General features: G+C 42.5%; 1 pseudogene; it reads left to right on the plus strand.

The window, feature by feature from the left end:
* Positions 1 to 24,575: 24,575 nt before the first annotated feature.
* On the plus strand, positions 24,576 to 25,470 carry LOC104661887 (annotated as a pseudogene).
* Positions 25,471 to 72,089: the final 46,619 nt, after the last annotated feature.

The raw sequence follows: 72,089 nt of genomic DNA on the forward strand, positions 1-72,089 counted from the left end.
GAGGGACACCTGCAGGCCAGCACCCAGCCACCCTCAGCCCCGTGCCTAGCCACCCTTAGCCCGGCCACCTCAGCTTCCCTGCAGATTCTGGAGGTGGCAGGGCACTGTCGTGTCAGTGCTGCCCTGAGTGTGTGCACACCCCACTGGGCTGTGACAGTCCCTCATCACAGGCCGGCCCCGACCCGGACCCGGCTCCAAGATTGGAGTGGGTGCCAGGCAGTGGGAGCAGACACTCCCAAGGGGTGGGGTGGTGGCAGGGGCACCTTCCTGGCCGGAAGGTCCAGGCTGCAGAAATGCCCTGGTCCTGCGCCTGGAAGGGAGGCTGCAGACGCACCCAGGGAGCTCCCCCAGGGCCAACTCGGAATGGGCGGGGATCCCACTTGTCCTGGCTCCTGCCCACTCCGTGTTGCAGGAGGCCCAGGTCTGCAGCCATAGACTGAATGGCTGCAGTTGCACCCCAGAGGGCAGGGATCCTGCCTGCTTCCGTCCTGCTTCAATGGAATAAGAGGCCCAGGTCTACAGCTGGGGTTTGGATGGCTGCAGCGGAACCTGGAGAGCTCCCGCCTCAACTCGGAAGGCACGGGTCTCCCACCAGCTCCACGGAGCGTGCGGCCCCAACTGGCCTCGCTGCTGCAGCCTGCGTAATGGCAGCAGCACGCCGTCTGGAGCAGCCACTGCCATAAAATCAATAGCTTTCCTACATGCAATAATAACTAGCTAGCCAACATAACAGAACGCAAGATTTTACTTCAAGATGACACAAAAACAAAGTAAAAATGGCTAAGAATAAGATGATTTAAGTGTATATTATGAAGAAAAATGTTAAATTCTTGACAAAACTGAGGAGACAAACATGTAAATGGAAATATACCCTGTTTGAGATAGGAATATCTACCATAAAAGGTAATTTTATCTACAAATTGAATGTGACCCCAATAAAAATACCATCAGTTCAACATCCAAATAATAGGAATTTCAGAAGGAAAGAACAAAAAAAAGATAGGGAAAAAAATCAAAGAAAAATACAATTTGTTGCGCAAAAATATTCAAGATTGAAAGGGACTTTTGAATTCTCAGTACTATAAAAGAAGAGGAAAAAGATCCAAGCCAGGGGATATGCCTAAGAAATTGTAAAACAAAAGTAATAAAAAGGAAGCTCTTAAAAACTTACAGGAAGGGAGCAAAACAGGTTACATAAAGCTGAGGATAAGAGCTCAGAAAAGCACTGGACCTCTCAGAAACAAACCCTGCGAGTTAGAAGACATCAATGGAGAAACCCCTTTAAAATTCCAAGGAAAAATCTTTTCTTACAGTTTATATCCACTTGAGGTATCACTGAAGTATGGGGGTAGAACAGTGACTTTTTGTTGTTGTTTTTACTCATAAAAAAAAACAAAAACAAAAACAAAAAAACAGCCTGGCCAACATGGTGAAACCTTGTCTCTACTAAAAATACAAAAATTAGCCAGGCTTGGTGGTGGACACCTGTAATCCCAGCTACTTAGGAGGCTGAGGCAGGAGAATTGCTTGAATCTGGGAAGTGGAGGTTGCAGTGAGCCAAGATCACACCACTGCACTTCTGCCTGGGTAACAAAGTGAGACTCTGTCTCAAAAAGAGAAAACCACTTTGTTGAAAAGTTGAAACATTTAAAAGTAGAGGCAATCGTATAATTAATTTCCATGTACCTAACACACAGGTTCAGCAATGATCCAATCATGGCTAATCTTGCTGTATCTACATCTTAATTATGTCCCCCACATGTCCTATCAGTGTGTCTCTCTAAAAGATAAAGGCTTACAAATATGGGAATAATATCATTATTACACCTAAAATAAAATTGAACAATAACTTCAGATATTTAGTGTTCAAATTTCTAATCATCTCATACATGTCACACTTTAAAAATATCATTTGTTTGAATCAGGACCCATATAAGGTCTACCCATTGTAAGTAGTTTGCTTTTGAAATCTTTTAAGCTATAGTTTCCTCCTCTATCTATTTCCCTAGAAAATTATTTTTTTGCAAATGCTTTTTCCCTCTTTGACATTTATGTGTTGAAGAAACCGCATTATGCGACTTTTCACATTCTCCAGGTTTTGGATTATTTTGCTGACTGTGTTTCCATGGCGTAATGTTCTCCTTTGCCTCTCTATTTCTTGTGAATTGGTATTTGGACCTAGAGGAGAACAAGGATTTCCCTGGCACCCTTTCTTGGGAAGCTAAGGGGGATGTGTTCCACTAAAATGACAGAGTAGACCAAAGACCTGTGATCCGGTTTAAGAGAGAGTCAGGGAGGCTTCCAGGATAATGTTAGGTGTTTCCAGATGACAGCTGTGGAGCAGATGCTGGGGGCAAAGTCCGGATGGGAGCAGGAGAATGGGAAGAGGCCTAAGGAGAATGTCTCCCAGAAAAAATGGAAATTGATCTTATACCTGATGTGTTTGATTATTTTGAAAGCAGATTTTCAATTCCAGGGCAGAATTTTGGACTGACTTGGTGATAACCATATAGAAAACAAAGAAATGTAAAAAACAAAAAACAAACAAAAAAAATCGTTGTATAAGAAAGTAAATGTAAGCATAGTCAACTGCTGGTTCAGCCATGAATTATATTTACCTCATCATAATGTAAACAGTGAATACTGATTTAAACTAAAAGGGCAACACAAATTTATCACAAGGATGGGAGGAGAGAATTGTGTAGGTTTGTGTGTGTATGCATGGGTGTGTGCATGAGCATGTTGGAAGGGATACAGCTAACAAGCCAAATACTCATCTTCTGGAGTAGGACATCAGTCAATAACACCTACAACTAAAAAATAAGACATATTAGAGGCCAGGTGCAGTGTCTCATGCCTGTAATCCCAGCTACTTGGGAGGCTGAGGCAGGAGAATCACTTGAACCCAGGAGGCGGAGGTTGCAGTGAGCCAATACTGCCCCATTGCACTCCAGCCTGGGCAACAAGAGAGAAACTCTGTCAAAAATATAAATAAATAAATAAATAAATAACTGACATTAGAAAACTCATGTGTGGTGAGCTGAGTAATGCTCCCCACAGATATCCAGGTGCTCAGCCCTGAAATCTGTGAATTTTTTTTGTAATACGGCAAAGGGGACTTTGCAGATAAGCTTAAGTTTAAACTCTTAAAATGAGATTTTCCCAGATTATCTAGTTGAACCCTAAATATTATCACAGATGTTTTTATAAGAGGGAGGCAGACAGAAATTTGACTACAGTAGAGAAGATGATGTGACTACAAAAGCAGAGATTGGAGTGATGGGGCCAGGAGCCAAGGGATGTTGGCAGCCTCTGGATATTGAAGAGACAAGGAACAGATTCTCCCTTAGAGCCTCCAGAAAGAACCAGCCCTGTTGATACCTCAATTTTAGCTCCTTAAGACTCATTTTGGGGTGGGCACAGTGGCTCGTACCTGTAATCCCAGCACTTTGGGAGACTGAGGCAGGTGGATCACTTGAGCCCAGGGGTTCGAGACCAGCCTGGGCAAACTGGCAAAAACCCCATCTCTACAAAAACAAACAAACAAACAAACAAATCAAAAATTAGCTAGGCATAGTGGCGCATGGCTGTAGTTCTAGCTACTCAGGAGGCTGAGGCAGGAGGATTACTTGAACCTGGGAGGCAAATGTTGCAGTGAGCAGAGATCATGCCATTGCACTCCAGCCTGGGTAACAGAGCAAAACTCTGTCTCAAAAAAAAAAAAACAACAACAAAAAACTCATTTTGGATTTTCCATCTCCAGAATAGTAACAGAATGTGTTGTTTAAAGCCACTACATTTGTGGCAATTTGTTACAGCAGCCACAGAAAAGCAATACAGCATATTATTTAAAAATTTGAAGGTAAAAATCAGAAGCAGCCGCTAAAATATTGAATGAGGATGACTCCAGGGCTGGATGGGATTTGATATGAATGATTTTTTTATAAGCTTGGTGATACCATCTGACTTTTAAATATGCACATATATTACATTACACTGAGGAAAATGAAAATGTAACATAAAAAAACATACCAGATTGAATATAGGCAGAGTTTTCCAAGTAAGTTCTGACAAACACTCAATATTCTTATACACATGGTTCCAGAGAGTAGAAAAAGGAATCCCCACCATTCAGTCTATGAGGCTGGTATAACTGTAACACCAATCTAGACAAAAACAGTAGGAGAAGAAATGATCGATCAAACTCGCTGATGAACAAATATGCAAAATAGCTAAATAAAGTATTAGCTAATTGAGTCCAGCAACATGCATAAGTGTGTGGACTCATTTTCTATTGATGTCATAACAAATTATCACAACTTCATGACTTGCAACAGCCCAAATTTGTTATCTCACATTTCTACAGGTCAGAGATCCAGTATGGTCTCTCCTGGTGGAAATCAAGCTGCCCACAGCCACGCATTCCTTTCTGGAGGATCTACAGGAACATCAATTTCCTGCTTATTCAAATTGTTGGCAGAGTTCAGTTCCTTGCGGCTCTCAGTTCAAAGGCTGTTCCCAGCTTCTAGAAGCCACAGGAATTCCGTGGCTCGTAGCCCTCTGCCTACATCTTTAAAGCCAGCAAAGAGGCCTCTTCCCAATGCCTCTCTCTAACTCACTCTTCTGGCTTCCTCTTCCACTTTCAAGGACTCATGGTCATACGGAACCCACTCCATATTAAGCTTCCTGTATTAAGGTCTGCAACTTTAGTTTCACTCAGAAAGTTCCTTTTGACATGTAAGGCAACATATTCACAGGTTCCAGGAACTAGGGTGTAATCCACTTTGGGGAGCCATTATCCTGCCTACCATGGTATGTTAATAAATTTACATCATGATCAAACAAGGTTAATCTCAGCAGTGCTAACACGGATGTTTTATGATGGTTTAACATTAGAAAATCTACTAATGTAATTCACATTTATAAATAAATGAAAAAATGACTGTAAGATCATTTTAATAAATTTAGAAAAAGCATTTGATAATATTCAACACCCATTCATGATAAATACTCTTATTAAATCAGAATTAGAAGAGCTTCTTTAGCCAAAAACCTAAACCAAACATCATTCTTCATGCTACATGTTTAAGCCAACCCTTTAAACCAGAGGATACCCAAAATAAATAGTTCCAACCAACATTGTCCTAGCTATTTTAGCCAACAAAAAAGACCATGAAAATATTAATAAGTAAAAATCATAAAAGGCAAAAAAAAAAAAAAACCAAGGCTATTATCATTCCCATGTAATATGATTATATTTGTGGAGAATCTTCAAGAGAATTGACAAACTCTTAGAAATAATAAAAGAACTGGCCGGGCGCGGTGGCTCAAGCCTGTAATCCCAGCACTTTGGGAGGCCGAGACGGGCGGATCACGAGGTCAGGAGATCGAGACCATCCTGGCTAATACGGCGAAACCCCGTCTCTACTAAAAAAATACAAAAAACTAGCCGGGCGACGAGGCGGGCGCCTGTAGTCCCAGCTACTCGGGAGGCTGAGGCAGGAGAATGGCGTGAACCCGGGAGGCGGAGCTTGCAGTGAGCTGAGAGCTGGCCACTGCACTCCAGCCTGGGCGGCAGAGCAAGACTCCGTCTCAAAAAAAAAAAAAAAAAAAAAAAAAAAAAAAAAAAAAAAAAAAAAAAGAAATAATAAAAGAACTGAGCAATTTTATTAAACACAAGACCAATATAAAAAATGTCTACATATTAACAAAAAATTATCTATATATATATATATATGGTTATATTCTGTATATTTAAAAATTTAAATACACATATAATATTTAAAATGACCACAGGCTAGGTGCAGTGGCTCACACTTGTTATCTTAGTGCTTTGGGAGACCATGACAGGAGAATTGCTTGAGTCTCAAAGTTCGAGATCAGCCTAGACAAAATAGTGAGACCCCATCTCTACAAAAATCAAAAAATTAGTTGGGTGTGGTAGCACACCTCTGTGTTCCTACAGTGTTCCTCCTTGAGCCCAGGAGGTTGAGACTGTAGTTAGCTGTGATTGCACCATTGCACTCCAGCCTGGGCGACCAAGGGAGATCCTGTCTCCAAATACCTACCTACCTACATACATATATACATACACACATACAATTAAAATAAAATGACAACAAAAACCCTAAAGTACCTAGGAACAAATCTAACAAAATATGTCCAAAATCTCCATGGAGAAAAGTATAAAGTTTAACCAAAGGATTTAATAGAAATCCTAAAGAAACAATGAGATACACCATGCTCAGGGAAGGAAAACTTAATAAATAAGTACATAATTTTAATGTGACAGTAATCAAAATTCTGACAGGGTTTATTGTGGAACCCAACAAGCCAATCTGAAAATTCCTGTGGAAGAGCAAAGGATCAAGAATAGCCGAAACACTCTTGAAGAGGACAGAATATTAAGACTTATTAGAGCCACGGGGGACAGAGGGGAAATCCTCACCATGCAGCACTGTAATTGCTGTTGTCGTTGCTGTTTTTGGAGTGTTCTTGATGAAGAGAACTCCTTGCCTGCCACCATTGTTCCCAGCACACAGAGAGGGTTAATGTAAGTTTGCTTGATGCATGAATCAACTTTACCCCTTTTCTTCAGAAGGTAGGAACACTACACCTTTCCCGTTTGGCTCCCGTGGCCCACGGAGACATAGGTCAGCCTGCCCTGCAGTAGTCAGTTCTGCACCACCTCCCAGGGACCACTTAGGGGACCCCCCTTGTAGCTGCGTCTGGGAAATGTGCCCCAGGCTCCAGGGCAAGTCTGATCTTACCCTGCCAGGAGTGCCCACCTGAGTCAGCCCCATCCAGCCTTCCATCTTTGCTGGTTTTTAAAAAATCCATTTATGTAGTCATGCATGGATAATACTTATTACCAAAATGAGATAGAATTCAGTGAAAATTCTGTTCTTCTTGTTCATTTTCATCAGTGTAAGTATGGAATATCCTTAGTTACATACATAAGTAGATGGGAATGGGAGGAGATTTGTTACAGCTATTCATTCAAATCTTTGAACTCCTTCCAATTTTATGCCAAAAATCACAAAGAAATATATCATCAAATAATTGAAATGTAGAACTTTAAAAAATTTCCCTTGTCTGTAATATGCCAGGTATTAAAATATTTCTTCTGGATTGAATTAAAACTATAATTATTCATAGTATGTATTTTATTAAAATGATATGTCATTTTATGTATTATGACTTTTTAAAGCAGTTATTAAACAAAAGTTAAGAAAGGCGCTTCCAAAATGTTACTTTCAATAATTAGCTTTCAAAGAATTGATGCGGGCATTATGTCACAGGAAAATGGTTAAAGTTTTCATTTCAATTATTATACATATTCTGTATGACAAAGAAGTACATCAGGCGATGAATAAAGCTTAAGTATTTTATAATAGGATAAAATACTCAGGAAAATAGAATGGAATAGGGGTGCTGGAGACTGATGCTTGGAGCTGAAGACCAGGGTCTGGGAGCTGAGGAGTCTAGGCTTGGGGGCTGGGGGCAGAGGAGCCCAAAGTGGGGATTTGGGGTCCTGGCATATCCCTTCTCTACACCCAGCTTTCTTACCCCCAGCCTTCATTTCTTTTCAACATACCATTTCTCAAATGTTCCTGAAAAAAGAAATTATTCTTTTTTGCTATTTTTCACATTATTTTTTCAACATGTTCATATCCTTCCATTATCCTTTTCAAATGCTGAGGGCTTTTGACTCTTACAAGAGCTCTGTGGTGGCACGATCACAGCTCACTGCAGCATCGACCTCCTGGGTTCAAGCAATCCTCCCACCTCAGCCTCCCAGGTAGCTGGGATTATAGGTGTGCGCCACCATGCCTGGCTATTCTTTCGATTTTTTTTTTTTTTTTTTTTGGTAGAGACGGGGTCTTGTTATGTTGCCCAAGCTGCCCAACTGTGATTTAAGACAGCTCCCCCTTTGCTGCCTAGGATATTTACACCTGCCTGCCTAGGACCAAAACCCAGAGACACAGGCATTATACTTTAAGAGTCTAGGGTGGCCAGGTGCAGTGGCTCATGCCTGTAATCCCAGCACTTTGGGAGGTTGAGGTGGGTGGATCACTTGAGGCCAGGAGTTCTAGACCAGCCTGGCCGACATGGCAAAACCCTGTCTGTACTAAAAATACAAAAATTAGCCTGGCTCAGTGATACATGCCTATGGTCCCAGGCATGTACTTGGGAGGCTGAGCCACGAAAATTGCTTGAATCCAGGAAGCAGAGGTTTCAGTGAGCCAAGATCATGACACTGCACTCCAGCCTGGGTGACAGAGCAAGACTCAGTCTCAAAAAGAAAAAAAAGTCTAGGGTCTTGTGAGGTCTCTTCCAGACAGCTGAAGACAAGAGACCTGAACAGGGCCTTAAGAGCACCCAAATATCCCACAGTCTAGGGTTTCCACACAAATCTCTCAGAACCTCGAGGGGAAAGCTGAAGAGTCACCTCCCCTCTCAGAACCAGAAGTACTTGCCTCCCTTTGAAAGGTCTTAATGAAATGGAAATGTTAGGAGGCAAGAAAACAGAAATCAGCTCAAGGTTTCCTCCCATCGTTTATTCCCTATGAAAATTCAGAACTAATTAGAGAACATTTTCTACTAATAAACTCTCCATCACTAGTGGCGTTCGCAAAACATAATCTGTCATTAAATTATTGTCTTTGAGTTTTGTTGATTTGATGGCTGAGATTTTATTTTTGTTTTCTACAGCCATGAGCATGTGTTTTATGTTGGCACTTGCTATAAAAATAATTTAAATTCACACAGGGAGTCTGAAGGGGGTCTGTACCCTTGCTCAAAGTTGAAAAACACTGCCTTAATATATTTTACTGTACAGACTTGGGAGGGCAGCAGTAATGAGAAAAGGAAAGCCAGGCCCCAACTCAGACGTGCTGTGTACTGCTGCCCCAGAGAGAGGAACTGGGAACCAGCACTGGTGACATTCACTCCAGGGGGCTGTGGCGTGGGTGTGGGAGGGTGGCTCCAGGAATGTACAAGGGGGTAACTGCACCATACCCTGCAGCACTCAGGACTCTCAGGTGCTAGTGACAGACATCTCAACTGAGACTGGCTCAGGCCCACAGGGAATATCCCTGCTTTGGGAGGGCCCCAGGCCAGCTGGGATCTCCAGGATAACATCAGGACCCTTCCTTCTTTTGCCCTGCTGCCCTTTGCATCTTATTTCCATTTTAGCCAACATCAGGAGGGATTCCTTCACTAGGGAGTGGGGGCAAAACTTCAATTTAACATCTTCCCATCTTGGCACCCACAACAGAAGCAACCTTATTTCTTCCATGGTCTGCATATCATCTGGCCCAGAGCATGTAGACCAGCTTAAGTCCAGGAAATAGCCCAGATCTGAACCCTGTGCCTGTCCCATGGCCAGTGAGAAGGGGCTGGTACTACAAAAAGGGGATGAAGGGGAAACTATGCTGGCCAAGGCAATAGGCCCATCATTCGCCACCCTAGTGTGCCTGCTGGACACTGTTTCCATAAACCCCAGTCCCTCAGCAATACCAAATACTGGCAGGCAGAGTGGTACCCTGTGGAAGTATTAAAGAAAAAATTATTTCTACATTTATTAAAATAAGGAAGAATTTATTCAAGACTATTGCAATAAGATTACTTCAATAGACATGAGAGATTGGGCTCAACTTTGAATACAGCAAGGACCAGCAGGTATTGATAGCTGTAGGAGACCAGAATATGACATCTCCAAATATGACTGCAGAGAACCAGAATATGTCACCCCAAGATAGGCCTTTTTGGCATAAGAATAATTTTGAGAAACTGCAGTCACAGGAGAAGCACTGAAAACAGAGTGGGAGTTACCCTTTTGTAAGGGAAATTTACATCTGTAAAGGAAATATCCATTTGTAATGGTGCCTCCCTCTCTGTACCAGGAAAGAAGGATGACTAAGCCACTAGAGACTCTTACTGACAGAGAAAGCACTGACTTAAATTTGCATAACAAACCTTATCCTTGTTGACCCAGCTTTTTCTGGTCACCTTCCCATAACCCACCTCCCCCACACTCTTCTTGCTTTGTTTCAGCAGATAATGGTATTGAGGCTGAATTTACAGGCAGCTCTCAGAGATGTATTCATTTCACTGGGCATGAAGCCAAGGACAAACCTGACTAGGCTCTTTTCAGACTTTAACCTGCTTTTCTTGCTTTTAGCTCTTTTTTTGTTTGTTTGGGTTTGTTTTGTTTTGTTTAAAGACTCCTTTCAGCCTCACTATAGATAACTTCTCTAAATATGGGTCACAAAGGTAATGGTTGCCTAAGTTGTTTTTCAGGAACTTTAAGTCAGCTCTTGTCCAGTTCAAACTGGTTGAAACCACCAACCCTTCAACTGGGCCCGTGTAAATGTCCAATGGGTGACCTTTTGACATCAGAGACCTGAGAGCTCCACCCTCAGATCATGCTAACACTACAATTTTTCAAACATGCATCCTATGAAGAGCCATGAAGCTTGACTACACTTATGCAGAACACCGATTATCTCACTTTTCCTTTTCCCCAATCACTTTTCCCCAAGCCTCAGACCATTCTGCTCCTCTAACCCATAAATAACCCTAAACCCCATCTTTGGGGAGGCGACTTGAGATCTATTCCCTTGTCTTCTTGCTTGGCTGCCATGTGAATAAACCCTTTCTCTGTTGCAAAACTCACTGTCTCAGTGATTGGCATATTGCATGGCAGACAAAATGGGCCTGGTTTGGTAACAGGTATCTCCTGTGTACACATTAGGTATACATGCTATTAAACCCTGTATGTTTTTCTCTTATAAATCTGTCATTTGTTACAGGAAGCCCCAGCTAAGAACTCAGAAAGGATAGAGAGAAAATTATTTTTCCTCCCCACCAATATAGCCAAGGAGCAAAGCAAAGGGGTCAGTGGATGGAAAATTACTAAGAGGAGACATCAAAGACAGGGAAATTCTTGCTGCACTGACTGAATAGGATTCTTGCCAAAGGCAAGCCAAGGACTTAGACATCAAAGGTGGAGGGTGAGAACTTCGATCAGATATGCAGGACAGAGAATTCTCTCTAAACTGACTTAGCAGAATTCTTGCTAAGACTGGGCTCTGCAGGCCTGGGAAGGGCAAGACAGGCACAGAAGGCTAAGGCTGAGGCCAAATCAAGAAGAGAGCTCCAAGGAGCCTGACTAAAGTTTGATGAAGGAAAATTTGCCAGAAAAATTACCTAACCTGGTGCTTGAAGGCAGGAAGACACAGGGGAGAGGGACTTTGGTCTCTACTGTTGGAGAGCAAAATCAGTTGCAAGCATATGCTCCTGAGTGCTAACCCAGAATGGGGACACCCATAGGGAAGTCATGAAGCTGCTCTTGGGCTGTGGGAACAACTTCCTGCAACAACCAAATGGGTTCATCTCGGCCACTGCTTAGCCAGAGCCAATTTATCAAGATGGGAATTGCAGTGAAGAAAGAGTAATTCACACAGAGTAGGCTGTATGAGAGACTGGAGTTTCATTATTATCCAAATCAATCTCCCTAAGCATTCAGGGATCAGAGTTTTTAAGCATAATTTGGTGGGTGGGAGACCGCTGAGTTGGGTGTACTGATTGGTTGGGTCAGAGATGAAATCATATGGAGTAGAAGCTGTCCTCTTGCACTGAGTCAATTCCTGAGTGGGGGCCACAAGACCAGATGAACCAGTTTATTGATCTGGATGGTGCCAGCTGATTCATCCAGTGCAGGGGATGCAAAATATCTTAAGCACTGATCTTAGATTTTATAAGAGTGATATTATCCTCTGAAGCAATTTGGGGTGGGCCAGAATATTATAGCCTCCAGCTGCATGACTCCTAAATCATAATTTCTAATCTTGTGGCTAATTTGTTAGTCCTACAACGGCAGTCTAGTCCCCAGGCAGGAAGGGGGTTTGTTTTGTCAAAGGGCTATTATCATCTTTATTTCAAAGTTAAACTACAAACTAAGTTTCTCCCAAAATTAGTTCAGCCTGTGCCCAGGAATGGACAAGGACAGCTTAGAGTTTAGAAGCAAGATGGGGTTGATTAGGTCAGATCTTTTTCACTGTAATAATTTTCTCAGTTATAATTTTGCAATGACAGTTTCATTCCAAAATGCGAAGTCCCAAAACTAAAGCAAAAGATTACTGTGTGCCCCTTTAAACTCACAGAGGAGCATTGCCTAACATGGCTGGGGGCATTTTCTGTCTAGAGAAACCTGGTTTGCCATACTATTGTGTCAACCTAAATAACAGAGAGAGACTCTCTAAAAGCAAATGATACTTATTCAGGAATATAGCATTGCAATGCAACTACATGTGCCATAGTAAACTGTGTATTCAGGTGAGTAAAGGAAGACAAAGGTTTTTAATGGAAAATGAGGAGAAGGGTAATTGGTGTTGACAAAAAGAGTCAAACTTTGCAAAATGTTTAAAGAGGTTTACTCTGAGCCAGGTATGAGTGACCAAGGCCCAAGACACAGTCTCAAGAGGTACTGAGATTGAAACCACCCTTGCAAAAACTATAACTGAGGAAATTATGACAATGAAAGACATCAAACCTAACCAACTCCATCTTGCGTCTAACTTAAGCTGTCCTTGTTTATTCCTGGGCATAAGCCAAACTAACCTTGGAAAAGAATTTAGTTTAAGGTTTGACTCTGAAAAAAAATTGTTAATAGCTCTTTCCTGAAAAGACCACCTTCTTGCCTGGGGATCAGTCTGCCTTTGCAAGACTAGCAAATTAGCTACAAGATTAGAAAGTACTGCGAGGCGCAGTGGCTCATGCCTGTAATCCCAGTACTTTGTGAGGCTGAGGTGGGAGGACTGCTTCAGGTCAGGAGTTCAAGATCAGCCTGGCCAACATGGTGAAACCCCGACTCTACAAAAAAAAAAATTAGCTGGACATGGTGGTGTGCAACTGTAGTCCCCAGCTACTCAGGAGACTGAGGCAGGAGAATCACTTGAACCTGGGAGGCAGAGGGTGCAGTGAGCCAAAATTGCACCACTGCATTCTAGCCTGGGTGATGGAGAAAGACTTAGTCTCTAAAAAGAAAAAGAAAATAAAGGAAGGAAAGAGAGAGAGAGAGAAAAAAGAAGGAAGGAAAGAAGGAAGGAATAGAGTGTAAAGAGGACGGAAGGAAGGAAGGAAGGAGGAAGGAAGGGAGGAAGGGAGGGATGAGGGAGGGAGGAGGGAGGGAAGGAGGGAGGAGGGGGGACGGCAGAAAGGGAAGGCGGATGAGGCTGTACCTTTCACTTAAGAAGGCTGGATCGTGGTACTTTCGTTTTTTTTCTTTTTTCCGTCATGACATCTGCCGTTTAACTCCTTCCCGCTTTCCCAATAAGAGAAACGAAAAGGCACGAACGAGCAGGCCGAGCAGCGAGAGCAGAGACGCAAGCAAGACACCCTCAGAAAGAAAGAAAGAAAGGCAAGAAAGAAAGCAAAGCAAAGACCAGCCCTCCCTCAGAAAGAAAAGAAAAGAAAAGAAAAGAAAAGAAAAGAAAGAGAAAGAGAGAGAAAGAAATTACAGTTTAGGGGTTATGCAACCTCTTGCTGCAAGAGTCTGAACCTCCCCAAATTGCTCCTGGGAATAACATTACTATTGCAAAACCTAAGATCAGTGTTTGATCTGCAGACCCTGAATTTGATGGATTAGCTGATACCACCCAGACCAGTAATCTGGCTCAGTCAGTTCTGTGATCTCACCCAGGAACAGAAGACAGCAAGAAAATGTCACTTAGACCCCCCCCATGATTCCATCTCCAGCCTACCCAGTGAGCACTCCCTACTTCCCAAGCTGCTTCCCACCAAAGTATCTTTAAAAACTCCAATCCCCAAATGCTTGGGGAGACTGATTTGAGTAGTAATGTCTTTGTAGTAATGTCTTTGTCTCCTGCACAGCCTGCTCTGCATTAATTACTCTTTCTCCATTGAAATTCCCCTGTTTTGATAAATCAGCTGTGTCCAGGCAGCAGGCAAGGTGAATCCACTGGGTGGTTACGAGAACATATGCCTAAGGTGTCTGGGTTATAGTTTGGCTTTATACATTTTAGGAAGACATAAGATATCAGTCAATACATGTGAAGTATATATTGATTTTGTGCAGAAGGGTGGGACAACTTGAAGCAAGGGGCTTTCAGGTCATAGGTGGATTCAAGGATTTTCTCATTGGCAATTGCTTAAGAGAGTTAAGTTATTATCTAAAGACTTAGAATCAGTGTAGAAGAGTGTCTGGGTTAAGATAAGGAGTTGTAGAGACCAAGGTTCTTATTATGTAGATAAAGTTTCATGGGTGTCTCATAGATGTCTCTAAGGGAGTGCCTTAGAGATAACAGATGGCAAATGTTTCCTATTCAGACCTTTAAAAGGTGCTAGATGCTCAGTTAATCTCTTCAGGATTGGGAGAGCCTGGAAAAGGAAAGATCTAGTTATGTTAATAGAGGTTCTTCACAGATGCAAATTTCCTGCCACAAAAGATAGCTTTTCAGGGCCATTTCAAAATATGAGAGATAAACATATTTTGGGGTTTTTTTTCCCTCTTTATCTGTCATGTAATTGTTGTTAAGAACAAATAGTTCCTCTTCAAAGGGTTTTGGTTCCTGGTTCTTTGTTCTATTCTAAAAGGTAATCATATCCATTCATCTATCAGCTCTCCCTAACTCTGTTGTGCCCAAACACCCCAAGATGTACCATCGCACCTGTCCTTCCTGTCAAACGCCCACCCTTGCCTCCTTTGATGATGTCAACAGCAGTCAATCAGAATTAGCCTAGATTGTGTGGTCTGACCCCAGCCCGCAGGAGGAGGACACAGGAACAGAGTCTGTGTCAGGGATAAAAATAACTCCTGCTCTCCTTTATTTTGCATGCTCTCCCTTGCCTCTGCCTTGCATGAAGAAAGCACCCTTCTATAAAAGTAAATTGCCTTACTGAGAAAATTTTTGCCTGAGTGCTGGTTTCACCTTGTGGCACTGAAAATTTGCTTCTAACAATTTGGGGGCTCATCCAGGATTCCCATTCCCCTCCAGGGAAGGGGTCTCTGATCATCTCCCAGGGGGAGATGAGTCCCACTGCCTCATTGCAGTGGCCTCAGGGGCTAGAGATTGAGACTTCACCTGCTGTGATGGATAAACCTGGAATCTCAGCAACATAGGTAGAAAAGGCTTGCCTAGAAACACCGCAGCGACCAGGTAACTTTTTACACAGACCAAGGTAAGAAAAGCCACGGGGGGTGGGGTTGGCGGTGAAGTACTTCCTTAGTGGTCGGGATATCTTGGAGGCTGAAAGTGATTGTGAATGATGACAAGCACTACTGCTTATGGTACTGCTTGTGTGAATGACGATAAGTACTACTGCTATGCAGAGTAAGTGGGTCCTATCTGCAATTCCCTGGTCACCTCATATGGCTTAGGGCAGATCCTGCCATGGGACTTATACCAGCATGCCAGTGCTAAAAGGGACCTAATTTCCCACAAGAGAAGCAGCCAGATAGGATGAAGCGAATGGAAAGGAGTGCAAGAAATCTCAAGTAAGGTAGGGTTGAGTCTCTAGAGAAAAGGGAAGACAAGAAATCTCCAGTAAGAGAGGTTGAGCCACATACACTCAAGGGAGCATCCAAAACCTCCAAGATGGGAAACACTTCTAGTACAACAGGGAAAGGTAAAGACAGGATTTCCTCCAATAGCCCTCTAGGTCTCATGCTAAAATATTGAAAAGAGAATGAGAGGACTAGACATAAGAAGAAGCAACACATTATAAAATATTTTTGTTTCACTTGGGCCAAGGAAGTCATCCTCAAACCTGCCATCTTCTGGCCAAAATATGGATCAAATGAGGATTGGGTCTGTCAACTTTTAATTCAGTATGTAAATGATAAAAGTCCAGTCTCGCAGGAAGAAATAGATTATGCTGTCTGCTGGAGAAAAGGACCTGTTCTCCTCTTTCCCCTAGAGAACGCAAGGGAAGTGTCAGATTTCACACTCCCCAAAGTAGGTGCAGTAAATCCAACCCCTAGGCAGAGAGATCCCAATGCCTGGGACCCTCTAAACAACTTTCCCCTGTTTAATTCCCCCCCACTTGACCTGCCCCCTCCCCAGACAGCTGCTGCCACCCCAGACCCAGTCCCAGATCCTTCTCCTACTCCTATTATTCCTCCCCCTTATAACCCTGACTCTAGGGAATTACTGACACCCCATGAGTCTGCTCCTTGTCAGCCTAAGTATCCTCCCTGAAGGAACTACAACATGAAATAGAGCAATGTAAAAAAGATATTCAAAATCTTCCTTTCCCCTCTACCTCTAAGGAATCAACTCCAACTCTCTTCCTTCCCTTACCCCAGGGAGGAGGAGCTATTGACTTTGTAAATGCTCCTTTGACTAGTTCAGAGGTTCGAGGTTTAAAGAAAGAACTTAAGCCACTGCTACATGACCCATAAGGTGTAACAGACCAAATTGATCAATTCCTAGGTTCCCAGTTACATACCTGGGCCGAATTAATGTCCATCCTGGGTATCCCTGTCTTAGGGGAAGAAAGGGGGATGATTCACAGGTCTGCTATGACAATTTGGGAATGTGAACACCCTCCTGGCCAAAATGTTCCTGCAGCAGACCAGAAATTCCCAGCCCAAGATCCTCAATGGGATAACAACAACACAGTCCACTGGGAAAACATGAAAGATCTTAGGAAAATGTAATCAAAGGAATTTGGGAGTCAGTGCCCCGTGCTCAGAATCTTTTCCGAGCCTTTGACTTACAACAGGAAAAAGATGAAGACCCCGTGAAATTTCTAGAAAGACTAAGGGAACAAATAAGGAAATATACAGATTTAGATCCAGAAGACCCTCTCGGACAAGAAATGTTAAAGCTACATTTTGTCATAAATAGCTGGTCAGATATAACAAAAAAGTTGCAGAAACTAAAAAACTGAAAAAACCAGTCTGTAGAGGAACTCCTAGGAGAAGCCCAAAAACTATATGTGAGGAGAGATTAAGAAAAGCAAAAACAAAAAATGAAACTTATGCTATCCACCTTCCAACAGATGGCTTCAAGCCCACACACTTCTAAACAGAGACTCCAGGGGGCCAGGAATTATAAAGGGTCCAAATCCCTGTTTGGAGGACCCAAGCCTCCAACTAGGGGAGCCAGACCCTCAGCTAGCAGGTGCTCTACAGAGTATGGGGGAACAAGGTCAAAGAATCCTAGAACTGAGAGAGAAGAAGGAGAAGATAGTTGCTTCAAATGTGGAAGAACAGGCCACTTCAAAAGAGAATGCCCCAAGTAGGGGAAGGAAAAAGAAATTGTCCTGCTCATGGCATTTGAGGAGGAATAGGGAGATCAGGGGCTCTATCTTTTCTATCTCAAGTCCCACCAAGAGCCCTTGATAAATTTAGAGGTGGGACCCAAACTTGAGCTTATCACCTTTTTAATAGATTCAGGGGCGCACTCTGTTTACTATTGGCCCTCTAATACGAACTGCTCATTAGAGGAAATTTTTGTCTCAGGGGTAAAAGGGGAAAGATTTAAAGCCAAAGTTTTAGAAGAAACAGAAGTTAAATACAAAAACTGATAAACTAGTATTAAATTCCTACTAATCTCTGAAGCAAGAACAAACCTGTTAGGGAGAGACCTGATGTTAAAATTAGACATAGGCTTGCGTGTCTGCCCTGAAGAATTTTTCACTTCATTGAACCTGTTCACCACCACAGAAAAAAGTTACATTCATCCCAATGTGTGGTCAAAAGAAGGGAACCGAGGGAAAATATGAATCCCCCGCCCCCTCACCCCCACATTCACATAAAGTTGAAAACCCCTGGAAAAATAGTAAGAAGAAGGCAATATCTAATTCCCCTAGAAGGCAGGATAGGCTTGAAAACTGTGATTGAAGGTGTTATTGAGGATAAGTTACTTGAACCCTGTATGTCTCCACATAATACCCCTATAATACCTGTAAAGAAATCAGAAGGGTCATGTTGGCTAATACAAGACTTCCAGGCCATTAACCAAATAGTCCAAACCACTCATCCCGTTGTCCCCAATCCGTATATTATCCTCAGCAAGATTCCATATGACCATCAGTGGTTTACAGTAATAGCCTTAAAGGATGCCTTATGGGCATGTACCTTAGCTGAAGACAGCCGAGACATATTTGCTTTTGAACGGGAAGATCCTTATTCAGAACAGAAGCAACAATACCGCTGGACGGTCCTGCCTCAAGGATTTACAGACTCTCCCAATCTTTTCGGCCAAATTCTTGAACAAGTTTCGGGGAAGATATCTGTCCCGGAGTCTATATGCAGGCTCCAATATGTAGATGACATACTTGTGTCTGGGAAAGTCATAGAACAAGTATCTGATTTCTCCATCAGTCTTCTCAATCACCTGCAAGGGGAGAGATTACAGGTAGCAAAGGGGAAGCTCCAATTTGTAGAACCTGAAGGCAAGTATTTAGGGCACCTGGTAAGTGCAGGCAAGCGAAGAATAGGACCCAAAAGAGTCAAAGAAATTATGTCCTTACCTCTGCCTAGTACAAAACAAGAGCTTAGAAAATTTTTCAGGCTAGTTGGATATTGCTGCTTGTGGATTGATTCATATGCTCTAAAAGTCAAGTCTCTGTACTCTCAAGCTTACCCAAGAAAAACCTGACCCCCTCCTTTGGGCCCCAGAGGAAGTCAATGATTTTAAAGAATTGAAACACTCATAACTGCTCCTGTTTTAGCTCTGCCTTCCCCCAAACAACCATTTCATCTCTTTGTCAATGTAATAAAGGAGTAGTTTTAGAGGTGCTTACCCAAGAACATGGGGGCCACTAGCAGCCTGTGGCCTTTTTATCAAAAATTTTAGACCCAGTAACCTGTGGATGACCCAAATATATTCAATCTATAGTGGCCACTGCTTTGTTGATTGAGGAAAGTAAAAAGCTAACCTTTGGGGGAAAGTTAACTGTTGACACACCTCACCAAGTTAGAACAATATTAAACCAAAAGGCAGGTAGATGGCTTACAAGCTCAAAGAATTCTAAAATATGAAGTCATTCTATTAGAAAAAGATGACTTCACTTTCACCACGGACAGTGCTCTTAACCCAGCTGCTTTCCTAACTTGGAATCCGAACCCCAAAGATCCTGAACATGACTGCCTAGATCTCATTGATTATCATACTAAGGTTAGACCTGATTTAAGAAAAAACCCTTTTAAAACATGACATCATCTTTTTATAGATGGCTCCTCCCTGGTGGTTGAAGGAAAAAGACACAGTGGATACTCTGCCATAGATGGAAAAGTTCTGCTGAAATAGAATCTGGAAGATTGCCAAAGAATTGGTCTGCTCAAACTTGTGAATTGTTTGCGTTAAATCAGGCTCTAAAATATTTACAAAAGCAAGAAGGTACCATCTATACTGACTCTAAGTACGCCTTTGGGGTAGTGCATACCTTCAGAAAAATTTCGACTGAGCGGGGTCTAATCGCAAAGATCAGGACCTTGTCCACAAAGAATTAATCACTCAAGTTTTAAAGAGCTTACAATTACCAAAAGAAATAGCTGTTGTACATGTCCCAGGGCACCAGAAAAGTTCTACCTATGAAAGCTGGGGGAATAATCTCGCTGACCAAATTACGAAACAAGCTACCATCTCTCAAAGAGCACCTATCTTCCTCCTGACTCCCTGTCTCTCACCGCGAGTTACAATCTGTATCTTCTCTTCCACTGAAAAGGAAAAGTTAGAGAAACTGGGAGCTAAAGAAAACTCAGAAGGGAAGTAGGTATTACCAGATCAAAGGAAAATGATTTCCAAACCACTTATGAGAAAAATCCTGTCCCAACTACATCAAGGGACTCACTGGGGACCTCAAGCTATGTTTGATGCAGTTCTCAGAGTCTATGGATGTATAGGAATTTATACCTTAGCAAAACAAGTTGTGGACAACTGCCTAATATGCAAAAAAACTAATAAACAGGGCCTACGGAAACAACCTTCTGGGGGCAGAAGCCCAAGACTAAGGCCATTTCCAAGTATTCAAGCTGACTATACGGAAATGCCCCCACTAGGTCGCTTTAAATACCTAAGAGTAATAGTAGACCACTTCACTCATTGGCTTGAAGCCATTCCCCTCTCCAGCACAAAAGCTAATAATGTGGTTGAAATATTACTAGAAAACATAATACCTTGATTCAGGATAGTAGAAAACATTAACTTAGGCAATAGAACTCATTTTACTGCAAATATTATTAAAGGGCTTACTTAAGCTTTAGAAATTAAATGGAAGTATCATACCCCTGACATCCACGCTTGACAGAAAAAATAAAAAAGATGAATCAGACTTTAAAGAATCATCTAACTAAGTTAATTTTAGAAACTCGATTACCCTGGACTAAGTGTCTCCCCATCACTCTACTCAGGATCCAAACTGCCCCTCGAAAAGATGTTGGTGTATCCCCTTATGAAATGCTCTATGGGTTACTATGTTTAAGTTCCACTAGTGATATTCCCACTTTTGAGACCGAAGATCAATTCCTTAGGAACTATATACTTGGTCTATCTTCTACCTTATCTTCCTTTAGGACTAAATGTCTCTTAGCGCAAACCCCGCCTCTTGAGTTTCCAGTCCATCAGCACCAGCCCAGAGACTACATCCTCATTAAGAGCTAGAAAGAAGAAAAACTTAAACTGTCCCGGGAGGTACCATATCTAGTGCTCCTCAACTAAAACTGCAGTCCAAACCGCTGAGAAAGAATGGATCCATCACACCCAAGTCAAAAAAGCACCACCCCGTTCAGGGTCATGGGCCGTAGTCCGAGGGGAAAATCCTACCAAACTAAAACTAAGAAAAGTTTAACTCTCTTTCATCTATTCTAATACTCCTTCTTTCCTTGTTCTGTTGCTAGCCACCTCGTTATTAATGTAACTGAATCAGACTCACCCAAGACCATAACCTTTGATGCTTATTTAGTTATGCCTTGTGGGGATTTCCAAAGCCAGAGACAGCTTGCAGGAGCAAAAAAAAAAAAAAAAATCTCTGCCCCTCCATAGCAGATGCTTCTAAATAGTTTAGGTACTTATTTTGTCATACTTGAAAATATGTCATTTGAACCACTGAATGTCAAGACTGGATCCCGTCGGAAGATTTCCCACTATCAGTTCTAAAGCCCTGTATCCATTTTACTAAAGCAAGTGCTCTTCCCAGTTGTCAACATAACCAATGTAACCCAGTACAAATTTCCATCATCATCCCAACTCTTCAAGATCCCTCCCCGACACTAGACCATTTTTATGGTATGAGAACAGATACAACAAAAAAAGACTCCATAGGATTTTTTGAGTTGCACCTCATTACATCCTCATCCCTCACATCGCCACCTCTATCCTCTTCTAAACCTGCTGACCAGACCACTGTCTCTTCACCTAATGACAAAACCAAAGTAGCTATTGTAGAGGTTAAAAATTTAAAACAAACACTGGCAATTGAAACAAGATACCAAGATCCAAATGCCTGGATGTAATGGATTGAATATTCTGTTCACACTCTAAACAAAAACTGTTACACTTGTGCACACTAGGCCCAAGTTGTCCCCTTTCCACTTAGATGGTTTTCTGACCAACGGGACATGAGCTGTATGGTGGCTCTTTTCCAAGACCCCACAGCCTGGGGTAATGAATTCTGTTGCATTCTCTCTCTGCTAATCCCTGAAGTTCAACACCCTGCAGGTCAGCCCCCGAGGGCTATCCAGCCTCCATCTCCAGATGCCAATTTTACTTCATGTCTCTCACAACAGGGAGAAAATCTGGCATTTCTTAGAGACATAAAGGGATACAGTGAGCTTGAATCTTTCCAAGAGCTTACCAATCAGTCTGTCCTTGTTCATCCCTGAGCTGATATATGGTAGTGTTGTGGTGAACCCCTACTGGACACTCTGCCAAGTAACTGGAGTGGCACCTGCACTCTAACTCAATTGGCCATCCCTTTCACCCTGGCAATTCTTTTTTTCTTTTTGAGACGGAGTCGTGCTCTGTCACTCAGGCTGGAGTCCAGGGGCACGGTCTCCGCTCACTGCAAGCTCCGCCTCCCGGATTCACACCATTCTCCTGCCTCAGCCTCCTGAGTAGCTGGGACTACAGGCGCCCACCACCACACTCAGCTAATTTTTTGTGTTTTTAGTAGAGATGGGGTTTCACCGTGTTAGCCAGGATGGTCTCGATCTCCTGAACTCATGATCCGCCTGCCTCGGCCTCCCAAAGTGCTGGTGTTACAGGCATGAGCCACTGTGTCCGGCTCACCCTGGCATTTCATCAACCAGAAAAGGGGAAACCACAGCACCGTAAAATGAGAGAGGCCCCTCATGGATCTTTCAACTTTCATGTCTATATAGATGCAATTGGAGTCCCACGGGGGGTACCTGATAGATTCAAAGCCTGAGACCAAATAGTGGCAGAATTTGAATCATTATTTCCACGAGTAACTATTAATAAAAATGTAGATTACGATAAACTATATGTATTATAACCAACAATGATTTATTAATTACACTAGGGATACTGTCAAAGGAATAGCTGAACAATTGGGCCCCACTAGCCAGATGGCTTGTAAAAACAGAATGGCCCTAGATATGCTATTAACAGAAAAAGGTGAAGTTTGTGTTATGATAGAAACCCAATGCTGCACCTTCATTCCCAACAATACAGCCCCTGATGGAACAATTACAAAAGCTTTACAAGGTCTTACCTACCTATCAAATGAATTAGCCACAAATTCTGGGATAAACGACCCTTTCACAAGATGGTTAGGGAAATGGTTTGGTAAATGGAAAAGACTCATGGCCTCTATTGTTACTTCTCTGACAATTGCAATAGCTGTGTTTATTCCTGTTGGATGCTACATCATACCCTACATTTGTAGACTAGTCCAAAGACTTATAAAAACAATTGTTACCAGAACCTTCCCTAGTTCTTCCCAATCCTATGCAAATAAATTCTTTCTCCTGGAAGAACAATAAAGTCAAGTCAGGTTAGATAAGTTTGAGAAAAAATGTATAAATTCAAGAGGGGGAAATTGTTGTTAAGAACAAATAGCTCCTCTTCAAAGGGTTTTGGTTCCTGGTTCTTTGTTCTATTCTAAAAGGTAATTGTACCCATTCATCTGTCAGCCCTCCCTAACTCTGTTGTGCCCAAACACCCCAAGATATACCGTACAAATCAAACGCCCACTCTTGCCTCCTTTAATGATGTCAACAGTAGCCAATTGGAATTAGCCTCGATTGTGTGGTCCAAACCCAGCCTGCAGGGGGAGGACATAGGAACAGGATCTGCATTAGGGATAAAAAAACTCCTGCTCTCCTTTGTTTTGCACACTCTCCCTTGCCTCTGCCTTGCATGCAGAAAGCACCCTTGCAGCACTGAAAATTTGTTTCTAACATAATGTTATGCCAGCATCAGGTTGAAAAGTAAGCCACATTATATAGGATTAAATAAAACCCATCTGATGACATTTTATGGGGGCCACCAACTCCACCTTGCTTCTAACCTTTAAGCTGTCCTTTTTCATTCCTGGGTGTAGGCTGAACTAACTTTGGGAAGGAATTCAGTTCATGGTTTGACTCTGAAACAAAATTGATAATAGCCCTTTCCCGAAATGATCCCCTTCCTGCCTGGTAACCAGTCAGCCTTTGTAGAACTAACAAATTCGCTACAAGATTTAAAATTATAGTTTAGGGGTCATGCAGCCTCTGGCTGCAAGAGTCCGAACCTCCCCAAATTGCTTCTGAGGATAACATCACTATTGTAAAACCTAAGATCAATGTTTGAGATATTTTGCAGACCCTGCACTCAGCTGACACCACCCAGATCAGTAATCTGGCTCAATCAGTTCTGTCATCCCACCCAGGAGCAGAAAACAGCAAGAAAAACTCACTTTGACTCTCTTATGACTCCATCTCCAACCTGACCAGTCAGCACTCCCTGCTTTCCCAGCCCCTACCTGCCAAATTATCTTTAAAAACTCTGATCCCCAAATGCTCTGGGAGACTGATTTGAGTAATAAAACAACTCCTGTCTCTACACAGCTGGATCTGCATGAATTACTGTTTCTCCATTGCAATTCCTCTGTCTTGATAAATCAGCTCTGTCTAGGCGGTGGGTAAGGTGAACCCACTGGGTAGTTACGAAAGTAACCCCTCCCTCGCTGTGTTTCTTGCTACATTTATAGCTACCTATTTGCTTGAAAATTCCAAATGCTAATCTTTAAACAATCCAGGCAAGAAGCTGAGATGGCAGTTGCAATTTTCCCCTTTTTGAGAAGAAATCAGTGCGTGGTTAACCCATAACCCAATCCCTGCCAAGATGAGGCCAACCAGGCCTCTGGATGTCCATTACTCAAACTAGCCATCAGAAAACGGCAAGCAGTGCTGCACTCCAGACCACTTCTGTGCATGGTTTCCATGCAACATTTCCCCTTAAAGTCCCTTTAGTGGCATGGCGCCAGAGGAGGAAGTGGTGAGGTTGTTGCCTGCTCTGTGCTCACCGCTGGCTCTGGGGGCGCAGAGAGGGGCCGTGGTCTCCACGGCTGCCTTATGCTCCCCTGCAGTCCTCTCCATGTTCCCTGGCACCATCACTCCCCTTCCTAAGGCCGCCGCTTACCCCAGGGTCTATAGAAGTAATGGAAGGACCCCTCAACCTGGCTCATCAACAGAGCAGATGAGCAGACCATTTATTAGCAGCAGGCAAATATGAAGAGGCTATTTCTTGTCACAAAAAGGCTGCGGCCTATCTTTCTGAAGCCATGAAGCTGACACAATCTGAACAGGCTCAGCTTTTACTGGAATGGCAAAGGAATAGCTCCTCCTCATCCAAGAGAGATGGAAAAGGCCCCAGCGTGAAGAAAGATTGAAAGCCCAACAGAACACAAAGGATGTAGTCGCCCATCTTCAGGCATCTCACAAACCCTCTGCAGAGGGCCAGAGCCCCCTTTCTCAGAAGGACAGCCCTTCCACAGAGAAACGGCTGCCTGAGATTCAGGGGATCTTTGACAGGGACCCAGACACCACTGCTATATTTACTTCAGCAAAAGAGTGAGCCAGCAGAGCCATGTGTTGGAAGCAAAACCCCAAAAGATGACAAAACAATTATAGAGGAGCAGGCATCCAAAACTGCAGATTTGAAGAGGCATGTGAAATTCCTTGTGACCAAGAATGAAAGGTTAAGGAAAGAAAATAAACAACTAAAGGCTGAAAAGGCCAGACTTCTAAAAGGTCCATTAGAAAAGGAGCTGGATGTAGATGCTGATTTTGTAGAAATGTCAGAGTTATGGAGCTTGCCACCACATTCAGAAACTGCTACAGCCTCCCCAACCTGGCAGAAGTTTGCAGAAAATACCGGGAAAGCCAAGGACATTCCAGTTCCCAATTTCCTCCCTTGGATTTTTTCAACTCCAGAACTTCCCTTTAGGGAGCTCTGTGAGGATATTCTGAAAGGATTTATGAATGATTAAAATGGAAGGTCACAGAAGAGGGAAGAAGAGGAAATAATATAGTAATAGTCAATCCAGCAAAAAAATGAAAAGGGAAAAACACACAGAAGGGTCATTCTGGAAACGCTTCACCTGGCGGACTGTGGGAGCAGAGGCATTGCCAGGACTGGGGCAACAGTGTCACTGTGAAATGCATCGTGTATCTGATTCACTGACTTGAGCTAATGATTCCAACTTGGCAGACACTGAACTCGTGGAGGTTCAGTTTCTCCTGATACAAACCAAATGCCTACCTGGAATAATTTTTTTCAAGCAACAATTATTTTTCTTATCTTCAGGGTTAAAATGTATAAAAGTATGTTATGCATAATTACTCTGTAATGCCATAAATGATCATGCAAAACCTAAATAATATGGTGGCCTGAGGGGTTACCTTACATTTGAAACATGCTTTCTATCATGCATTGACTGTATGCATCTTGTTAATTCACATTTTGTTTGTTTAAATAAGGTGTGTAAGAGACACACCCTTCTAGATGAAACTATATGTGCTACACTTTTTACTACTCATAATGATAACCTTAAGACTATCAGGAGAAATATTTCAATTTCTACTTTATGAAGAAAGGAACCAAATTATTATGCTTTTAAAACAAATTACCAGTTTACATAATTAATCAGGGTGCATTTTAAGTTCTAACTTTGTTTATTGTATAATGCATCATTTGAAAATACCAAGGAGGAATTACCCTTTAGTTTTAATGATGGAAGAGTGGAAATAATGCTAGTTGGCAGTATTTGATTGTAAGAAATCAACAAAGTAATTGTGCGGTTTTTTTTTTGTTTGTTTGTTTGTTTGTTTAAAAAAAGGCTGGGCACAGTGGCTCATGCCTGTAAATCCCAGCACTTCCGGAGGCTGAGGCAGGCAGATCACCTGAGGTCAGGAGTTCAAGACCAGCCTGACCAACATGGAGAGACCCCCGTTTCTACTAAAAATATAAAATTAGCCTGGAGTGGTGGTGCATGCTTCTAATCCCAGCTACTCAGGAGGCTGAGGCAGGAGAATTGCTTGAACCTGGGGAGGTAGAGGTTGCAGTTAGCTGGGATCACACTATTTCACTCCAGCCTGGGCAACAAGAGTGAAACTCCGTCTCCAGAACAAAAACGAAAACAAAAACAAAAACAAAACCTTTGGCCGGATGCAGTGGCTCAAGCCTGTAATCCTAGCACTTTGGGAGGCCGAGACAGGCGGATCACGAGGTCAGGAGATCGAGACCATCCTGGCTAATACGGTGAAACCCCGTCTCTACTAAAAAATACAAAAAAACTAGCCGGGCGAGGTGGCGGGCGCCTGTAGTCCCAGCTACTTGGGAGGCTGAGGCAGGAGAATGGTGTAAACCCGGGGGGCGGAGATTGCAGTGAGCTGAGATCTGGCCATTGCACTCCAGCCTGGGCGACAGAGCGAGACTCCGTCTCAACAAAAAAAAAAAAAAAAAAACCCTTTAACCAGCTTGAGGTTTTTTTGATTTTTTGGGTTTTGTTGTTGTTGTTTTGAGACAGAGTCTTGCTCTGTTGCCCAGGCTGGAGGGCACTAGTGCAATCTCAGCTTACTGCAACCTCGGCCCTCCGTGGTTCAAGCAATTCTCCTGCCTCAGCCTCCCAAGTAGCTGGGACTACAGACATGTGCCACCATGCCTGGCTGATAAGGAGTGGAAAAATACTGAACATCAGAGGTCAGAAAAGTCAGGAAACTCCCCTTAATGCTAAAACAACAAGGTTATCTGGAAAGTCCCTAGCAGGGCAAGTGGCCATTTGTGGTTTGGTCAAAGGGCGGGAACCAATGAACAACTGACTAATGTTTAACTTTAAATGTCAGCCAATTGTAAACCTAAAACTGTAAAAATCCCCAGTGACTCTGTAACTTGCTGTAACTTGTTTGTGTCTGACTATAAAAGACGGCTGAACACCGAGCTCGGGGTCTCTCCCTAGGATCTGATACCTAGCTGGAGGGAACCGAGTTCGAACTCGAAATAAAGCGATCCCTGCCGCTTGGCTTTGTCTCTGGACTCTGGTGGTTGCTTTCGGGTCATCGCGGGTCTGGGCATTACACTGATTTTTTTTTTTTTTTTTTTTTTGCATTTTCAGTAGAAATGGGGTTTCACCATGTTGGCCAGGCTAGTCTTGAACTCCTGACCTGAGGTGATCTGCCTGACTCAGCCTCCGAAAGTGCTGGGATTACAGGCATGAGCCACCACACCTGGCCCCAGCTTGAGATTTTTGAGATGGCTTTTAGAGACTTGAGTCTGGCCATCTCCCAAGCCACTAGCACTTGAATAAACCTGCTTTCCTTTTGCCAATCTTCACTTCTCACGTATCTGGCTTTTTGAGTGGTGAGCAGCTGAACGTGAGCTCAGTTACAGAATAACACAATTGTTTTGAGATAATTATCCTTGGCTACAAGGATCAATAACAAGGGGTGGGGGGCACCAGTCTGAGATTGGACAGGCAGTTGCTAGACAGAAGTCCTTGCAGAAATATATTTTGTGTAAGGTTGTGATGGCCTTTGTGCAAGGTTGTAGTTTTTGCATAGTCTTTTGCGATAGTTTTCATTAGGCCTACAACTATGAGAACCCTCTCTTCAAGGCTTTCCCTGACTCTATTAATCAGGGTTTTGTTTTTTTATTTTTATGTTTTTAACGCAAGTGACTCTTTTAATTCTGACGCCTTTCACAATTGGCTACTATGGACATACTATTGACTGATCAGACTGTGATGCTAGCTATTGACTTATAGATGATTGATAAGTTGTAAATGATTTCTGTCTTTGGATATGAATTTCTTACCCTGTGGACATTAATTAGTTCTGTACCGAATTTAGCAATCTCATCACTGAATTATTTCTTTCACTGGTGTCAGTATACGTGGATTTCATTGAAAATCATTTTATTGCTTAGGCAACAGACTTGGGCAGTGTTTTTCAACCAGTTTATGCAAATACTCAAACTAAGCTCTAATAATGGTCACTCCCAAGATGATCTGAGCATTCCACCTGCAGACTTAAAACACTGTCAGACACCTGAGGATTTTCTAAAGCCCCACAGGTACTAATCTCAGCAAGGGTGGTAGGAACAGCTATTTGCATAACTCACATTTCCCAGGTTTAGAAACTTATTGATTTAAATATGCAAAAAAAGCCTGGGGCAGGGACTGAGTAGGTGTGAACGACAGCCGATGGCTCTGCTTAGGATCAATTAGCATTTCAAAAAGTGTCAAGTTGCTGGAAGACCTTTTTTTAATTGCTGCTAATGGGGGGTTCTAAAGGCAGCAAAGGAACTATCTGGGTGCAAATCTCATGCAAGAGAAAGGTATCCAAAAAGGGAATGTGGGAGGTGAAATGAGGGGTGGGGTGGGGCTTCAGCAATAAATATGAAAAGACACTTACATCATCAGATTTGGGAATCCTTAAAGCTTGTTTTTCTACAGAACCTCTTGAATTTTTTATTCACAGTGGATCCTCAGCACTAGGGTTGGCCGCTTGCCTTTAACATCCCTGTGGGTAATGCAGAGACCGCTGCAAACACTAAAAAAAAAGATGGCTTTCTGTTGCCTGCTGTCATTTGATTGTACTCTTAAAGAAAATAGAGCCCATCAGCACAAAATCACTCCCTTCTCATTACTGAGGATACTTTCCCTTTGAGCAGTTGAGGGTAGGAGATGGCAGGAAGTTGAAAAGCTAATATGACTTACCCAGTGTGGAAATAAACAAAAATCGCCTGGATGAGAGCAGCAGAGGGAGTTAGCCACAGCCACCATCATGGTCTTGGGCAGAGACTCCAAGGCAGGCAGGGAGTGGGGATGCTTCATAGTGGAAAATGGGAAGCTTCAGGTGGGCTCTGACTGAAGGCTGTTGGTGTAGGAAAGTAGAGGTTGGCTGACTAGGACTGAAGACTTCCATATTGTTGCCAGGTAGAATGAGGTCCAGCTGCTTGTTCTTGTGATCCAATAATGAGATGCAGACAGACTGGGAAAGAAGGGAGTTTATTATTGAGCTGTGTTATTTCGGCAACCAGTTACAGGGAGAACGTGAGAGTAACTCATCAGACCAACTCAGTTACAAGTTTTTTCTAGTGCTTATATACGTTCAGTGCATCTACAAGCCGAAAGCCAAGGTGTTTCACTCTATCTAATCTTTAACTAGGGTCCAGGATCTAGTCAATTACTTCAGAGCCTTGGAAAGATGACTTAATCTAAAGTGGATCCTGGTACCAGGTGTGCAAGAATGTCTCCATTATTTTAATTAAACTCTGAGATCTGAGAAGGTCCAGGAGGTTTATTAATGAACTTGTTTTTACATTCTAGCCTTTGTACTAAGTTTAACTTACGTTAAACTTAATTAATTAAGTTAACTTACGTTTAACTTATACATTTACCAGAGCTACAGTAAGGTGCTGGTGAAGGCTGATTGCCCTGGTTGCTAATGGAGACCCAGCCTGCCACAATGTGACTGCTTGCTTTGGTGTGCATATTTGGCTGTCTCTGGTTGGTACCAAATTGGGGAGGAGGCAGTGATAAAAAATAGGGAAGCCACAGTCAATGCTGAGTCCTGACCCTCCTGGGCTGGTTGCTTGCAGAGGTTGCGGGTCAGAATTCCACTGTCTTATATGGTCTGGCCATTGTCTGCTTGTATAGTCTGTCTCTCACCAGGTCACATTAATCATAAAAACCAAGAGGAAATGACTTGTTCTCAGATCATGGCAAGAGCCCCTACAAATCTGGAGCACAAATGACCACCAGTTTAGGAACACCTACTATTATGCCTGAAACAGCACTCAAGGGAGCCCTTGATTCTTCATCCCACTGTCACCAGGAAAGTGGGCTGCTCGGCCAGATGCCAGCAGCAGTTAGATGAGCTAAGTTGCTGGGCTAGTGTAGTAGTCCGTTTTCACACTGCTGATGAAGACATACCTGAGACTGGGTAAATTATAAAGAAAAAGAGGTTTAATGGACTCACAGTTCCACATGGCTGAGGAGGTCTCACAAGCATGGTAGAAGGCAAAAGGTATGTCTTACATGGCAGCAGGCAAGACAGAGAATGAGAGCCAAGCAAAAGGGGTTTCCCCTTATAAAACCATCAGATCTCATGAGACTTATTCACTACCATGAGAACAGTATGGGGGAAACTGCCCCCATGATTCAACTGTCTCCCACAGAGTCCCTCCCATAACATGTGGGAGTTATGGGAGCTACAATTCAAGGTGAGATTTGGGTGTGGACACAGCCAATCCTTATCAGCTAGGGTCCAAGAGTCTGATGATGCTCGGCTGCCATGATGCCTCTCCTGGGCTTCTTGATCAGTGGGCCTCCAGACGTTTCCTTTAGGGACTTCTTAATCAAACACCACATTCAGTGGGGACATCCATGCTGTGGTCAGAGCCAGGAGTGGTCAAGATGCATGTGTGGTGGGTCATGGACTTGGGAAAGGCAGCCATAGGACCTAAAACCTCACCCCCTCAGGAGAGCCTGCTGACCCACTCAACCCAGAGGCCCAGGGCCCAAAAGACTGAAGAGATAGCACAGGAAGAAAGTCTAGAATAAAAGACTGATCAATCAACAGAAGGAATGAACCAAGGAGAGCCAGAAAACTAGAATGACTTGCCGTCACCACAGTTCACTAAGTTGGAACAGAATCTGTTTTGTACTGCAGCTCAAGCTGCTCACAACCACATGATAGAGGATGGAGGAAGTGCCCTCAGCAATGGGTGGTCACAGTCACCCAGAGGGTCAAACCACCCAAAAGAGACCTCAAGTCCCTTCTCACTCTTCTCCAAACAGAGGAACCCTATTGTTACATTGTGGCTGTTTGGCAGAATGCCTTTTTTGTTTGCCTCTATTCTTCCTCTCCTAGAACTTTTGCAGGGGGCTCCCAGGCTAGAGAAGAAAAATGGGAGGTCAGTGGAGGCCCTTGCTGGAAACCCATCTTAGGTGGCGTCTGTTTGCCCTTCAGCTTAAAGTAACCTGGCCCTAGAGGTTAAGTGGAAAGAACTTTGTGTTTAAAGTCAGGAGATCTGGGTGTCAGATGGCCCTGGCTAAGGCATTTAAACTCTCACTGTTTATTTTAGAAACTGCCAAAATTGGGGATGCATCCCTGTTTGAGTCCAGTCATGCTCTCCTTCTTTTTATTGCAATGTGATATAAAGCACAGGACTCTGAGAAACAGGCAGCAAAGGGTTTCATTCTCTTATTCGCTATGAAAGGCAAGTTGTATAAAGTCCACACCTGGGTGCTCCTTCCTGCCTGAAAATGGGATTCCACACCTGACTAAGTGCCCCAGAGCTGGCTCTGTTTACTTGTCTCTGGGGGCAAAAAACAGAGAGGGCTATGACTGAGACTGTATCTCTGCCACCTTTCCTGGGGGTAAGGGGTCCTGGACACTTCTATCTCTTTCTTCAGGGCAGAAACTCTGGGTTAAAAGTGACAAGTAACCACAATGTTCTCCCCTCATAGGGTACACAGGAATACAGACTTCCCCCTAATCCTGACTAAGAATATTATTCAACAAACAAGCATGATTTTCAAACAAAAATGAAAAATTTACCAGAAATTTGCAAAATTGCAAATGCTTTTCCTTGTTGCAGATACATAGTACATGTCCTAGAAAGGAAAGTGTTAATCTTCATATCCCTCACTTTAAAGAGACAATTGTTCTATTCATCCCATCTGTTGCCAATGAGAAGGGAAAATCCTTGATGCCATAAAGGAAAAATTTCTCCCAAATTCTCTGATGGTTAATACTGGGTGTCAACTTGATTGGATTGAAGGATACAAAGTATTGATCCTGGGTGTGTCTGTGAGGGTGTTGCCAAAAGAGATTAACATTTGAGTTAGTGGGCTGGGGAATGGGCAGATCCATCCTTAATCTGGGTGGGCACAATCTAATCAGCTGCCAGTGCAGCTAGACTATAAAGCAGGCAGAAAAATGTGAAAAGTAGCCTCCCAGCCTACATATTTCTCCTGTGCTGGATGCTTCCTACCCTCAAACACCGGACTTCAGTTTTGGGACTTAGGCTGGCTCTCCTTGCTCCTCAGCTTACAGACAGCCTATTGTGGTACCTTGTGATCATGTTAGTTATTACTTAATCAACTCATATATATATGAGCAAATGCAGAACCCCTGCGTTGGCTCCCTGGAGATATATATATCCCATTAGTTTTGTCTCTCTAGAGAATCCTGACTAATACAGATTTTGGTACCAAGGGTGGTTCTAGAGGAATAGAACATTAAGGATGGAGTCTTTTCATTGGTTTTGGGGTTCCTAGAGTTGGCTGCTTAATATGATTGGTCCCAAAAATGCTGCTAAGGACTCTACTTCTTAATAGTATGGAGAACCCTGATAGCCCTTGGCATGAACTGTTTAGAGAGTTATGCAAAATAAATGCATTTGACACTTCTGAGTCACTGGTTGTGAGAGGCAAGGAGTTTAGTGACTCTATACATAATACCTTTGACCATATATGGAGAACCAAGAAACATAATGAAGCTGGCTGGTTGTTCCTAAGTTCACTGGACAAATTGACGAAAGAAAATTATGAACTCAGGGATTCTGTCTCCTGCCTTCAGAAGCAGATACTGAGCCTCAAATCTGCTAAGATTGCCCTGAGTCAGAGTCTTATCTCCTGTAGAGAAAGAGCTGAATGGGTGGAAAAACAGATACAAGCTCTTAGCATAGGAGTGGCTGACCTGCAATGAAAGATGCGTGCACAGCCTTGCCTGGTGTCTACCGTTAAAGTGAGGGCATTGATCGGAAAGGAATCAGACTCTAAAACTTGGAACGTGAACATGTAGGAGGAGCCTGATGAAGCTGAGAACACTGAGTTTGTAAACTCCGATGAACCTTTCTTGCCAGAAGGAACAGCTTCCCCATCCCTGGTAGTGGCAACATCCCCTCCCTTGCCCATGCTGCCATCAGCCTTTCCACCTTTGTCTGAGGAGATAAATCCTGTGCTGCCTGAGGAAATAGTGATTGCCTCCTCTGGGGCAGCTGCCAGGCAAAATAATGTTGATTCTCCTCAGGAGCCACCCCCAACACCCTTGTTTGCTTCTAATCTATAACTGGAATAAAGCCCCAGAGGGCCCCTAGAGGTGAGATTGAGAATGTGACCCATGAGGAGATGTGCTACACTAGAAAAGAACTATTTGAGATCTCTAATTTATATAAACAGGAATCTGGAGAATAGGCATGGGAATGGATATTAAGGGTATGGGATAATGATGGAAGGAAATGAGTTGGGTCAGGTTGAATTTATTAATTTGGGCCCACTAAGGAGGGACTCTGCATTTAATGTTGCAGCTTGGGGAGTTAAAAAAAGGTTCTAATAGTTTATTTGCTTGGTTAGCTGAAATATGGGTTAAAAGGTGGCCCACTGTGAGCAAACTGGAAATGCCTGATCTCCCTTGCTTTAATATAGAGGAAGGGATCTAAAGGGTTAGGGAGATTGGAACGGTGGAGTGAATTAGTCATTTTAGACTTACTCATCCCAGCCGAGGGGGTCCAGAAGATATACCCTTGACCAATGCCTTGTGAAATAGATTTGTGAGGGCAGCACCTGCATCTTTGAAGAGCCCTGTAATTGCTGTTGTATGTCAGATCTAACAGTGGGAACTGCAGTCACTCAACTACAAAATTTAAATACAGTGGGAATAATTGGATCCTGAGGTGGCAGGGGCCAAGTGGCAGCACTCAACTGTCAAAGACAAGGAGGGCGTAGCTATGTAGTGGACAGCAGAGACAAAGCAGCGATCAGAATAGTCTGACTCATGTAGTGCTCTAGCATTGGCTAATTAATCACAATGTTCCCAGAAGTGAAATTGATAGGAAGGCCGGGCACGGTGGCTCAAGCCTGTAATCCCAGCACTTTGGGAGGCCGAGGCGGGCGGATCACGAGGTCAGGAGATCGAGACCATCCTGGCTAACACGGTGAAACCCCGTCTCTACTAAAAAAAATACAAAAAACTAGCCGGGCGAGGTGGCGGGCGCCTGTAGTCCCAGCTACTCGGGAGGCTGAGGCAGGAGAATGGCGTAAACCCGGGAGGCGGAGTTTGCAGTGAGCTGAGATCTGGCCACTGCACTCCAGCCTGGGTGACAGAGCGAGACTCCTTCTCAAAAAAAAAAAAAAAAAAAAAAAAAAAAAGAAATTGATAGGAAGCCTACTGCATTCCTACTTAGTTTATATAAGGAGAAAACTTCTAGGTCAGATGGATAAAAGACTAATTTTAATTATAAAAACAGGATCACGGCCCCTCAATTTCCAGACTTGAGCAAGTTTACGGACACAGAACCCCTTGAATGAAGAGGAGGCCAGGTCCCCTTGAGGAAGGACTCCACTACACTACCCATAGTTTATGCTGTTAATCTTTCTCCCACCCTTCCCCAAGAAGCCCTCTGGCCTTTTGCCAGGGTAAAAGTGCACTGGAGAAAGGAAATGATCAGACCTTTCAGGGACTAAGCTGAAGCTGACGTTGATTCCAGGGGACCCAAAACATCACTGTGGTCCTCCAATTAAAGTAGGGGCTTATGGAGGTCAGGTAATTAATGGAGTTTTAGCTCAGGACCAACTTACAGTGGGTCCAGTGGGCTCCCAGATTCATCCTGCGGTCATTTCCCCAGTGCCAGAATACATATTAGCATAGACATATTTAGCAGCTGGCAGAACCCCTGCATTGGCTCCCTGATTGATAGAGGAAAGGCCAAATGAAAGCCATTAGAGCTGCCTCTACCTAGAAAAATAATAAATCAAAAGCAGTGTCACATCCCTGGAGGGGTTACAGAGATTAGTGCCACCATCAAGGACTTGAAAGACGCAGGGGTGGTGATTCCCACCACAACCCCCTCAGCTCTCCTATTTGGTCTGTGCAGAAGACAGACGGATCTTAGAGAATGGCAGTGGATTATCATAAGCCTAAGCAAGTGGTGACTCTAACTGTGGCCACTGTACCAAATGCGTTTTCATGGCTTGAGCAAATTAACACATCTCCTGGTACCTGCTATGCAGCAATTGATTTCGCAAATGGCTTTTTCTCCATTCCTGTCCATAAGATCCACCAGAAGCAATTTACCTTCAGCTGACAAGGCCAGCAATATACATTTACTGTCCTACCTCAGGGGCATATCAATTCTCTGGCTTTGTGTCATAATCTTATTCAGAGAGACCTTGATTGCTTTTCACTTCCACAACATATCACGCTGGTCTATTACATTGATGACATTATGCTGATTGGATCCAGTAAGCAAGAAGTAGGAAACACACTGGACTTATTGGTGAGACATTTGCATGCCAGAGGATGGGAAATAAATTCGACTAAAATTCAGGGACCTTCTTCCTCAGTAAAATTGCTAGGGGTGTGGGGCCTTTGAATACATTTATTCTAAGGTGAAGGATAAGTTGCTGCATTTGGCCCCTTCTATAACCAAGAAAGAGGCATGACATCTAGTGGGCCTATTTGAATTTTGAAGGCAACATATTCCTCATTTGGGTATGTTACTCTGGCCCATTTATCGAGTGACCTGAAAGGCTGCCAGTTTTGAGTGGCGTCCAGAAGAGAAGGACCTGCAACAGGTCCAGGCTGCTGTGCAAGCAGCTCTGCCACTTGGGACATATGACTCAGCAGATCCAATGGTGCTTGAGGTGTCAGTGGCAGATAGGGATGCTCTTTGGAGCCTTTGGCTGGCCCCTGTATGTGAATCAAAGCAGAGGCCTCTAGGATTTTGGAGCAAGGCCCCCATCTTCTGCAGATAACTGCTCTCCTTTTGAGAGACAGCTCTTGGCCTGTTACTGGGCTTTGGTGGAAACGCAACATTTGACTATGGGTCATCATGTCACCATGTGACCCGAACTGCCTATCATGAACTGGGTGCTTTCTGACCCATCTAGCCATAAAGCGGGTTGTGCACAGCAGCATTCCATCATCAAATGAAAGTGGTATATATGTGACTGGGCTTGAGCAGGTCCTGAAGGCAAAAGTAAGTTACATGAGGAAGTAGCTCAAATGCCCATGGTCTCCATTCCTGCCACCGTGCCTTCTCTTCCCCAGCCTGAACTGATGGCCTCATGGGGAGTTCCCTATGATCAGTTGACAGAGGAAGACAAGACTAGGGCCTGGTTCACAGATGGTTCTGCACGATATGCAGGCACCACTGAAAGTGAACAGCTGCAGCACTACAGCACCTTTCCAGGACATCCCTGAAGAACAGTGGGAAGGAGAATCTTCCCAGTGGGCAGAACTTCGAGTAGTGCACCTGGTTGCACACTTTGCATGGAAGGAGAAATGGCCAGATGTGTGATTACATACTGATTCATGAGCTGTAGCCAATGGTTTGGCTGGGTGGTCAAGAACTTGGAAGAAGCATGATTGGAAAATTGATGACAAAGAAATCTTTGGGAAGAGGTATGTGGATGGACCTCTCTGAGTGGTAAAAAACTGTGAAGATATTTGTATGCCATGTGAGTGCTCACCAGTGGGTGACCTCAGCAGAAAAGGAGTTTAATAATCAAATGAATAGGATGACCCGTTCTGCAGTGACCACTCAGCCTCTTTCCCTAGTCACCGCTGTCATTGCCCAATGAGCCCATGAACAAAGTCCCCATGGTGGGAGGGATGGAGGTTACGCACGGGCTTAGCAACATGGACTTCCACTCACCAAGGCTGAGCTGAGTGCCCAACAAAGCCACTGCTGAGTGCCCAACTTGCCAGCAGCAGAGACCAACACTGAGCCCTCAATATGGCACCATTCCTCGGGGTGATCAGTCAGCTACCTGGTGCCAGATTGATTCTATTGGACCTCATCCATCATGGAAAGGGCAGAGGTTTGTCCTCACTGGAACAGACACTTACTCCAGATATGGGTTTGCCTATCTTGCATGCGATGCTTCTGCCAAGACTAACATCCATGAACTCACAGAATACCTTATCCACCATCATGGTATTCCACACAGCATTGCCTCTGACCAAGACACTCACTTTACAGACAAAGAAGTGTGACAGTGGCCTCATGCTCATGGAATTTACCGGTCTTACCATGTTCCCTATAATCCTGAAGCATCTGGATTGATAGAATGGTGGAATGGCCTTTTGAAGTCACAATTACAATGTCAACTAGGTGACAATACTTTGCAGGGCAGGGGCAAAGTTGTTCAGAAGGTTGTGTATGCTCTGAATCAATATCCAATATATGGTACTGTTTCTCCCATAGCCAGGATTCATGGGTCTAGGAATTAAGGGGTGGAAGTGGAAGTGGCACCAATCACCATTACCCGTCGTGATCCACTAGCAAAATTTTTGCTTCCTGTTCCTGCAACATTACATTCTGCTGGCCTAAAGGTCTTAGTTCCAGAGGGAGGAACACTGTCACCAGGAGACACAACAATTACATTAAACTGAAAGTTAAGATTGCCACCTGGCCACTTTGGGCTCCTCCTACCTTTAAGTCAACAGGCTAAGAAGGGAGTTACACAGTTGGCTGGGGTGATTGACCCAGACTATCAAGATGAAATCAGTCTACTACTCCACAAAGAAGGTCAGAAAGAGTATGCATGAAAACCAGGAAATCTATTAGGGCATCTCTTAGTATTACCATGCCCTGTGATTAAGGTCAATGGGAAACTATAACAGTCCAATCCAGGCAGGACTACAAATGGCCCTGACCCCTCAGGAATGAGGGTTTGGGTCACTCCATTAGGAAAAAAACCACGACCTGCTGAGGTGCTTGCTGAAGCCAAAGGGAATACAGAATGGGTAGTAGAAGAAGGTAGTCATCAATACCAGTTATGACCATGTGACTAGCTGCAGAAACGAGGACTGTAATTGTCATGAGCATTTTCTTCTTCTTTTGTTAAAAACATGTTTGTGCATGTATACACTTGTACTAAAAAAAGATCTGAATTTTGTTTCCTTTTTTCTTTATCACGTGACATAAGATTTATTGACTTCACATCAGCATTTAAGTATTGTTAACTTTATGTAATAGTATTTGAGTTGGGGATTGGTGCGTTTCTGGTTACACAAAGGACAGTTGTATTATGTTAGGCATAATTATGACCTCATTATTATCTTTATTTGAAGATTATGTATGATCTCAGGAGATGTGTATGGGTTCAAGTTGACAAGCGGTGGACTTGTGATGGTTAATACTGAGTGTCAACTTGATTGGATTGAAGGATGCAAAGTATTGATCCTGGGTGTGTCTGTGAGGGTGTTGCCAAAGGAGATTAACATTTGAATCAGTGGGCTGGGAAAGGTAGACCCGCCCTTAATCTGTGTGGGCACAATCTAATCAGCTGCCAGGGAGGTTAGAATATAAAGCAGGCAGAAAAATGTGAAAAGAGGAGCCTGGCCTAGCCTCCCAGCCTACATCTTTCTCCCATGCTGGATGCTTTCTGCTCTCAACATTGGACTCCACATTCTTTAGTATTGGGACTCAGACTGGCTCTCCCTGCTCCTCAGCTTACAGACAGCCTATTGTGGGACCTTGTGATCATGTCAGTTAATACTTAATAAATTTTCCTTTATATACATATATATGTGTGTGTTTATATATATAATTTAACAGGATTTATATAAATATATAAACATATATTTATGTGTTTATATTTAAATATATAAACATATATATAATATATAAACATATGCAATATAAATCCTATTAGTTCCGTCCCTCCAGACAACCCTGACTAATGTGGTCTCCCAAAATAGTGCCAGGGTTTCTCTGCTAGTAAAATGTCACAGCAGCTTGGTCTGTGTTTGCATTCTAGAGACAGGGGCATGAAGGGTAAAAAAACACCCCCTGTGATGAAAAGAATTCTTTTTCTTGCAAACCAGGATGTATGCTGATAAAGTAAAGACTAGGTTCTTGCTTAGGTTTGGGAGTGAAAGGAAAAAGGCAAGAAAAGAAGACCCATCCTCTTCTTTTACCACAAGTAAAGCTCCCGATCTTACTGAGAAGGAGCTTACCAAAGAAGGAAACATGGCTTGCAGAGCCACTGTGGAATGAAGCCTGCAGGAGACAAAATAGTGAAGTGTGATGTGAGCAAGATGCTTAAAGTCCCATTCAGTAGCACCCCACCCTGCCAGGGAGCTCACAGCATCCACTCACAGCTGATCCCACTGACCACAGCCAGTCAGGGAGATTAAGCAACATCCTCAGAGTCACATTCTGACTGTGGTTACAGTTCTTTGTGGTTTGTAGCATAGGTGATTATTCCAGGAAAGAACATGTGGGGACCCATTTTTAAATAGTTCTCGAGACAGCAGTGAGAGAGGAGAAAAGAAGAAAATGGTAGGGCAGGCAGTTAGGGTGGGTCCTTGGTTGAATTCTTTCAAACAAAAGAAGAGCCTGAAAAAACAAGCTGCAGGCACAGATAAGGGAACTTGTACAGGGAGGTTTGCCTAAGACATGCCCACAACGCATAGATAAGAAAGGCTACACAGGCGACTTACCCAGACATGCCCACAATGGAAAATTCCATCCCCTGATACATGTGCAGTAAAGGGAACAAAGCAATATGGAGTAACTCAAACTAAGGGCCCGCAAGTGCATTAGGAGGATGGGGTGGAGCTACCAAAAATTAATGCCTTACGCAAATGAGATGCCCAGCCCTTATTGGTTTCTTATAAAAGCCTTTGCATTCAATTGTAAAAATGGCAACCCTCTTTCGGGCTTGCTCTTCGCAGCTGAGAGCTTTCTTCTTTTGCTTATTAACCTTTTGCTCCAATCTCACCCTTAGTGTCTGCGCTTCTTAATTTTCTTTGTCGTGATACCTTGGGCAACGAGAGATTGCTTTGTTGTGGTGCATTGGCAAGACTGTAACATTGCGGTCTATTTGTTGACGAGACTGTAAGCAGTGCACAAAGTTCTCTTATGTCCTAGAAGCATTTCTCATGGCAATATGAGAACCCTACAGGCCAGTGTGGGCTACTGTGTGAGATCAGTGACTTGCAGGAAGGCCCAGAGGATCTGAGCATCAGACTGCAAATGCTGACAAGTAGGAGGAACAGTGGATGTGACAGCATCAGTATTTCAGCAGATGCGGAACTACTGACCCCAGAAGTACTCATCAGGCCAGCCAGGGCTCACAACCCAATAAATTTGATCTCAGGAAATTGAATAGGGGCGAATATGAGGTTCTGCTACTGTGCTGAAGTGCAGGTAGAATCCCCGGGAAAGAAAAACAGAAGTTTAACTTCTTTTCTACACTTCAATTGGATTTTTGGTAGAGTTATGCAGAATCTTAGAGCTGAGAAAAATGCAAGAAATGATCTAGCCCAACTAGTACAGATACAGACACTGGGACCCAGGGAGATCACAACCTAATGAAGCTGGCCTCAACTCTGACAGAAGTGGTGCAATTATATGTGCTGGCTGGGAGTTTGCACAAGCTATTTACCCCTCTGTTTCTTCATCTGAATGTGGGGTAAAAAGTGCCTGCTCATAGCACCTTTTCTTTTTTTTAGACAGAGTCTTGTTCTATCACCCAGGCTGGAGTGCAGTGGTGCAATCTCGGCTCACTGCAACCTCTGCCTCCTGGATTCAAACAATTCTCCTGCCTCAGCCTCGTGAGTAGCTGGGATTATAGGCGTGTGCCACCACGCCTGGCTAATTTTTGTATTTTTAGTAGAAACGGGGTTTCACCATGTTGGTCAGGCTGGTCTCAAACTCCTAACCTCGTGATCCACCCGCCTCAGCCTCCCAAAGTGATGGGATTACAGGCATGAGCCACCGCACCCGGCCCATAGCACATTTTCAATAAATTTAGGTAGTATCCACATAGCATGTTTCCTTCTTTTTGGAATTCTTTGCGTAAAAGAGCACAGATATAACTAAATAAGTATAGTTTAGAAATATATGTATAACTGTAGGACGAAGAGGAGCAAGGACCAGCCTCTGAAAAAAAGTCCATTTGAAAATTTCTGGAGGTTTGAGTTGAATGCAAATTCAAGAGGAACCAAGGATGTAACTAGGCTGCTAAACAAGCTAATGACACTCCAGTCTCTATTTGGAGTATCTAGAGAGGAAACAGCCTCAATGTTTTCTGGGTTAATCAGATCACATTTAGACTATTGTTCCCAGCTGCAAATCACAGTGACTGTCACCAAGTGACATCCAGATGGTGGGGAATCTGGAAACCTTGTCTTATAAGGAAAATTTCAAGGCAATGAGGAGTAGCCAAGAGAACACTTGAGTGTAAAGGGTGGGATATAATGTAGTAGGGAAACTGTCATGAGAATGACAGAAAATGATCCTAATAGTAAAATCAGAACACTAGATGGAAACTAAAGGGATGTATATTTCACTTCACTTTACAGATGACATTTGAGCTAGGCATGGTGGCTCATGCCTATAATCCCAGCACTCTGGGAGGCTGAAGTGGAAGGATCATCACTTCAGCCCAGGAGTTTGAGACCAACCTGGGCAACACAGTGTGACATCATCTCTACAAAATGATGAATGAATGAATGAATGAATGAATGAATGAATGAATGAATGAATGAATAAATAAAATTAGCCGAGCATGGTGGCATGTGCCTGTGGTCCCAGCTACTCAGGAGGCTGAGGCAGGACGATCACTTGAGCCCAGGAGTTTGAGGCTGCCGTGAGCTGGGTTCACACCACTGCACTTCAGTCTGGGCAACAGAGAGAGACACTATCTCAAAAAAAAAAAAAAAAAAAATGAAATTTGAGGCAATCATAGATATCCACAAAGACAAGGTTTTACATGTTGCGTAGGAAGTTGCTTGGCACTGTTTGAGCAGTAACTAGCTGCTGTAAAATGGTTCTTGCATTCAGTAGTTGGAAATGATAACAGCTACCATTATTATCTCTAATTCTTACAACAACTCTATAAGGTAAGGCATAGTGTCTTCATTTTATAGAGAAGAAAATTGAGGCTCAAAGAGGTTATTCAACAGGTCCAAGATCATATGTCTATTAATTAGATGAGCCAAGATTCAAACTCAGATCTGCCCCTAAATTACCCATTCATTCTTTTATGCCATGACACCACCCTGCCAGTTCACTTTTTCCCATGGTTTCCATCATTTCCATCTGTCTACCCTATTTCTATCTGGTTGGTCAGAATTAAATTCAGAGTAGCAAGTCTCCTCATTACTTTATCTACCTTTGGTCAAAGTTGTTTATATCCTTTTGAAAGAACTAATAGGACCACCAGAAAGATGCAAATAACAAAGTATTCTTAAGAGTTAATTTCTTGAATGAATATAAATGCAAAGAAAACACCTTAAATAGAAAACAAAATGTATTCCTTAAAAATTCTAATGAACACAGGACCAGATTGGCAATGGTCTCCACAGAGGAAAATGAACACACACTCTATCTTCTCTCTTTGCACAGTTGCCATCCAGGTGTTACTCCTGACTGCATGAGGCTCTAACTCTCAACCAGTAGGAGATGCCAGGACCTGTGCCAAGATCAGAGAGCCCACTGGGAACAGCACATCAGAGGAAACTTTCAGATCTTCACAGGATGCAAGAGCAGAAAGGTTCTTAGTAATCATACAGTCTGCTTCCTTCCTACTTCACAAGTGAAGAAATTGAGGCCTAGAGAGACGGAGTAACTCTCCCATGGCCCAAAGTATTTGAATATAAGACTAGAACCATGGCCTCTGCACTATACCAGTGGGAGCTATATTAAAGCTGCAGAGGCCAGGTCCCACACTAGCACTGGTGGATATGTACACAGGCATTCCTAACGCAGTACTGAATAATTTGCTGTGCATACATGATTATACACTTCACTATAACAGCTATTTTAATCTTTATTTTTATTTGCCAATTTCTCTTTGTATTTCTGTTTTTGTGTTTGCCTACATAATAGCTTTATTAAGAGAGAATCACACACCATACAATTCACTCATTTAAAGTGTATATTTCAATAGTTTTTAGGATATTCACAGTTATGCAACAATGACCACAATCAATTTTGAACATTTTCATTGTCCCAATCCCCATGCCCATTAGCAGTCACTCTCTATTTCTCTCTATCTCCTCCAGTCCTAGGCAGCCACTAATCTACTGTCTGTCTACAGACTGGCCTATCCTGGATGTTTCATTTAAAGGGAACCATACAATATGTGGTCTTTTGTGACTGGCTCCTTTCACTTTAGCATAATATTTTCAAGTTTCATCTCCATGTTGTAGCATGAATCAGAACTGTACCTCATTCCTCTTTATTGCCAAATACTATTCCATTGCATGGATACACCACCTTTTAAAAATCTTTTCTTTTTTTTTGAGACAGGGTCTCATTCTGTTGCCCAGGCTAGAGTGCAGTGGCACAATCGGGGCTCACTGCAGCCTCAACCTCCTGGACTTAAGAGATCCTCCCACCTCAGTCCACCCCCGCCGAACCCCGCCCAAGTAGCTGGGTCTACAGATGTGTACCACCATGCCCAGCTAATTTTAAAAATTTTTTTAGTAGAGATGAGGTCTCACTATGTTGCCCAGGCTGGTCTGGAATTCCTGAGCTTCAAGTAATCCTCCCAACTTGCCCTCCCAAAGTGTTGGGATTACAAGCATGAGCCACTGTGTCCAACCTCAAAATCTTTTCATCAGTTGATGGATATCTGGGTTGTTTCCACTTTTTTGCTGTTATGAATAATATTGCTATAAACATTCACGCACACACTTTTGTGTAAGCATATGTTTTCTTTTCTCTTGGATATATACTTAGGAGTAGAACTGCAAGATCACATGTTTACACTATATTTAGCTTTTTGAGGAAATGCAGACTTTTCCAAAGCAGCTGTACCATTTTACATTCTTATCTAACAGTATGTGAAGACTCTAATTTTTCTATATTCTCAACAACACTTATAATCATCTTTTTATTATAGCCATCCTACCAGGTGCAAAGTGGTATTTCATTGTGGTTTTGATTTGTGTTTTCATGATCTATCTGCTTTTTATTTTTATATTTTGAAACTATACATTTAGACATGTAAAAATGTATGGTTATTACATCTTCTTATTGGAAAACAATTTTTTATTTTTACTTTCTAGAGACAGGGTCTCAATATGTTGCCCAGGCTGGTCTCAAACTCCTGGGCTCAAGTGATCCTCCTACCTCAGCCTCTCAAGTAGCTGGAACTATGGGTGCCTCCTGCTGCACCTGACTTGGAATATAATTTTTATTAATATGAAATAACCCCTTATCACAGAGTATGTTTTTTGCCTTAAATTCTATTGTTGTCTGATATTAATATTATAATATGTATTTTTATTTTTGTTAACACTTTCCTGACATATATTTTTCTGTTTCATTTTATTTTACAGAGATTCAAATATAGCACAGAGCTAATTTATTTATTGTAACCACTCTGAATTTTAATAGAATATGGCTCATTTATATTTGTTTTATTTGTAGGGTTTATCCTATCCTTCAAATTTACTACAGTTTCTCAGTATTTTTTTTCTTTTATGTCTTATAAGACTGATTTAATTTTCCTCACTCTGTTTTGTTCTTTTAGTGGTTTTCCTTAAGTCATTAAAACACTTATTTCTGTTAACTGGTGTCTTTAACTTCTCCCCTGAAAGAGAAAAGAAACTGAGCAAGATTCTCTTTCCCCCTTATTACTCTTGCCTCCTCTCCTGTCAAATTATCTGGAATTTCAGTTCTAGTAATAAGGATACTGTTAATAATGACTGCAGCAACTAACATTTATAAAGCAACTCACTTTATTCTATAACTTGTATTAAATAATTTATAAGCATTAATTTCTCTAATCTTACCAGAATGTCTAGGAGGTATGCATATGGTTATGTTACCCATCAGAGATTACACAGTTAATAGCAGAGCTTATATTAACATTGTTCATTAACACTTATTTACATTTTACACTTAACTCAAGTTTCTCTGGTTCCTTTGCTTGTAGTTACTAGCTCCTTTGGATTTAATAGAGCAAATCCTTCAGTATTACTTTCTGAGACAGTTTTAAGGGTGTTTCTTAGATGTCCATGTCTTTCGTTTTGCTCTCACACCTAGAATATTAGCTTGGATATAAAATTAGGTCCAAGGCCGGGCACGGTGGCTCACGCCTGTAATTCCAGCACTTTGGGAGGCCGAGGCGGGCGGATCACAAGGTCAGGAGATCGAGACCACGGTGAAACCCCGTCTCTACTAAAAATACAAAAAAAAAAAAAAAAAAAAACTAGATGGACGTGGTGGCGGGCGCCTGTAGTCCCAGCTACTCAGGAGGCTGAGGCAGGAGAATGGCATAAACCCGGGAGGCGAAGCTTGCAGTGAGCCAAGATCGCACCACTGCACTCCAGCCTGGGCGACAGAGCGAGACTCCATCTCAAAAAAATAAAATAAAATAAAATAAAATAAAATAAAATAAAATAAAATAAAATAAGGTCCAAAATAAGTTTCCTTCAGAATATGGCTTAATTAAGTTTAACACGCAAGTTACCCTTGGAAATCCTGATGCCATTCATATTTTCATTTCTTTGTAGATATTTTGTCTGTCTGTCTATCTGTCTCTCTCTGCTACACATTATTTTATTGTGTGAATGTACCCTAGTTTATTTGATCAGTCTCCTAGAAATGGGTGGATACATAAGTTATTTGTAATTTTTATAATCACAAACAATGCTGCAATATATAACATCTTATATATGTATTTTCAAATTATTGGAGGTATATATAACTTTACAGAAAATTTCTAGAAGTGGTACTGCTGAGTCCAGGGTAAACTTATGTGTAGTTTTGTTGGATATTACAAAATTCCCCTCCCTGAGTGTTGTACTCATTTTCATTCACACCAGTAATGTTTTACAGTACCTATTTGTCCACAGCTTTACAAACAATGTGTTTTTATATTTAAAATTTTTTGTCGACCTGATATGTAAGAAATAGTATCTCAGCATAGTTTTGACTTAATTTTTTTAAATTATGAGTGAGCTTGAACATTTTTTGTGTGTGAAATGTCTGTTCATATTTTTTATCCATTTTACTCTTGGGTTCTTTGGTCACTTATCCTTCAATTAACTCCTTAGTTGTGATATATGTTGCAAATATTTTCCCCAAGTTTGTTATTCATTGTTTAACTTTGCTTATGGGCTTTCATTTGTTGTTTTCATCATGCAAATATTTTTAAAAACATAGTTAAATTGATGCATCTTTTCTTTTATTGCACCTATATTTTGAGAGATAGTTTAAAAGCCTTCCTTATATCTAGCTTATAGAGAAATTCACCCATATTTTCTTCTAATAAATGTATGTTTCTGTTTTTACATCTCTGCTCTTTTTGTAGTTTATTCTTATAAATGACCAAGTATATGAATCTAATTTTATCCTTTTTACTATCCAGTTGTCCCAGCATCATTTTTAAAAAATGTCTATCTTTTACCCAATAATTTGAGATGCCACCTTTATAATACACTGTAACTCCAAGTGTATTTGGGTCTGTTTTCTTTTCTACACCACTGGTCCATCTGTCCAGTCTATTTATGTACTAGTACTTGGAGTGTCCTAATAATAGAGGTTTTATACTTTGTTTTCATATCTGAAAGGGCTAGTCCCCTTATCACTGTTCTTTTTCCATGTTTTCATAAGTACTCCTGCACACTCATATGAACTTTAATATCAACTTGTATAGCTCCATTGAAGATCGTTGGTATTATTGGGATTGAGTTACATTTATGAATTCACGTAAAGGGAACTGATGTCTTTAAAACATTGAGTCATCTATCCAAGACTGAGCTGTGTACTTCCATTTAAGTCTCATTTTTTGTCTTTTTGGGGAATGCTTGTTTCATATATATATATATATATATATATATATTTTTTTTTTTTTTTTTTTTTTTTTTTTTTTTTTGAGACGGAGTCTTGCTCTGCCACCCAGGCCGGAGTGCTGTGGCCGGATCTCAGCTCACTGCAAGCTCCGCCTCCCGGGTTCACGCCATTCTCCTGCCTCAGCCTCCCGAGTAGCTGGGACTACAGGCGCCCGCCACCTTGCCTGGCTAATTTTTTTGTATTTTTTTTAGTAGAGATGGGGTTTCACCGTGTTAGCCAGGATGGTCTCGATCTCCTGACCTCGTGATCCGCCCATCTCGGCCTCCCAAAGTGCTGGGATTACAGGCTTGAGCCACCGCGCCCGGCCTGTTTCATATTTCTTATTCCATTTTTGTTAGGCATTTTATCTTCTTTATTGATATTATAAGTGAGTTTTCTACTGTTATATCATCTAACTGGTTATTGTTCATATATATGAAGTATTGATTATCATATGATTTCTATTTTTCTAATTTACTGAATTTTTTAGTTATTTGAGTTAGTTTTCTCATTGATTTTCTTTTTGAGGAAATTCCAAAGGCTTCTAGGTATACTATCATATTTTCCAAATATAGACTTTTACTTCCCTTTTCCTAATTATTTTGCCTCTAATTTATTTCTCTTTTCTAATTATATCAGCCAATACATTCAGTAAAAGATTAAATAGTAGTGAAGATAGTGGTCCTTCTTGCCTTAATCCTGACTGCATTAAAAATACCACTAGTGTTTCTCCATTAATGAAAGTATTGATTAATTCTTATTTCCTTGCAGATTTTCAATGGAAATCTTGTCAAATACCTTTTTCAGCATCCATGGAGAACATTATATGATTTTCCACTTATAATTATTAATTTGGTGTATGTATTTGGATTTCCTAACATTGAACCAACCTTGCCTAACATTGAACCAACTTTGTTATTTATTCCTAAAATAAATTCCACTTTGTCATGACGTATTATTTTCTTAACTTGGTGTGAGGTTCCTTTTGATAGTATTTTATTTCATACTTTTGCATAGATATTCATAAATGATATTGTGAGAGGAGAGAAAGAGAAACCAACTAGGCAGATAGGGCAAGGGTCCTCAGTAGAGTTCCCTTCTAACAAAAAGCAGCTTCTCTACTAACAAAAAGCAGCCCAAGAGATCATTTCTCTTTCAGCAAAGAGCAGCCTGAGAAATCAGGCTGCAAACACAGATAAGGAAGGTAAACTAACACATAAAGGGGCCTCCTGTGTGACATATGGACATACAGTGGGTCCCAGAAAGCATAATCCTCTCCCTTCTTGGAAATGCTAAGACAAGGAGGCTTGCACAGGGGAAGGAGAATAGCAGGGGGAACGCCCCCACTGTGTTCCTCTCCACCTGGGCCACTCTAAAAGGAGAGAGAAGACTAAGGGATGCCTTTCCTTCCCCTCCCCTTCTTTCTAGATGGGTAACAAAGCATCTTCAGCCTGCTCTCCTCTTGAGTGCATTCTGAATCACTGGAACTCTTTGACCCTGGGACTGAAGAAAAAGTGGTTATATTCTTTTGCTCAAGGGTGTGGCCTTCTTACCAGCTTGGGGATGGACAAACCTGGCTTTGTGAGGGAAGTCTTTATTTTAATACTATCCAACAATTAATCTTTTCTGTAGATGAGATAGCAAATGGTCTGGGGTCCCCTATGTACAAGCTTTCTTTGCCCTGCAGGCCAACTCTGACCTCTGCAAGTGATACACAATTGACCCAGCTCTTTTAGCAGTCATATCAGGCAGACCCACAGGGAATAATTCCCCAAAGCTAAGAAAACAAATTCCTGGGAAATCCTCTGAAACAACTACTGAGTGTCACAGTCCCTCTTGTCCCTCTTATCTGGGGCTCCCTCCTCCAGCTGTGCCATCGGCTCCTTCAGTTCCACTGCTTCCAAAACTCCCTACTTTCCTAGCTTCGCTTTAATCCCTGCAAGAAATGCTCGATGGACATGGTGCCACAAGGGTGCAGGTTCCCTTCTCATTGCAGAACCTTAGACAAATAAAAGTAGACCAGGGTAGATTCTCTGATGACCCCAACAGATACATAGAGGCTTTCCAAAATCTATACCAGGTGTATGACCTCACATGGAGAGATGTTATGTTACTCTTAAACCAAACCTTAACAGCTGCTGAGAGGCAGGCAGCTCTGCAGGCAGTAGAAAAATTCGGGGATGGACAGCATGTTTCTTATATCAGGCCAAAAAGGAAAAGAGGAAATAAGGAAGGCAAGGAAATTAAGGAACAACCATTCCCAGTAGGGAGAAAAGCAAGACTCCCTGAAAACCTTGGCTGGGACCCTAGTGCCCCCACTGATGAACTGAAAAGGAAACACTTTTTAATACGCATATTGGAGGGCCTACAAAAAAACTAGGGCCAAACCTCTTAATTACTCTAAGCTCTCCATGATAGATGAGAGACCAGATGAGAATCCCTCAGCTTTTATGGGAAGACTGAGAGAGGCCTTAATGAAACAGAATTCCCTGTCTATTGACTCAGTTGAAGGACAGCTAATCCTAAAGGACAAGTTTATTACTCAGGCAGCACCTGATATTAGAAGAAAATTACAGAAACAGGCTATAGGACCAGATAGTACTCTGGAGAACTTCCTGAGGGTGGCCATCTCGGTCTTTTACAATAGGTATCAGGAGGAGGCCCAGGAGGAAGCACAGGAGAAGGACAGAGGCTCTGGTGGCCACTTTACAGGCCTGTAAAGTTCACGATCCACGAGGTGTATCCACTAATTGCTATCGGTGTGCCAAATCAGCGCACTTTAATAAGGGTTGTCCAGGCAGAAAGAAGAAGTCACTTCTACCCTGTTCAGTGGGGACTACTGGAGGTCAGACTGCCCCCAGAGACATAGGCCACCAGGTCAAGAACCGGTCTCACAAATGGTCTGGCAAGCCTGACAGGTCCTGGGGCTCAGTTACCCAGCTCCAGTGGCCCAAACTGCTATTACTGCCCAGGAGTCCCAGGTGATTCTGGAAATTGAAGGAAGGAGGGTGAACCTCCTTCCGGATGCTGGAGCCAGTCTACCTGTTCTCTTTAGTCCAGGCCTCCCCTCTTCCCATAGCACAACCATAAAGGGCATCTCAGGAAAGGTTCTAACCCAATATTTTTCTCAACCCTTTAGTTGTAGCTAGGGGAGCCTACTATTTACACATACCTTTTAAATCATGCCTGGAAGTCCCACTCCCTTACTAGGTAGAGATACTTTAGCTTTCATGGGAGCCAGCATCCTTAAGGCCCTGAGACAAACTCTTTGTCTTCTCTTGGTGGAAACCAATATTAGCCTGGAGGTGTGGGCAAGCCAGGGAAAAATTAGCGAGGCTATAACCACTATACAGGTCCAGATCCATCTTAAGGATCCCACTTCTTTTCCTAACCAAAGACCATATCCCCTAGAGCCAGAGACTAGAAAAGGGTTAGAGGTCATTGTTAATAATCTGAAGAGGCAGGGCCTCCTCAAACCCTGCAACAGCCCCTGCAACACCCCAATATTAGGGTTGCAGAAACCCAATGGGGAAGGGAGACTCGTTCAGGACCTCTGCCTCATTAACGAGACCATAGTCCCAATTCATCCATTAGTCCCTAATCTCTATACTTTGCTAACCCAAATACCCGAGGAACCTAAATGGTTCACAGTGCTAGACCTAAAGGATGCCTTTTTCTGAATACCACTACACCCTGACTCACATTATCTACCTGCCTTCAAAGATCCCTTTGGCCAGACTGCCCAGTTAACCTGGATGGTGCTGCCACAAGGGTTTTGGGACAGTCCTCAGTTGTTTGGACAAGCACTATCTAAAGACCTTTCTGAGTTATCTCATTCTCAAACTAAAGTCCTACAGTATGCAGATGACATTCTTCTCTGTGCCGCAATGGAGAAAGCCTCTCAGGAGGGCAGTGAGGCCCTTCTCAATTTCTTAGCTAATAGGGGATACAAAGTTTCAAATTGCAAGTCCCAGCTTTGCCAAACCTCAGTGAAGTACCTGGGTTTAGTATTGTCCGAAGGAACCAGAGCACTGGGAAAAGAAAGGATTAAGCCCATTTTCTCCTTCCCCCTCCCTAAAACCCTCAAGCAACTAAGAAGATTTTGGGGGTATTACAGGATTTTGCAGGCTGTCGATACCTGAGTATGGGAAAATGGTTCATCCCTTATACCAATTAATAAAGGAAACCCAGGCAGCAAAGACGCATTCCCTAATTTGGGAACAAGAGGCAAAAAAGTCCTTTAACAAGTTTAAACAAGCCCTGCTTGAGTCATCAGCCCTTAGCTTTCTGATAGAGAAGGCATTCAGTCTTTATGTGTCAGAAAGAAAGGGAATGGCCCTGGGAGTTTTAACTCAGACCCAAGGGCCAGCTCAACAGCCAGTGGGTTACCTAAGTAAGGAACTGAACCTGGGAGCTAAAGGATGGCCAGCCTACCTCTGGGCAGTTACAGCGGTAGCCCTCCTGGTGACAGAAGCCACCAAATTAACCCTGGGGAGTAGCTTTACTGTTTATACCCCACATAATGTGTGGGGAACAGGATTGCTGTTCTCTAACACATTGGCTAACAGCCACCTCCTTCAATACAAGGCTTTACTACTAGAGGGATCTGCAGTCCAACTAATGACTTGCTCTTGCCTGAATTCAGCCACCTTCCTCCCAGAGGAAACTGGAAAACTTGAACATGACCGTGAGCAAGTTGTGATACATATCTATGTAGCCAGGGAGGATCTGAGGGGAACTCCCCTAGAAAACCCAGACTGGACCCTCTTTACAGATGGGAGCTCCTTTGTGGAACAGAGAGTCCATAAGGCAGGATATGCAGTAGTCACCCTGAATAGTATCATTGAAAGTGCATCTCTCTCACCAGGCAAAAGCATTCAATTAGCTGCGCTGATAGCTCTTAAAAGCTATCAGCTTTGATATGGTTTGGCTGTGTCCCCACCTAAATCTCATCTTGGATTCCCACATGTTGTGGAAGGGACCTGATGGGAGGTAATTGAATCATGGGGGCAAGTCTTTCCCATGCTGTTGTCATGATGGTGAATAAGTCTGAAGAGATCTGATGGTTTTATAAAGAAGATATCCCCTGCAAAAGCTCCCTCACTTTGCCTGCTGCCATCCATGTAAGGTATGACTTGCTCCTCCTTGCCTTCCACCATGATTATGAGGCCTACCTAGTCATGTGTAACTGTAAGTCCATTAAACCTCTTGGTTTTGTAAATTTCCCAGTCTCAGGTACATCTTTATCAGCAGCATGAGAACAGACTAATATAGTGCTTAAATTAAGCAAAGGAAAAACAGCTAACATTTATATTGATTCCAAATATGCCTTTCTTATCCTCCATGTTCATGCCACCATTTGGAAGAAGAGATACTTTCTCACTGCTAATGGGTCTCCCATAAAACACCATTAGGAAATTAACAGGCTGTTATCCTCACATTTCCTTCCATGAGAAGTAGCAGTAATGCATTGTAAAGGACACCAGAAAGGAACAGATGAAATAGCTGAGGGAAACAAGTTAGTTGACCAGTCAGCAGGGCCAGCAGCATGAAAGGCTCAGGATGCCAACACATTTGAAGCCCCTCTAATCTGGGAAGGCTCCATCAGGGGAATAAAGTCTCAATATTCCTCTGCAGAAATATAATGGTCCACCTCTCAGGGATACACTTTTCAGTCCTCAGGATGGTTGCAGTCAGAGAACAGCAAGCTCCACTTACCAGCCTCCAACCGGTGGAAGGTCCTTAAAACCCTTCACCAAACTTTTCATCTAGGGAACAATAAAACTTATCAATCTGTCCTAAGATTATTCTCAGGGGAGAACCTGCTAAAAACAGTCAAGCAGGTTGTTACTGCTTGTGAAGTCTGTCTTAAAAACAACCTCCTCAACAGATGGCTTCTTCCCCCTGGAGCTCAAAGAATGGGAAGTTATCCAGGGGAGGACTTGCAAATAGACTTCACTCATATGCCAAAATCAAGGGGCACTCAATATCTCCCGGTGTAGGTGGATACCTTTACCAACTGGATGGAAGCATTTCCATGTCGAACAGAAAGGGCTTCTGAGGTAGTAAGAGTATTAATCAATGAAATAATTCCCTACTTAGGACTCCCTAAATACCCGCAAAGCAACAATGGCCTTTCATTTAAAGCAGCTGTCACTCAGGGGGTCTCAAAGGCACTAGACATAAAATATCATCTCCATTTTGTCTAGAGACCCCAGTCCTTGGGAAAGGTAGGAAAAAAATTACATTATCAAAAGACACCTCAGAAAGTTGTCTCAAGAGACTCATGTCCCTTGGACTACTCCCCTTCCCATGGCCTTACTATGGATAAGAAATACCCCTTCAAAGTTAGGTTTAAGCCCTTTTGGAATGTTGTATGAACCACCTTTTCTTACACCAATTTCTTATTAGATCAGGAAAGCTCTGGATTGGTCAAATATGTAACTTCCCTTGCTCACTTCCAACGGGAATGAATACAGCTAACAGAGGCCCAATTACAGGAAACAGGACCACCTTTATTTAATCTGGGAGGCTTAGTACTGGTCAAGGTTCTCCCTTCATTCCCTTTCTCTAGACCCTAGTTGACAAGGACCTTACACTATTCTTCTCTCCACCCCCTCGGCTGTAAAAGTTGCAGGAATTAACTCTTGGATTTATCACACTCAAGTCAAAGCCTGGAAGGCTGAGGGAGAAGCCTCAGACAATCCAGAAGAACACTTTGAATATCACTGCAAAGAAATAGGGGAATCTTAAATTGAAAATCACCAAAGATAAGTAAATGAGTGAGGGCTACTCATCCTACTCAGTTCCACCCCTACCTTACCAGATATTTTCAATCATATCTGCCTTTCCTCTTGAAATTACTCCAGGCCGGGCACGGTGGCTCAAGCCTGTAATCCCAGCACTTTGGGAGGCCGAGACGGGCGGATCACGAGGTCAGGAGATTGAGACCATCCTGGCTAACACGGTGAAGCCCCGTCTCTACTAAAAATACAAAAAACTAGCCGGGCGAGGTGGCGGCGCCTGTAGTCCCAGCTACTCGGGAGGCTGAGGCAGGAGAATGGCGTGAACCCGGGAGGCGGAGCTTGCAGTGAGCTGAGATCTGGCCACTGCACTCCAGCCTGGGCGACAGAGCGAGACTCCGGCTCAAAAAAAAAAAAAAAAAGAAAGAAATTACTCCATAGATCTCCAAAGGGAAATTCTACATCTTGGTGAGCAAAATTTTAGATGGAAATTATTTACTACACTGTATCTGTGGATTTGCAAGACTTACCCTTCTATTTGCAATAGGACTATACACTGCGGTACCCTCCGAGTGGAATTTTGGACAAAGAGCCGTAATTGCTGTAGTATATTGTTTGGTTGTTTTCCTTATAATGGGTCTTTCTCTTTCTCAAAATGACCACCCACAGCCTGTATATATTAAGATTAGCCTTATCATGCTACCAGGTTTTGCTGCACCCCTCCAACAATTAATAAACTCAGTGTACCTTTTAAAAACTTTAAATTTAGCACAGAAGTTGTTAAACACCACCAACCCAACTTTGAAAATGGACTGCTGGCTTTGCCTATCATCCTCATCTCAATACGTTGCCATCCCAGTCCCAGCCCAATAGTGGGCCCTTAATAAGATGACCTATCAACCCAAATATAAGAGGGAGACCCCTTCGGGTTAATGAAGTTTCAAATTGATGAGATGACAAGGGTTACACTAACAGGTCAAGCTGTAAACCTTTTCCAGTCCTATCAGGGCAACCTTTCTGGGGTTGCATCCCCCTAGAAACCCATCTGGGGCTCAATATCAACAAACACAGAACTAAAATTCCAAGTACTTTGCATTAGGGGAAGTCAAAATTTTGCTCAGGACCTGAGAACCCTAAAAAAATCAGTGCAACTACATCTTAGAGATTAATCCCTCCCTCACATGACCATATAAACTACATGGTTACCCAGACTGCACCATTCAGACCTGTATGCTTCTTGGGGAAGCCATCCATAAATAAGGGGACTTTGAAGGATGTGCAATCTGGGTATTGAGTAAATAGACCCACTAGTTGTGTTCATATTTTCCTGTGGGAAGATTGTACTGCCCCTGAGGAGTCTAAGTGCCTGTTAATCCCCCAGTATGAAAAAGCTCCTGAGTGGCTGCTAATGGATATCAGATGCAACTACCCACACTGGGGAAACAAAACTGTTGGGGTAAAACAGGATCTTTCCCAGGGCCCTTTCCAACCTTTAACTAGGGTCACCTTGGCAGGTACCCTAACCACCTGGGAAAGTGAGAATGGCAAACGAACCTATATGTTCTTCATATAAAATAATTTCTGCCTCAAAAAACAGGGAATCTTCTTCCTGTGTGGAACCAACTCCTATCTATTTCACCAGCCAATTGGACTAGAACCTGTAGCTTCTTTACCTGGCTCCTGAAATTAATATAACCCCACAACAACCAATCCCTTATTATACCTTTAACTACAACAGTCGAGCATAAATGACCTATCCAGGTCATTCCTCTTTTGGTAGGGTTGGGAATCACCACAAGTGTAGGAACAGGGGTTGTAGGACTTGCAACTTCTCTTTCCTACTATGAAGACTTGTCCAAAGATTTTACAGAAAGTTTAAAGGACATGGCCTGAACCATGGATACAAAATCAAATAGACTCCCTGGCAGCAGTTGCTCTACAAAATAGGAGGGGACTAGACCTCTTAGCTGTTGAAAAGGGTGGTTTATGTCTCTTTCTAAAGGAAGAATGCTGTTTCTATGTCCACAAACAGGGATAGTAAGGGATGCCACCTGAAAATTAGCCAATTGGGCCTCTAAGGTATGATAATGACTGTCTGAGTCATGGGCTCTTGGTCTAAATGGCTGAATTTGGGATCATGGATCCTCCCTTGGCAGGCCTGCTATTAATAATTATACTAGCTTTAATCTTTGGACCATGTTTGTTAAATCTAACCAGATTCACCTCTTTTTGCCTAGAAGCTATCAAACTCCAAATGGTGCTACAAATGGAGACACACATGAACACACCATGGTTCTGAGGACCTTAGATCGACCTCAGGAGGAACCCTAGCTGCTGTTTCCCCACTCAAAGACTTCCTCCAGCAGGAAGTAGCTAGACAAGTCATCAACCAAACCCCATAACAGCAGTTAGGGTCTCTACTCCTGAGGGGGTAATATGAGAGGAGAGAGAGAGAAATCAACTAGGCAGGTCGGGCAAGGGTCCTCAGTAGAATTCCCTTCTAACAAAAAGCATCTTCTGTTGTAACAAAAAGCAGCCCAAGAGGTCATTTCTCTTTCAGCAAAGAGTAGCCTGAGAGATCAGGCTGCAAACACAAATAAGGAAGGTAGGCTCTAACACAGAAAGAGGCCTCCTGTGTTACATACAGACATACAGTGGACCCCAGTAAGTACAGTCCTCTCCGTTCTTGGAAATGCTCAGACAAGGAGGCTTGCACAGGAGGAATGCATTGAGCAGCACCAATAAGAAGAGGCACACTATTGGGAGGCTGATCTGGGCAGATCACAAGGTCAGGATATTAAGATCATCCTGGCCATCATGGTGAAACCCCGTCTCTACTAAAAATTACAATAATTAGCTAGGCATGGTGGCACACACCTGTAATCCCAGCTACTCAGGAGGCTGAGACAGGAGAATGGCTTGAACCTGGGAGGCAGAGGTTGCAGTGAGCCGAGATTGTGCCACTGCACTCCAGCCTGGAGACAGAGGGAGACCTTGTCTCATGCACATGTCTCTCTCTATTTTACACATGCGCACTGGGAAGAGATAAGCAACATAGAGTAACTCAGGCTAAGAAACCCACATGTGCACTAGAAAGGATGGGGTGGGGAGTCAGAAATTCATGCCTTATGTAAATGAATGCACCCCTCCCCACCAGCTTGTCTATAAATACTCTTTTATTTCACTGTAAAACAGCAACCCATCTTTCTGGGACCCCTCTCTGTTCGAGAGAGCTTTCTTCCTTTCACTTATTAAACATCTGCTCTAACCTCACCTTTGGAGTGTCCACATCCTTGATTTCCTTGGCTGTGAGGCCAAAACCTTTGGGTGACCCTTCAGACAATGAGACTAGTTTCAATGTTTTATTTTTTTAATTTAATTTATTTATTATTTATTTATTTATTTTGAGATGGAGTTTTGCTCTGTCACCTAGGCTGGAGTGCAGTAGCGTGATCTCGGCTCACTGCAACCTCCGCCTCCTAGGTTCAAGTGATTCTCCTGTCTCAGCCTCTGGAGTAGCTGGGATTATAGGCATGGACAAGCATGCCTGGCTAATATTTGTATTTTTTGTAGATACAGGGTTTCACCATGTTGACCAGGCTGGTCTCAAACTCCTGGGTTCAAGTGATCCACCTGCCTCGGCCTCCCAAAGTGCTGGGATTACAGGTGTGAGCCACCATGCCCAGCCTTAATATTCTGCTTTGTTGTAGAGTCTACAAAACAGGTGTCAGTGTAAATCTTTCATCATAAAAATGATTTGGAAGTTCTCCTTTATTTTCACTGCTGTAGAATGATTTATGCAACATTGGGATCATCTGGTTTTGAAGGTTTGGTAGAATTCCTCATGAAACTATCTGGGGCTAGTGCTCTTTTGTGAGATAGTTTCTTGATGACTTTTTGTGTTTCTTCTCATTGGAGTGATTTTGGTAAATTGTATTTTCCTAGAAAATTATACATTCAAATTTATCTGCATAGAAGTTTAAAGTTTCATATGATTTTTTTTTTTTGAGACTGAGGCTCTCTCTCGCCCAGGCTGGAGTGCAGTGGCATGATCTTAGCTCACTGCAAGCTCCACCTCCCAGGTTCACACCATTCTCCTGCCTCAGCCTCCCGAGTAGCTGGGACTACAGGCACGTGCCACCACGCCCGGCTAATTTTTTTTCTTGTATTTTTAGTAGAGACAGAATTTCACCATGTTAGCCAGGATGGTCTCAATCTCCTGACCTCGTGATCCGCCCGCCTCAGCCTTCCAAAGTGCTGGGATTACAGGCATGAGCCTTCGCACCCAGCCTGATTTTTTTAAGTTTATTTCAATGATGACTTTCCCCTTGTCAGTTCTTATTTTGTGTATTTGTGGTTTGTTTTCCATCTTAGCTATTGTTCATCTACTTTGTTAACTTTTTTCAAGGAAACAGACTTTTATTAATTATATTATAATTAGTTTTATTACTTTTACCTTCATTACTTCTTTGTGCTTTCTTTTTTTTTTTATTATGACTTGAACTGTTAGAGAAAATTGTTCTTTTTTTGGCTTTCTTTCCTGTTCTTTTTCTAGATTTTTGAATGAGGATTTTAATTCACTTATTTTCATCCTTTTGCTTTTATTATTATCAGTTTTTAAAGCTATGAATTTCCTCTGATCACTTTTTTTTTTTTTTTTTTTTTTTGTGAGATGGAGTCTCGCTCTGTTGCCCAGGCTGGAGTGCAGTGGCCGGATCTCAGCTCACTGCAAACTCCGTCTACCAGGTTTACGCCATTCTCCTGCCTCAGCCTCCCGAGTAGCTGGGACTACAGGCGCCCGCCACCACGCCTGGCTAATTTTTTGTATGTTTTTTAGTAGAGACGGGGTTTCACCGTGTTAGCCAGGATGGTCTCGATCTCCTGACCTTGTGATCCGCCTGTCTCGGCCTCCCAAAGTGCTGGGATTACAGACTTGAGCCACCACACCTGGCCCACTTTTTAAATATATTCTATACATTCTGGAAATGTAGTGCTGTCATTAGCATTACTTTTTTAAAACTCTGTAACTTTTAATAAAATGTTTTTTATTTCTATGTGGAATAAAAATCAGGAATATGCCAGAAATAATTTTTTAATTTTTTCTGATTTTGTAATTAATTTCTAGTTTTATTACATGTTATCAAAGGATAATGTTAAACACAGATGAGCCAGTTGCTAAAAATTAAATTTAAAGATAGTAAAACACAGATATTAAGAAATACATGAATACAAATATAACCAACAGGACAAAGTACAAAATACAAACCTACCTCGTCTTCTCTAGCTGTACCTGAACATTGCCCTTATTCTTCCTCGGTCAGCACGGACATGGCTCCTTTCTTTCTTTTTTTTTTTTAAGACAGAATCTCACGCTGTCACCCAGGCTGTCACCCAGGCTGGGGTACAGTGGCAAAATCTCGGCTCACTGAAGCCCCTGCCTCCTGAGTTCCAGTGATTCTTGTACCTCAGCCGCCTGAGTATCTGGGATTACAGGCGCGTGTCACCACGCCTGGCTAATTTTTGTATTCTTAATCGAGATGGAATTTCACCATGTTGGCCAGGCTGAGGTCGAACTCCTGACCTCAAACGATCCACCTGCTTTGGCCTCCCAAAGTGCTGGGATTACAGGCATGAGCCACCACACACAGCCAGCTTCCTTTCAAAATAACAAAAGAACATAAACTGAGTGCATTAGTTTCCTAGGGCTGTTATAACAAATTACCACTAACTGCGTGGCTTAAAACAATAGAAATTTATTCTTTCAGAGCTCTGGAGGCCAAAATCCAACAAGTCCAAAATTAAGGTGCCAGGGAGAAGTCAAGCTCCCTCAAAGACTCTGGGGGAGAATACTTCCTCACCTTTCAGCTTCTAGCAGCTCCTGGATACCCTGGCTTGTAGCCCCAGCACTCCCATCCCTGCCTCCTTCTCCCCATGGCCTTCTTTCCCATGTTTCTGTGTCTGTGTCTCAAATCTCCCTCTCGTTTCCCTTTTAAAGACACCGGTTACTAGATTTAGGGCTCATCATAAATCCAGTATGATCTCAAGATCACTAATTTAATTTCATTTGGCAAAGTCCCTATTTCCAAAGAAAGTAATATTCACAGGCACCGGGGGTTACAGCTTGGACATTTTATGGGGACACAATTCAATCCACTGCATGAATCACTCACATGCCAACAATGGTGCTAAGCTATTTACATGAACAGGTCCATTTGGCACTCATAAAACATCAGATACTATTATTATTTTACCCATTTACAAATGAGAAAACTAAAGTTCGACTAGAGATTGAGTTACTTGCTCAAGATTCCGCTTCTAATAATGCAAAGACTTGGAAATCAGACCCAGGCAGGCTGATTCCAGAGCTGTCACCCTACATCATGACCCTGTACCTCATCTTTTACACACCAGGCTTTGTGGAACTGCTACATCTAAGGGAGAAGAGCAGAGGAATGCCAGGCCTCATTTGGGAAACCATGGACTAGAGTGTAAAAGGGGGAGAGGCCAGGGAACCTTTTCCCTATTCCTTTATTTTCCACCTCCTCCATGCTGTCTTCAGACTTTTAATACCTCTAATTGGTCTCTCCAGATTCCAAGTAAGGTGTGCCGTCTAGTTTGGGGCCCCATACATATTTTAGTTAGGTTTGTCTTTATTGTGAAGATCAGAGACCCATATAGTATAATTCTGTTAAAGGGTCTGCTGTGCTCAGGGGATGACAGGCACATAAGGAAACAGCAATCAGATGGGAGCTCAAGACCCAAAACTGCAGCACAGTAGGGCATCATGAGAATTCCATGTGGGAGTCGTCTGGTCCTGAGGCAACTTGAGGGACGGTGGTTCTCCTGGACCTCCCTCGTGGGCCACTGGTCTGTGGCTTTTCTCTCTGCTCCATTTGGTACTAACTAGTTCCCCCTGCTCCCTCATGATTTGGCCCCCTCATTGGCTTGCACCCTGCTTTAGCTGGCCTGGCCTCAGTTTCCCCTGTTGCTTACTGCCCTATCTCCTTGGTATTTCTCAGTTTAGATTATTGGGAGAGAGAGTCTGCACAGTCCAGCCCCTTTCCTCTGGCAACTCAGACTGACTGCCTTAAGCCATGTGCCCATCCTGCCCAGCCAGCCACAGTGAGGGGGAGGGCAGCATGTGTGGGACAGTGATGCACCATATGGGTCAGTGAAACAGGTGTCCTCACAGGTACTGTGGGTGTAGTAGTCATTTTAAGAAATGGCCCTTCTACGGATCATTTGAGGTCATGAGTTTGAGACCAGCCTGGCCAACATGGTGAAACTCTGTCTCTACTAAAATACAAAAGTTAGCCAGGTGTAGTAGTACATGCCTGTAATCCCAGCTGCTCATGAGGCGGAGGCAGGAGAATCGCTTGAACCTGGGAGGTGGAGGTTGCAGTGAGCTGAGATCGTGCCAATGCACTCCAGCCTGGGTGACAGAGTGAGACTCTGTCTCAAAAAAAAGAAAAAGAAAAAAAAAAGAAATGGCCCTTCCAGTATAGCATCTCCACTCCATTCGCTCACCCTCACCCCATGTGCAAACATAAACCACATTTTACCCACTGTGATGTTCCCTCAAGATGAAGCATAAAGTAGGTTGGGGGTGGGGCACAGTGGCTCATGCCTATAATCCTAGCACTTTGGGAAGCTGAGGGGAAAGGATTACTTTAAACCAGGAGTTCAAGACAAGCCTGGGCAACAAAGTGAGACTCCATCTGCACAAAGAATACAAAAGTTTTAAAAAATGGTCCTGGTGTGGTGGTGCACACCTGCATTCCCAGCTATTCTAAAGGCTGAGGCAGGAGGATCGCTTGGGCCTAGGAGTTTGAGGTTGCAGCGAACTGTGATCACACCCCTGCACTCCTGCCTGGGTGACAGAGCAAGGCTTTTTTTTTTTTTTTTCTTTTTCTTTTTCCTTTTCTTTTTTTTTTTTTTTCTTTTTTTGAGATGTGGTCTTGTTTTGTTGCCCAGGCTACAGTGCAGTGGCACAATCTTGGTTCGCTGCAACCTCCTCTTCCCGGGTTCAAGAGATTATCCTGCCTCATCCTCTTCCCAAGTAGCTGGGACTACAGGCATGTGCCACCATGCCGAGCTAATTTTTTGTATTTTTAGTAGAGATGGGGTTTCACCCTGTTGGCCAGGCTGGTCTTGAATTCCTGACATCAAGTGACTCACCGCGTCAGCCTCCCAAAGTGCTGGGGTCATAGGAGTGAGCTACTGTACCCGGCCCCTCCATCTCTAAAATAAAGAAATTTTAAAATTCTTTAAAAAATTGCGTTAGTGGTTTGAGCTCCTGCCCTGTGAGAGTCTAAGAATCCCCAGCCTGTCTAGTATCTGGTTTTTTGGCCATAATGCTAGGATAAGCTGAGTCCCATTGCTGCACAGGTTAGGTTACAGCCCACCTAACTCTAGCCCATCACTGACTCATTTTGGTTCTTGTTCTAAGACTGTTCCTGTCCTGTGTACAGATCTGCATGGAGCTTGTACTACTTTTCTGTTGTTGCTGTAGCAAACTATCACAAGCGTAGTGGCTTAAAACAATACAAATGTATTATCTTAGCATTCTGCAGGTTGTAAGTCCAATACAGACCTCACTTTGACACCTTAAAATCAAGGTGTGAGCAGGGCTGTGTTCCTTACTGGAGACTCTTGCAGAGAATCTGTTCCTTGCCTTTTGCAGCTTCTAGAGGCCACCTGCTTGTGCTCCCTTCCTCCACCTTCAACAGCAGGTTGAGTTCTTCCCACATCATATCACTCTGACCTCTTCTGCCTTACTTCTCCACTTTTAAGGAACCTGGATAGTCCATGATGCTCTTCCTATCTTAAACTTGGCTAGTTGGTGATCTTAAGTACAACTCTGGCCTTAACTCCTCTTTGCCATGTAATATATTCACAGGGTCCTGGGATTAGAATGTGGACATCTTTGGGGAACCATTATTCTGCCTACTACAGAGCTCAGCAAACATTTAATAAGGTTCTGCCATATGTAAGGAAATGTGATGAGGCATTATCATGCTCCAAAGTAGAGATTGAGTAGAAAGACCAAGGTCCTCTAGACAATACATGAACTTATTTAGATCTTCACTCACACAACACACACACACACACACACACACACACACATCATAAATCATAGGTTAGGAATCAGGGATTCAGTATACAAGTTATCCAAAGCACAGTGGGAGTAAAGATCAGCTTTAAGGAGATGGCTTTACTTGGATTCTGTGATCTGGAACCTCATGACTTTTAAAAGGCAATTTCAATGGAGCAATTGTGATGTTAGTAAATGTCACAGATAGAAGGATTGAAAAGGGGGCAAGAAAACCAAGGTTCAGTGAGCATCACTTACAGTCAGAAATTTACCAGAGAAAGAAGGAAACAAAACTGGAGTTAGACTGTTTGTTTCCTTTTGACATTTCCAAGGTCATGGCCCCACAATATATTTGACCTGGAACCTCAGAACACTCCTGGATGAGATGTTCACTGGAACCGGAGCATGGCAGGAAAGATGACAGCTACCTGACTGCACAGGTGACAGGTGCCTCTCCTACACTCTCACGGTATATGATGCTCACCTGAACCAATTCTGCAGAAAGGACTTATGGTGCTGCAGGTATCATTCAGGGTCTCAGCAGTCAAGAGATGGCTGCTCAAAGGGGCAACTGAAGAGAGTTTAAAGAAGGGACTATTTTCAAAGGGGAAGGGAGGGTTAGGGAAACTGAAAGGCATGAGAAGCACTGAGGAATATCATTAGACCCCTAAGCCCACAGGGGAAAGGGGCAGGCAGGAGCTGTTATTGGAAGAACCCAGTGAGAGCTGCGGTCTCAGGACAGGGTCTGCTGATGAGAGCTGTGTGGCCAGGCCCTGGGTGGAGAATAACTATCTCCTCCTCTTTCATGCCATCCTCTGATCTGCTGCTGGTGCCTCCATGGCTGCTCTAATTAAAAGCCAGAGGACAAGAACCCCCATTGGCTGCAGACCCTAGAAGTCAGCCTTTGAGGGCACAAAAGGGACAGAGGGTAGAGCAAACAGAAAATATCCAGCCACTACCTGCCTCTCGTTTACCCCTTTTCCCAGCTCTTTTCCCAGCAGTTCTAGAAATGGCTGGATCAGGTAAAGCTCTTTGCAGGGATAGCAGAGAGTTTCAGTCGCCGTAACTAGAGGCCAGGGGTCAACAGCTAAGGAAAGAAGCTTCAAGAGAAAAGAGAAAGAAAGGCAATGGAGGTTGGGCACAGTGGCTCACACAGGTAATCCCAGCACTTTGGGAGGCCGAAGCATGCGGATCGCTTTAGCCCAGGAGTTTGAGACCAGCCTGGGCAACACGGTGAAACCCTATCTGTACAAAAATTAGCCAAGCATGGTGGCATGCACCTGTGGTCCCAGCTCCTTGGGAGGCTAAGGCAGGAGGATCACTGAGCCTGGGAGGTCGAAGCTGCAGTGAGCTGTGATCACACCACTGCACTCCAACCTTTGTGACAGAACAAGACCCAATCTCAAACAAAGAAACAAACAGGTAGACAAACAAACAAAGCAAATAAAGAAAGGCAATGGAAACGGAGAAAAGAGATGTCCCAGGCAGGGTTGGGAGGCAGAGAGTAATGCGGTGGAGGAGACTCTCTGCTGTCACACTATCGCAGGGCTAAGCTCTGAGGCTTTGTTTAAAAATCTGTGCATTGAGCTGTTTACCCACCTTGAGCACATTCAACAGCCCTACATCTGTCATTAGTTTGGATGTGCTCATGGAACCATCCATGCTGCTCCTGATGTTATATTAAAGCACTTTTTAATTACTGCATTTTCCAAGGCAGAGAAAGCCTAATCTGAATGCAGTTTTAAAACCAACAGCAATCAGCAGAGATTCATCAATTAGCATTCGGCATTAAGCAATGCAGAACATTTTCCAAGGCTCCAAGGGCCTCTCCACACCTGAACATTTTTACAAGGTTCATTCTCTCCTGTTTGAATAATATTCGGGGATCTTGACTTGCAGTCTTAACTGACAGATAGTTTTTCTCAGCTGCCAAAAGAATAACCAATTTTCTACCGTAGCCTCTTTCTAACTCAAACAGTACAGCTTCAACAAAGCTCTTTACTCTGCTACACAATTTTTTTTTTCAAAGAAAAAAAGTAGCTGTGCTTCAAACCACTAATCATAATTGATTATAACAATGCTTCCCAGGAAGCAGAGTTCTTGCTGTAATTAACTGCTGAGGAGCAGGAAGGAGCAACTGTTTATTTAGTTTCAATCTACTTGTTCAGAATTTGTCACCCATTGAAACTTAACTCACAATCAGATTTAAATTCAAAATGTTACGGAGGCATTGTCAACTTTGGGCTAAATATTTCCTAGTTATTTTCTCTCTTTCTTTCAAGAATTTTATTTATGTTATGTCTGCCCTTTTTTCTAATTGAGGGGGGAAAAGTTTATCCTAAAACGTTAACATATTTGTGCCTTTTCCATGACGTTGAAGTGTACGACTCTTGGACATCAGAGATATTTTCAAATGCTGGGTTGTGAGAATTTGGAAATGTGACGTTCTGCCGGGCACTCCTTCATCAAGTATCAAAATGAAGAGTCCTCTTGTTCCATAGTCATACTACTGAGTTTTGTACTGATCCTCAGTTTCCTTATCTATACAATGGGGATGATGATATATAGCTTACACAAGTGTGAAGATTGAGTATCATCTAAGCACTTGGCACAGGACTTGGCATATAGGAAGCAGTTCTTACTTTTATTCTTTACCAGCTAGGGACAGACAACATGACAAACAGTGAAGTGGGTGAGAGAGTAAAGTATTTTTGCTTACGGCTGATCTCTGAGTCCATAATGGGAACTGCCTACAAATAAACAGCAGAGCATGACAGTCTCTAAGCAGGCCAGACTTCTGAAATCCTCAATGCTTAATTCACAATGCAGTCACCAGAACTAAATGGTTTTAAATTACTTGAGTCTCAAGTGGCTGGGATGACAAATACATCATCCAGTCACCTTCTTAGCTGCTCCTGACTTTCAGATCATTTTGTACCATGGACTGAGATTTCCTTCTTCCAAAGGAAGGAAGGGATTTGGCTCCTGGCCTTCTCTGGTGTGAATTCATGAGACTATAGAGTTCTGAAAATTCCTGGCAAGAAAGTAGCTTCATAATGATATATTTCACCTATAGTGATTAAGATGTCACTTCTAGCAGCTGAGAATGTTGTTATATAGAGATCTAATTCGGTGACACCTAACAATATGAAAATGGCAACACACAAACCTTTCTGATGCATTTCATTTTTTGTGGATGCAATTCATAGTTTAATTGCTGTCTATAATGGGATAAAGCAATATGTGGTTATGGCAAAACACTAAAAATGAGAAAAGCAATGTGCAGTGAAGAGTTAACGCAGCAGGTTTGGGCTGCTCAAACCCTGCACATTCTCAATCTTCAGGACCGGCCCTTGACCCAACTCTTGACTGATAACCTCTGAGCTTGTGGTGTATCCTGCCTGAAGCCTGAAGTCCTGGGCCGCACTAGATAGTGTGTGCTCATAATGTGATTTATGGTAAACAACTGTTTTTCTGTGCCTGAGACTTTCGGCCACACTGTATCAGCTTCACCTCTGGAATGCTGGGTTCTGAGTGGCTGAGGTCAGGCATACAGGTGCTGTATGCTTATGTGACTGTTCTCCCGAATACCAATACTCAGGTGAGTTTCCCTGGTGGGCTACACTTTGCACATGTCACATTGTTGCTGGGAAAATTAAGCACTATCTGTGTGACTTCACTGGGTAAGGAAAACTAGAAGCATTCCCTAGTTTTTCCTAGACTCCATCCTCTGTGCCTTTTCCCTTTGCTGATTTGAATCTGTGTTCTTTTGCTGTAATAAACTGTAACTGTTAGTATAACAGCTTTTCTGAGTCCTACCAGTGAGACATAGAACCTGAAGATGCTCTTGGGAACCCTCAGTGCAAGCATAAAAAATAAACACCACCTATTATCCTACTTCTAAAGATAATATTTTCCTTAAAAATATATATGTATATATGTATGTGTATATATTCTATACACTCAAACACTTTTGTTTATGGAAAATGGATCATACTACATACTCTGTTTAGTAATCTTTTCTCAGTTATTATATAATGAACAAATTTTTATGCCCTTAAATATAGAAATATTATTTGCACACCATTCCATTGTATAGATTTTGGTGCATTTATTTAATCTGTCATCTACTGACAGTCATATGGGTTCTTTATTTCCTTTTTGGCATTATTAACAATGTTCCAATAAACACTCTTGTACGTAGTCTCTTTGTAAGCTCATCTAATTGTTTGTAATACAGGGGCTGTAATAAATATTAAATATTAAAAGCTTTGGTGACAATTACTTGAAGTGATTAATAAGATGTGTTAAAACAGGTGAAGTTTTCAGACTTCTACCCAGAAGAATCCTGATCTTTAAAATGATTGGCACTGGGCTAGAATCTGAATCCAGTAAATTTATGGAAACCAGGGTAGCCATCATTTATCAATATGTCCACCTCATGGGTTATTAGGTCCTAAAATATGCATTCTCCATTGCTCTTAAAGATTTATCCCATGAGTTTCCATTGAGATTTATTATAATCCATTTCCCAAAAGTTAGTTAGCTATTTAAAACACAAAACAAAACAACCTGGCCTGGCCTAAAACCAATAAGTTATAAGTTAAAAGAAAAAAAAATACACCAGTAGTTTAACTGCCTACCAGGATAAAACTTAATAATCTTCCACTAGTAGTTTAACTGCCTGCCAGAATAAAACTTAACAATTTTAGATAAAGACAACATAGCCCAGGATCTCTACAATGTATCATTCACAATGTCTAGCATTCAGAAAAACTTACTAGAAAATGTGATCCATTACAAAATGTGATCCATAATAAAAAGCAAATTAAACATACCCATTAATGACTCAGATATCAGAATTACCAGACAAGAATTTGGAAAGAAAAAAAAAAGACCAAAAAAAAAAAAACCAAAAACAAATTAGTATAAATATGTTAAAGGAGTTAGAGGAAAAGATGTAAAATGAGTGAACAGAAGATGAAAAATTCTAAAAGAGAAAGAAGAACTCTTAAAAAGAATCAAGCGGTTGTTTATAGAATTGAAAATTCAATATCTAAAATAAAGAATTCATTAAAGGGCTTAACTGAAAACTGAACACAGAAGAAGAAACGAACAGTAAAATCAGATAGGTCAGTAAAAACTATCCAAAATAAGTCACAGAGAGAAAATAATAATAAGCAAAAACATCTGACCAAGCGTGGTGGCTCTCGCATATATGTATGGAGTCCCAGAAGAAGAGCACAGAATAGGGGAAAATATTTTGGAAACAATGAATAAAATTGTTCCAAAATTCATGAAACACATCAGTCTACAGACCCAAGAAGCTAAGTGTACCCCAAGCAGAAGAACCAAAGGAAACCACACTGTATACATTATAGTCAAACTTCAGAAACCAAAGATAAAGAGAAAAATCTTAAAAGTAGCTGATGGGGGAAAAGGGACATGTTGCATTCAGGAGAACAATGTCAATAATAATTGATGTGGTGGTTTATTTTAGATGTCAGTCTGACTGGATTAAGGCATACCCAGATGACTGGTAAAGTATTATTTCTGAGCATGTTTCTAAAGCTGTTTCCAGGAGAGACTGGCATTTGAATCAGTGAACTGAGGAAAGTAGATCTACTTAAGGTGGATGGGCAACATCCAATTGGTTGAAGGGCCATAGAATAAAAAGGCAGAGGAGCTGGGCACGGAGGCTGATGCCTGTAATCCCAGCACTTTGGGAGGCTGAGGCAGGCAGATCACGAGGTCAAGAGATCGAGACCATCCTGGCTAACACGGTGAAATCCCATCTCTACTAAAAAATACAAAAAATTAGCCAGGCGTGGTGGCGGACCCCTGTAGTGCCAGCTACTCGGGAGGCTGAGGCAGGAGAATGGAGTGAACCCAGGAGACAGAGTTTGCAGTGAGCCAAGATCGTGCCACTGCACTCCAGCCTGGGTGACACAGCAAGACTCTGTCTCAAAAAAAAAAAAAAGAAGAATGAAAAGGCAGAAGAAAGGCGAATTTCTCCCTTCCCCCACCACTCTTGCTCTCTCTCCCCTGGAGCTGGGTCACCCTTCTTCTCCTGACTTTGGACATCAGAACTCTAGGTTTTCCAGCCTTTGGACTCTGGGACTTGTACCAGCAGCCCCCTTAGACCTCTGGCCTCAGATTGAGTGTTACACTATTAGCTTCCCCGGATCTAAGGCATTCAGACTAGGTAGGACTGAGCCACTTTACTGGCTTCTCTAGGTCTCCAGCTTGTAGATGGTCCATCACAGGACTTCACAGGCTCACAAAATCACGTAATCCATAATAAAGCCTCTCTCATATATCTATGTCTATCTACATATCTATCTCTCTATCTCCTATTGGTTCTGTCTCTTTGGAAAACTCTGACTAATACAACTGACAGCTCATCAAAAATGATGGAAACCAGAAGACAGTAGAATGTCATTTCTTAAGCACTAAAATACTAGTCTACTTAGAATTCTAGACCCAGTAAAAATATCCTTCAAAATGAAGACAAACTACAAACATTTTTCAGACAAATAAAAATAAAAAGAATTTATTACCAAGAGACCCACACTGCAAAAGGATGCTAAAGGAAAATGATCTTAGATAAAGGCCTAGATCTGCAGGAAGAAATAAACAGTCATGGAAATGGTGATGATGTGGATAAACATAGGATTATTTTAAAAATTTCTCTTTGTAAATTTGAAAACAAGTTTATTCTAAAATCTATATGGAAAGGCAAATAACCTAGAATGGCAAGAAAAGCTTTGAAAAAGAATAATAAAGTGAGATAAACTACTCTACCCAATTTTGTAGACTTACTATATAGCTACAGTAATCAAGACAGTGTGGTATTGGTGGAGGAATAAACATACAGATCAATGAGACAAAACAGAGAACCTAGAAAAAAAACCAACACAAATAGGTCCAAATAACTTTGACAAATGTACAAAAACAATTCAATGGAGAAAGAATAGTCTAGTTAATAAACGGTGCTAGACCAATTGGCAAAAACAAAACAAAACAAAAACAATAAACCTGACGCCATTTTTTTAAGAGACAGAGTCTCACTCTGTTACCCAGGCTAGAGTACAGTGGCATTGTCATGGCTGACTGTAACCTCAAACTCCTGGGCTTGACTGATCCTCCTGTCTCAGCCTCCCAAGTAGGTAGGGCCATAGGCATGTGCCAGAATACCTAGATAATTTTTACTTTTTTTTTTTTTTTTTTTGTAGAGATGGGGTCTTGCTGTGTTGCCAAGGCTGGTTTCAAATTCCTGGCCTCAAGAGATCCTCCTGCCTCATCCTTTCAAAGCACTGGGATTACAAGCACCTTAAATCTTATATAAAAAAATTAGGCTGAGGCCGGGCACAGTGGCTCACACCTGTAATCCCAGCACTTTGGAAGGCCAAGGTAGGTGGATCATTTGAGGTCAGGAGTTCAAGATCAGTCTGGCCACCATGGTGAAACCCTGTCTCTATTAAAAATACAAAAAAATGAGCCAGGTGTGGTGGCAGGCACCTGTAATCCCAGGTACTCAGGAGGCTGAGGCACAAGAATTGCTTGAACCCAGGAGGCAGAGGTTGCAGTGAGCTGAGATCATGCCACTGCACTCCAGCCTGGGTGACAGAGTGAGACCCTGTCTCAAAAAAAAAAAATAAAGGAAAAAAAAGAAAAGAAAAAATTAGGCTGGGCATGGTGGCTCATGCCTATAATCTCAGCACTCTGGAAGGCTGAGGCAGGAGGATTACTTGAGCCCAGGAATTGAAGTCCAGCCCTGGTAGCATAGGGAGACCTCGACTCTACAAAATAAAAATTAAAAAATTAGCTGGTGTGGTGGTGCGCACCTGTTGTCCCAGATACTCAGGAGGATCACTTCAGCCTGGGAGGTCAAGCCTGCAGTGAGCCGTGGTTGTGCCACTGTACTCCAGCCTAGGCAACAGAGTGAGATCCTGTCTCAAAAAAAAAAAATTTCGAAATGAACCAGAGACTTAAATGTAAAATGTGAAACTATAAGACTTTTAGAAGAAAACATGCAAGAAAATATTTGAAACCTAGAGCTAAGTTCAACATCGTTAGACATTAATCCAGTGCCAAAAACATGAGCCATAAAAGAAAAATTGATATATTAAAATGCTTTTGTTTTGTAAAGGACAATAAGAGGATGAAAAAAACAAGCCACAGACTGGGAGAAAATACGTGCAAACTACACTATCTGACAAAGGAATTATATTGACAGTATATAAAGAAAGTATATAAAGAACGCACAAACTCGACAGTAAAAAAGCAAGCAATCCAATTAGAAAATAGGCAAAAGACATTAACAGACATTTGACAAAAGAGAATATAAAATGAACATAGAAAAGTTGTTCAAAAATATTAACCATTAGGGAAATGCAAATGAAAACACACTATGGTTTGCATTTGTCTTCCACATTTCATGTGTTGTTGGAAACTTAATCCCCAATTTAATACATTGATTGGATGTGGGGCATTTGGGCAGTAATAAGGATTCTATAGAATCATCAGGATAGGTCCTCCATGATGGGACTGGTGGCTTTGTAAGATGAGAAACAGAGGCTTGAATGACATGCACACTCTTGCTTTCTTGCCATGTGATGCTTTCCACCATGTTATGATGCAGCAAGAAGGCCCTCATCAGATGCTGGCACTGTGCTCTTGAACTTTCCAACATCCAGAATTGTGAACTAAATAAATTATGTTTATTATATATATTTTAATTTTTAACAAATATTTAGAGGTGGACGTCTCACTAGGTAGCCCAGGCTGGTCTTGAACTCCTGATCTCAAGCAATTCTCCCACTTTCACCTCCCAAAGTGCTGGGATTACAGCCATAAGCCACCATGCCCAGCTTCTGTCCATTAAAAATTACCCCAACTATGGTATTCTATTATACCAACAGAAAATAAAATAAGACAAAACCATAATGATATATTATC

This window comes from Rhinopithecus roxellana, chromosome 21, assembly GCF_007565055.1.
Source record: "Rhinopithecus roxellana isolate Shanxi Qingling chromosome 21, ASM756505v1, whole genome shotgun sequence".
NCBI lineage: Eukaryota > Metazoa > Chordata > Mammalia > Primates > Cercopithecidae > Rhinopithecus > Rhinopithecus roxellana.